The 72,089-nt window shown below is 42.7% G+C and overlaps 1 protein-coding gene across 2 annotated transcripts; it reads left to right on the plus strand.

Annotated features, from left to right (window-relative positions):
- The first annotated feature begins 8,873 nt into the window (after positions 1 to 8,873).
- Positions 8,874 to 56,439, plus strand: RSPH3 (radial spoke head 3). 2 transcript variants are annotated; one of them, XM_040427082.1, is made up of 10 exons: positions 8,874 to 9,077; positions 19,709 to 19,869; positions 27,646 to 27,733; positions 28,827 to 28,968; positions 33,523 to 33,668; positions 37,229 to 37,432; positions 37,973 to 38,135; positions 38,418 to 38,504; positions 42,188 to 42,277; positions 56,327 to 56,439. In XM_040427082.1, exons 2-9 carry the CDS (start codon positions 19,757 to 19,759, stop codon positions 42,262 to 42,264), a joined length of 1,020 nt encoding a protein of 339 aa, XP_040283016.1. In that variant the 5' UTR covers positions 8,874 to 9,077; positions 19,709 to 19,756; the 3' UTR covers positions 42,265 to 42,277; positions 56,327 to 56,439. The 2 variants fall into 2 exon arrangements, with proteins under 2 accessions (XP_040283016.1, XP_040283015.1); XM_040427081.1 differs by having other exon boundaries at positions 8,876 to 9,067.
- The last annotated feature ends 15,650 nt before the right edge of the window (positions 56,440 to 72,089 follow it).

Below are 72,089 nucleotides of genomic sequence, written 5' to 3' on the forward strand. Positions count from 1 at the left end.
TATATACTAGTACAGCACTCTGGTGCACTGAAGGCTCACTAGACCATATACTAGTACAGCACTCTGGTGCACTGAAGGCTCACTAGACCATATACTAGTACAGCACTCTGGTGCACTGAAGGCTCACTAGACTATATACTAGTACAGAACTCTGGTGCACTGGAGGCTCACTAGACTATATACTAGTACAGCACTCTGGTGCACTGAAGGCTCACTAGACCATATACTAGTACAGCACTATGGTGCACTGGAGGCTCACTAGACTACATACTAGTACAGCACTCTGGTGCACTGAAGGCTCACTAGACTATATACTAGTACAGCACTCTGGTGCACTGAAGGCTCACTAGACCATATACTAGTACAGCACTCTGGTGCACTGAAGGCTCACTAGACCATATACTAGTACAGCACTATGGTGCACTGGAGGCTCACTAGACTACATACTAGTACAGCACTCTGGTGCACTGAAGGCTCACTAGACTATATACTAGTACAGCACTCTGGTGCACTGAAGGATCACTAGACTATATACTAGTACAGTACTCTGGTACACTGAAGCCTCACTAGACCATTCACTAGTACAGCACTCTGGTGCACTGAAGGCTCACTAGACCATATACTAGTACAGCAATCTGGTGCACTTAAGGCTCATTAGACCATATACTAGTACAGCACTCTGGTGCACTGAAGGCTCACTAGACTATATACTAGTACAGCACTTTGGTGCACTGAAGGCTCATTAGACTATATACTAGTACAGCACTCTGGTTTACTGAAGCCTCACTAGACCATATACTAGTACAGCACTCTGGTGCACTGAAGGCTCACTAGACTATATACTAGTACAGTACTCTGGTGCACTGAAGGTTCACTAGACCATATACTAGTACAGCACTCTGGTGCACTGAAGGCTCACTAGACTATATACTAGTACAGCACTTTGGTGCCCTGAAGGCTCACTAGACTATATACTAGTTCAGCAGTTTGGTGCACTGAAGGCTCACTAGACTATATACTAGTACAGCACTCTGGTGCACTGAAGGCTCACTAGACCATATACTAGTACAGCACTCTGGTGCACTGAAGGCTCACTAGACTATATACTAGTACAGCACTCTGGTGCACTGAAGGCTCACTAGACTATATACTAGTACAGCACTCTGGTGCACTGAAGGCTCACTAGACCATATACTAGTACAGCAATCTGGTGCACTGAAGGCTCATTAGACCATATACTAGTACAGCACTCTGGTGCACTGAAGGCTCACTAGACTATATACTAGTACAGCACTTTGGTGCACTGAAGGCTCACTAGACTATATACTAGTACAGCACTCTGGTGCACTGAAGGCTCACTAGACTATATACTAGTACAGCACTCTGGTGCACTGAAGGCTCATTAGACCATATACCAGTACAGCACTCTGGTGCACTGAAGGCTCACTAGACCATATACTAGTACAGCACTCTGGTGCACTGAAGGCTCACTAGACCATATACTAGTACAGCACTGGTGCACGGGAGGCTCACTAGACTATATACTAGTACAGCACTCTGGTGCACTGAAGGCTCACTAGACCATATACTAGTACAGCACTCTGGTGCACTGAAGGCTCACTAGACTATATACTAGTACAGCACTCTGGTGCACGGAAGGCTCACTAGACCATATACTAGTACAGCACTGGTGCACGGGAGGCTCACTAGACTATATACTAGTACAGCACTCTGGTGCACTGAAGCCTCACTAGACCATAAACTAGTACAGCACTCTGGTGCATTGAAGGCTCACTAGACTATATACTAGTACAGCACTTTGGTGCACTGAAGGCTCACTAGACTATATACTAGTACAGCACTCTGGTGCACTGAAGCCTCACTAGACCATATACTTGTACAGCACTCTGGTGCACTGAAGGCTCACTAGAATACAAACTAGTACAGCACTCTGGTGCACTGAAGGCTCACTAGACCATATACTAGTACAGCACTCTGGTGCACTGAAGACTCATTAGACCATATACTAGTACAGCACTCTGGTGAACTGAAGGCTCACTAGACCATATACTAGTACAGCACTCTGGTGCACTGAAGGCTCACTAGACCATATACTAGTACAGCACTGGTGCACGGGAGGCTCACTAGACTATATACTAGTACAGCACTCTGGTGCACTGAAGGCTCACTAGACCATATACTAGTACAGCACTCTGGTGCACTGAAGGCTCACTAGACTACATACTAGTACAGCACTCTGGTGCACTGAAGGCTCACTAGACCATATACTAGTACAGCACTCTGGTGCACTGAAGGCTCACTAGACTATATACTAGTACAGCACTCTGGTGCACTGAAGGCTCACTAGACTATATACTAGTACAGCACTTTGGTGCCCTGAAGGCTCACTAGACTATATACTAGTTCAGCAGTTTGGTGCACTGAAGGCTCACTAGACCATATACTAGTACAGCACTCTGGTGCACTGTAGGCTCACTAGACTATATACTAGTACAGCACTCTGGTGCACTGAAGGCTCAGTAGACTATATACTAGTACAGCACTCTGGTGCACTGAAGGCTCACTAGACTATATACTAGTACAGCACTCTGGTGCACTGAAGCCTCACTAGACTACATACTAGTACAGCACTCTGGTGCACTGAAGGCTCACTAGACTACATACTAGTACAGCACTCTGGTGCACTGAAGCCTCACTAGACTACATACTAGTACAGCACTCTGGTGCACTGAAGGCTCACTAGACTACATACTAGTACAGCACTCTGGTGCACTGAAGGCTCACTAGACTATATACTAGTACAGCACTCTGGTGCACTGAAGGCTCACTAGACTATATACTAGTACAGCACTCTGGTGCACTGAAGGCTCACTAGACTATATACTAGTACAGCACTCTGGTGCACTGAAGGCTCACTAGACTACATACTAGTACAGCACTCTGGTGCACTGAAGGCTCACTAGACTATATACTAGTACAGCACTCTGGTGCACTGAAGGCTCACTAGACTACATACTAGTACAGCACTCTGGTGCACTGAAGGCTCACTAGACTACATACTAGTACAGCACTCTGGTGCACTGAAGGCTCACTAGACTATATACTAGTACAGCACTCTGGTGCACTGAAGGCTCACTAGACTATATACTAGTACAGCACTCTGGTGCACTGAAGGCTCACTAGACTATATACTAGTACAGCACTCTGGTGCACTGAAGGCTCACTAGACTACATACTAGTACAGCACTCTGGTGCACTGAAGGCTCACTAGACTACATACTAGTACAGCACTCTGGTGCACTGAAGGCTCACTAGACTACATACTAGTACAGCACTCTGGTGCACTGAAGGCTCACTAGACTACATACTAGTACAGCACTCTGGTGCACTGAAGGCTCACTAGACTATATACTAGTACAGCACTCTGGTGCACTGAAGGCTCACTAGACTATATACTAGTACAGCACTCTGGTGCACTGAAGGCTCACTAGACTACATACTAGTACAGCACTCTGGTGCACTGAAGGCTCACTAGACTATATACTAGTACAGCACTCTGGTGCACTGAAGGCTCACTAGACTACATACTAGTACAGCACTCTGGTGCACTGAAGGCTCACTAGACTATATACTAGTACAGCACTCTGGTGCACTGAAGGCTCACTAGACTATATACTAGTACAGCACTCTGCTGCACTGAAGGCTCACTAGACTATATACTAGTACAGCACTCTGGTGCACTGAAGGCTCACTAGACTATATACTAGTACAGCACCCTGGTGCACTGAAGGCTCACTAGACTACATACTAGTACAGCACCCTGGTGCACTGAAGGCTCACTAGAATACATACTAGTACAGCACTCTGGTGCACTGAAGGCTCACTAGACTATATACTAGTACAGCACTCTGGTGCACTGAAGGCTCACTAGACTACATACTAGTACAGCACTCTGGTGCACTGAAGGCTCACTAGACTATATACTAGTACAGTACTCTGGTGCACTGAAGGTTCACTAGACCATATACTAGTACAGTACTCTGGTGCACTGAAGGCTCACTAGACTATATACTAGTACAGCACTTTGGTGCCCTGAAGGCTCACTAGACTATATACTAGTTCAGCAGTTTGGTGCACTGAAGGCTCACTAGACTATATACTAGTACAGCACTCTGGTGCACTGAAGGCTCACTAGACCATATACTAGTACAGCACTCTGGTGCACTGAAGGCTCACTAGACTATATACTAGTACAGCACTCTGGTGCACTGAAGGCTCACTAGACTATATACTAGTACAGCACTCTGGTGCACTGAAGGCTCACTAGACCATATACTAGTACAGCAATCTGGTGCACTGAAGGCTCATTAGACCATATACTAGTACAGCACTCTGGTGCACTGAAGGCTCACTAGACTATATACTAGTACAGCACTTTGGTGCACTGAAGGCTCACTAGACTATATACTAGTACAGCACTCTGGTGCACTGAAGGCTCACTAGACTATATACTAGTACAGCACTTTGGTGCACTGAAGGCTCACTAGACTATATACTAGTACAGCACTCTGGTGCACTGAAGGCTCACTAGACTATATACTAGTACAGCACTTTGGTGCACTGAAGGCTCACTAGACTATATACTAGTACAGCACTCTGGTGCACTGAAGGCTCACTAGACTATATACTAGTACAACACTCTGGTGCACTGAAGGCTCACTAGACTATATACTAGTACAGCACTTTGGTGCACTGAAGGCTCACTAGACTATATACTAGTACAGCACTATGGTGCACTGAAGGCTCACTAGACTATATACTAGTACAGCACTTTGGTGCACTGAAGGCTCACTAGACTATATACTAGTACAGCACTCTGGTGCACTGAAGGCTCACTAGACTATATACTAGTACAGCACTTTGGTGCACTGAAGGCTCACTAGACTATATACTAGTACAGCACTCTGGTGCATTGAAGGCTCACTAGACTATATACTAGTACAGCACTCTGGTGCACTGAAGGCTCATTAGACCATATACCAGTACAGCACTCTGGTGCACTGAAGGCTCACTAGACCATATACTAGTACAGCACTCTGGTGCACTGAAGGCTCACTAGACCATATACTAGTACAGCACTGGTGCACGGGAGGCTCACTAGACTATATACTAGTACAGCACTCTGGTGCACTGAAGGCTCACTAGACTATATACTAGTACAGCACTCTGGTGCACGGAAGGCTCACTAGACCATATACTAGTACAGCACTGGTGCACGGGAGGCTCACTAGACTATATACTAGTACAGCACTCTGGTGCACTGAAGCCTCACTAGACCATAAACTAGTACAGCACTCTGGTGCATTGAAGGCTCACTAGACTATATACTAGTACAGCACTTTGGTGCACTGAAGGCTCACTAGACTATATACTAGTACAGCACTCTGGTGCACTGAAGCCTCACTAGACCATATACTTGTACAGCACTCTGGTGCACTGAAGGCTCACTAGAATACATACTAGTACAGCACTCTGGTGCACTGAAGGCTCACTAGACTATATACTAGTACAGCACTCTGGTGCACTGAAGGCTCACTAGACTACATACTAGTACAGCACTCTGGTGCACTGAAGGCTCACTAGACCATATACTAGTACAGCACTCTGGTGCACTGAAGGCTCACTAGACCATATACTAGTACAGCACTCTGGTGCACTGAAGACTCATTAGACCATATACTAGTACAGCACTCTGGTGAACTGAAGGCTCACTAGACCATATACTAGTACAGCACTCTGGTGCACTGAAGGCTCACTAGACCATATACTAGTACAGCACTGGTGCACGGGAGGCTCACTAGACTATATACTAGTACAGCACTCTGGTGCACTGAAGGCTCACTAGACCATATACTAGTACAGCACTCTGGTGCACTGAAGGCTCACTAGACTACATACTAGTACAGCACTCTGGTGCACTGAAGGCTCACTAGACCATATACTAGTACAGCACTCTGGTGCACTGAAGGCTCACTAGACTATATACTAGTACAGCACTCTGGTGCACTGAAGGCTCACTAGACTATATACTAGTACAGCACTTTGGTGCCCTGAAGGCTCACTAGACTATATACTAGTTCAGCAGTTTGGTGCACTGAAGGCTCACTAGACCATATACTAGTACAGCACTCTGGTGCACTGTAGGCTCACTAGACTATATACTAGTACAGCACTCTGGTGCACTGAAGGCTCAGTAGACTATATACTAGTACAGCACTCTGGTGCACTGAAGGCTCACTAGACTATATACTAGTACAGCACTCTGGTGCACTGAAGCCTCACTAGACTACATACTAGTACAGCACTCTGGTGCACTGAAGGCTCACTAGACTACATACTAGTACAGCACTCTGGTGCACTGAAGCCTCACTAGACTACATACTAGTACAGCACTCTGGTGCACTGAAGGCTCACTAGACTACATACTAGTACAGCACTCTGGTGCACTGAAGGCTCACTAGACTATATACTAGTACAGCACTCTGGTGCACTGAAGGCTCACTAGACTATATACTAGTACAGCACTCTGGTGCACTGAAGGCTCACTAGACTATATACTAGTACAGCACTCTGGTGCACTGAAGGCTCACTAGACTACATACTAGTACAGCACTCTGGTGCACTGAAGGCTCACTAGACTATATACTAGTACAGCACTCTGGTGCACTGAAGGCTCACTAGACTACATACTAGTACAGCACTCTGGTGCACTGAAGGCTCACTAGACTACATACTAGTACAGCACTCTGGTGCACTGAAGGCTCACTAGACTATATACTAGTACAGCACTCTGGTGCACTGAAGGCTCACTAGACTATATACTAGTACAGCACTCTGGTGCACTGAAGGCTCACTAGACTACATACTAGTACAGCACTCTGGTGCACTGAAGGCTCACTAGACTACATACTAGTACAGCACTCTGGTGCACTGAAGGCTCACTAGACTACATACTAGTACAGCACTCTGGTGCACTGAAGGCTCACTAGACTACATACTAGTACAGCACTCTGGTGCACTGAAGGCTCACTAGACTACATACTAGTACAGCACTCTGGTGCACTGAAGGCTCACTAGACTATATACTAGTACAGCACTCTGGTGCACTGAAGGCTCACTAGACTATATACTAGTACAGCACTCTGGTGCACTGAAGGCTCACTAGACTATATACTAGTACAGCACTCTGGTGCACTGAAGGCTCACTAGACTACATACTAGTACAGCACTCTGGTGCACTGAAGGCTCACTAGACTATATACTAGTACAGCACTCTGGTGCACTGAAGGCTCACTAGACTACATACTAGTACAGCACTCTGGTGCACTGAAGGCTCACTAGACTATATACTAGTACAGCACTCTGGTGCACTGAAGGCTCACTAGACTATATACTAGTACAGCACTCTGCTGCACTGAAGGCTCACTAGACTATATACTAGTACAGCACTCTGGTGCACTGAAGGCTCACTAGACTATATACTAGTACAGCACCCTGGTGCACTGAAGGCTCACTAGACTACATACTAGTACAGCACCCTGGTGCACTGAAGGCTCACTAGAATACATACTAGTACAGCACTCTGGTGCACTGAAGGCTCACTAGACTATATACTAGTACAGCACTCTGGTGCACTGAAGGCTCACTAGACTACATACTAGTACAGCACTCTGGTGCACTGAAGGCTCACTAGACTACATACTAGTACAGCACTCTGGTGCACTGAAGGCTCACTAGACTATATACTAGTACAGCACTCTGGTGCACTGAAGGCTCACTAGACTATATACTAGTACAGCACTCTGGTGCACTGAAGGCTCACTAGACTATATACTAGTACAGCACTCTGGTGCACTGAAGGCTCACTAGACTATATACTAGTACAGCACTCTGGTGCACTGAAGGCTCACTAGACTATATACTAGTACAGCACTCTGGTGCACTGAAGGCTCACTAGACTATATACTAGTACAGCACTCTGGTGTACTGAAGGCTCACTAGACTATATACTAGTACAGCACTCTGGTGCACTGAAGGCTCACTAGACTACATACTAGTACAGCACTCTGGTGCACTGAAGGCTCACTAGACTATATACTAGTACAGCACTCTGGTGCACTGAAGGCTCACTAGACTATATACTAGTACAACACTCTGGTGCACTGAAGGCTCACTAGACTATATACTAGTACAGCACTTTGGTGCACTGAAGGCTCACTAGACTATATACTAGTACAGCACTCTGGTGCACTGAAGGCTCACTAGACCATATACTAGTACAGCACTCTGGTGCACTGAAGGCTCACTAGACCATATACTAGTACAGCACTATGGTGCACTGAAGGCTCACTAGACTATATACTAGTACAGCACTCTGGTGCACTGAAGGCTCACTAGACTATATACTAGTACAGCACTCTGGTGCACTGAAGGCTCACTAGACTATATACTAGTACAGCACTCTGGTGCACTGAAGGCTCACTAGACCATATACTAGTACAGCACTCTGGTGCACTGAAGGCTCACTAAACTATATACTAGTACAGCACTCTGGTGCACTGAAGGCTCACTAGACTATATACTAGTACAGCACTCTGGTGTACTGAAGGCTCACTAGACCATATACTAGTACAGCACTCTGGTGCACTGAAGGCTCACTAGACCATATACTAGTACAGTACTCTGGTGCACCGAAGGCTCATGATACTATATAAGATACAGCGCCACGCTCCTCAATACAGCGAGGACACCGGCTCATCAGCAAGACAGCAACTTCCTACTCCCGTCACAGCTTTGTGAACCTTCTAAGCTCCTCCCCAAACACGTCGGTCACGTGACACCTATCGGCGGTGTACGGCGCAGCGGTCGCCATGGAGACGCGGTGTCTCTGGGAGACGACTAGCTACAGAACTTTGGATCAGTTGTCATTTCCTAGAGACTGAATCGTTGCGGGACAGAGCTCTACCCCGAGGACCCTGACCCGCATGTAAGGACAGGTGAGGGACACCCCAAATACTGCCGCCGGCATTTTCCCCCTTTTCACGCTACCTAAGGAAGAGTCTAAAAGCACCCGAAGAATTGGGCGATATTTAAGTAGGGGGCAGTGGCAGGGCGCTTTATTGTCAGTGCCCCTGATTGTGCTTGTCTGTAGATGGGCTCCACGAGTCATGGAGTGCAGTCATCAGTGATGAACCAGGGAACACCTATCCATCACTATACTCACACATTATGGGATCAGTATAATGTGCTTCCTTATGTTTTATATATATATATATATATATATATATATATATATATATGTTATAATTATATAATAAAATGCTTCAATGCTCATATTAGAGGGCTGCCTGGGTGAAAATGTTGGTATGTCCAGGTCACCCCTTAGGCTTCTTTCACATGGGCGTCGCGGGTAAGGGCCGGATGCGATGCAGGTATGTTCAGTGAAAATCGTGCGAGCAGTTTTGACTGCAATTGCGTTCTGTTGTTCAGTTTTTACTGTGCGAGTGCAATGCGTTTTGTACGCGCTTTAGAAAAGTTCGGGTTTGGGTTTGGTGTTCTGTAGATTCTATTATTTTCCATTATAACATGGTTATAATGGAAAATAATAGCATTCTTTAACACAGAATGCTTAGTATAATGTCAATTGAGGGTTAAAAAATAATAAAAACATAACTCATCTCATCCACTTGATCGAGCAGCCGGGATCCTCTTCTTTGTTCTTCTTTCAGGACCTGCAAAAGGACCTTTGCTGACGTCATCGCGCTCACCACGTGGTGAGCGTGGTGATGTCAGGGCAGGTCCTGCTGAATGAAGATAGAAGGTGGTGAGCGCGATTATGTCATCAAAGGTCCTTTGGCAGGTCCTGAAAGAAGAAAAGACGATGCTGTCTGCGCGATCAAGTGGATGAGGTGAGTTATGTTTTTATTTTATTTTTTAACTCCTCCAGCCCTATTTTACTAAGCATTCTGTATTAAGAATGCTATTATTTTCCCTTATAACAATGTTATAAGGGAAAATAATACAGTGAATAGACTTTAATGGGGTCCGGGGTTGCTCATCCCTATCATCTCCTAGCAACCATGCATGAAAATCGCACTGCACCCAGACTTGCTTGCGGATGCTTGCGATTTTCACGCAGCCCATTCCCTTCTATGGGGCCTGCGTTGCATGAAAAACGCAGAATATAGAACATGCTGCGATTTTCACGCAACGCACAAGTGATGCGTAAAAATCACCGCTCATCTGCACAACCCCATTGTACTAAATGGGTCCGGATTCAGTGCGGTTGCAATGCGTTCATCTCACGCGTTTCACCCGTGCTGAATTCTCGGCTGTGTGAAAGGGGCCTTGGTGACAAGCCTGTTTTGGGCCTTAATGACCAAGCTTTTTTCTTCCTTTTTTCATCGTCGTGTTCCAAGAGCTATAACTTATTTATTTTTTTCCCTCTATATAGCTTTATGAGGGCTTGTTTTTTCTGGGACAAGTTGTAGTTTTTAATGGCGCTATTTTGGGGTACACATAACTTTCTGATTAAATTTTATTGACTCTTACTGGAGGGAGATGGGAAAAACAGCAATACTGCCACTGCGTTTTTACATTATACATTTTTGGCGTTCATTTTTCGTTAGAAATAACATAACATTATTATTCTTTGGGTCACTATGATTAAAGTGATACTAAATACATATAGTTTTTTTCCCGTTTTTTGCATTGCTGCTTCCCAAGACCCATAACTTTTTTTTTTTTTTTTCTATGGAGTCGATTGAGGGCTTGATTTTTGCAGGACGACTTGTTTTTTCAATGGAATTAAAGCGTAATTTATTTTTAATGGGATTTTTTTATTGAATAAATGTGTTTTTTTTTTTTTTACTTTTTTTTTTACCACTTAATAGTCCCACAAGGGGACTATAAAAGACAACATTCTGATTGATTTTAAAATGAAATGCATTATCCCTATAGTGCATTGCATACTAATATCAGTGCTATTCTGATATTGACCAGCAGGCTGCGCCAGAGAGGCGCAGCCTGCTGGAAATGACTCAAGGCTGCCAGCCTTTACACATGTTGGCATCCGGCGATTCCATTTGCGGGGTGCCGATTGGAGACAGAGGGAGTCCGCTCCCTCTGTCACCGCTTTACATGTGGCGGGCGCCATTGCCCGTGGCATGTAAAGTGTTAAACAGCCCGGATAGGCACTCCTGCCGGTCCGGGCTGTTAAAGCGGCGGCCCAGCCTAAGGCCCCTTAGTGATCGCCGTAAAAAGATGAAATTATCTCCAAACGGCATAAAGTTAAAAATGAACATTCCCTTAGTATTTCCGTAAAAAAACATTTTTTCTATCTTTTGCATTTTCAAAATAAGACAAAGGGGTCCAAAGGAAAACTTTGGGCACCCTGCATGGCTAGTACCTAGTAGCACCCCTTGTGGCAAGTGTTACAGCTTATAAATGCTTTTATAACCTCAAAGTTCTCATTCGAGTGATTTTCATCCATTCTTCCTTGCAAAAGTCTTCCAGATCTGTGAGATTTCTGGACCGTCTTGTATGGACTGTTCTTTTGAGGTCTCTCCACAGATTTTTTTTTTAAGGTCCCTTTACACAGGATGATATTACAGCAGATTGTGGGGACAGAAGCGTTCCTTCCCGACAATCTGGTGATTGCTAGCGGAGAAGACTGGTGCATTTACATGCAGTGATCTCCTCCAGAGTATGGGGAGGAGTGATCGCTAGTGCCATCTCCCTTCCCCATAATGACTTGTTTCCCGGCAGCAGATCATGTTTACACGGCATGATCGGTTGCCGGTAAACAATCATTTTTGGGTGAGCACAAACGATTGAATTACCCGATGAACTATCGTATCGCTCGATCATCAGGTAATCGGCGGTACATTTGCACTGCCCGATCATCTCTAACGAGCGTTACTATGAATGCTCGTTGACGATGATCTGTGCAATTCTCGGCCATGTAAAGGGCCCTTCAGATCAGGGGACTGTGAGGGCCATGAAAAAACCATCAGCTTTTGATGTAGTCTGTTGTGGATTTTGAGCTTTGTTTAGGATCTTTATCCATTTGTAGAAGTCATCCTCTTTTCATCTTCAGTTTTTTTTAGAGCTGGTGTCATGTTTGCTTCCAGAATTTGCTAGAATTTCATTGAATCCATTTTTCCCTCTACACGTGAAATGTCCCCCATGCCATTGGCTGCAACACAACCCCAAAAATATTGATCCACCCCCATGCTTAATGGTTGGAGAGGTGTTCTTTTCATGAACCTTGCCCTTTCTTACCTGGCCTTTTCTAATGATGATTGTGAACAAGCCTTAAAGAAAATCTGTCACATGGATTATAACTATTAAAGTAACACTATTGCCGTGTAGAACATAACACCTCCTTCCCTGATGTACCTTTCATTTGGCGTTTCTTGTTTTCTTATTTGCGAAAAAAAAAAAAACATCTTTGTGTGATATGCAAATTACACAGTAAGGTGCCTAGAGGGGTGTTATTTTCTTTTAACGGTACTAGGATCGCCCCCTTCTAGTGCCCAGGCCCGCCCTCCAGCAGAGCCCAAGCACGCCTCTCCTGGGCTTGGACTCCATGCCCCCTAAGAAGCGCTGTTGCCGCCACTGACACGAGGTAACTCGACCCACACTTGCCTTCAGCTTCACTGAGAAATCTTGCGTAGGCACAGTAATGAAGACTGCGCGCTTCATTGTCCTACTGAGGGCACATCAGCCTCAAATGTGTCACTGGGTATGTGCCTGTGCAAGATGTCTTGGTGAAGCTAAAGGCATGTGTGGGCGGCGTTACCTTGCGTCAGTATTGTAGCGGGAGGCTTGGGTTCTGCTGGAGGTTGGGCCTGGGCACTGGGTGGGGGTGTTCCTGGGCACCGTTGAAAGAAAAAAACGCCCCTCTGGGCACCTTACTACCTAATTTGCATTGGGTTCCCATACTTTTGCAAGTAAAATTGTACAAAACCAAAATAATACATGGAATAGCAGTTGAAAGATGGCACTGAGCAAGTGCGACCACCTCTTCAAGGTGGACAGAGAAGTAAGGAAAAGGACAAATAGCAGGTGGCGCTATACAGTTACGTTTTTTATTAATAACTCAGTGGCCAAGCAAAATTTTTAATTGCATGCAGAAAATATTCAGACCTAGGTGCTGGTTGAAGAGGGATCTTTTATTTACTTTTAGACCTTTTTACCTTCACCTTCCTAGTCTAATAGTGAGCAAAAGTTCACTGAAAAGAACAGAAAAATTGTTACATGTTACAGAAAAAAAGGCCATATTCAGTGGTACAACCTGTCACCGGTTTTTAACCATAAGAATCATCGTCATCCTGAGCTAGTTCTCCCCCACCCTAATCATCCTAGGGTTTGTTTTTGTTTTAAAGAGGACCTTTCACTCACCTTCTCCCAGGCTGTAGCGTGTGCAGGGAGGGGCGTGTATAGTAAGTGCAGGGAGATCCCTGGGCGCCGCTCTCCATGTCTGTACGCTTAGTTTACATTTTTTATTCTAGTGAAAGGTCTTCTTTAACCTCCTCCCGACCGCCTAACGCAGGGATGCGTCCTGCGGGCGGTCAGTTTGTTCCTCTTGGACGCATCGGCGCGTCATCTCGCGAGACGCGAGAATTTCTGTGAACACGCGCACACAGGAGCGCGCGTTCACAGGATCGGAAGGTAAACGAGTACATCTACAGCCTGCCAGCGGCGATCATTCGCTGGCAGGCTGTAGATGCGATTTTTTTTTTTAACCCCTGAAAGGTATATCAGACGCTGTTTTGTTAACAGCGTCTGATATACCTGCTACCTGGTCCTCTGGTGGTCCCTTTTGCTTGGATCGACCACCAGAGGACACAGGCAGCTCTGTATAGTAGCACCAATCACCACACTACACCCCCCCTGTCACTTATTAACCCCTTATTAACCCCTGATCACCCCATATAGACTCCCTGATCACCCCCCTGTCATTCAGACGTCCGTATGTGTTTTGCGGATCCACGGATCCGCAAAACACGGACACCTCGGATCCGCAAAACATGAAAGATTGAACTTTTTGTCACAAGTTAGCGGAAAGGGAGACTTTGTGAGAAAAAAATATATATATATTTTTTCGCTAACTTGGGCCAAAAAAAAAAACTTCTATGAACTCACCATGCCCCTCACGGAATACCTTGGGGTGTCTTCTTTCCAAAATGGGGTCACATGTGGGGTATTTATACTGCCCTGGCATTTTAGGGGCCCTAAAGCGTGAGAAGTAGTTTGGAATCCAAATGCGTAAAAAATGCCCTGTGAAATTCTAAAGATACTCATTGGAATTTGGGCCCCTTTGTGCACCTAGGCTGCAAAAAAGTGTCACACATGTGGTATCGCCGTACTCAGGAGAAGTAGGGAAATGTGTTTTGGGGTGTATTTTTACATATACCCATACTGTGTGTGAGAAATATCTCTGTAAAATGACAACTTTGTATAAAAAAAAATGGAAAAAGTTGTCTTTTTCAGAGATATTTCTCTCATGCCGCATGGGTATATGTAAAAATACACCCCAAAACACATTGCCCTACTTCTTCTGAGTACGGCGATACCACATGTGTGACACTTTTTTGCAGCCTAGGTGCGCAAAGGTGCCCAAATTCCAATGAGAATCTTTACGATTTCACAGGGCATTTTTTACGCATTTGGATTCCAAACTACTTCTCACGCTTTAGGGCCTCTAAAATGCAAGGGCAGTATAAATACCCCACAAGTGACCCCATTTTAGAAAGAAGAAAAAAGGTATTCCGTGAGGGGTATGGTGAGTTCATGTAAAAAAAAAAAAAATTGTCACAAGTTAGTGGAATATGAGACTTTGTAAGAAAAAAAAAAAAACATTTTCTGCTAACTTGTGACTATAAATAAAAACTTCCATGAACTCACTATGCCCATCAGCGAATACCTTAGGGTGTCTTCTTTCCGAAATGGGGTCATTTGTGGGGTGTTTCTACTGTCTGGGCATTGTAGAACCTCAGGAAACATGACAGGTGCTCAGAAAGTCAAAGTGCGTAAATTCACATTTTTGCACCATAGTTTGTAAACGCTATAACTTTTACCCAAACCAATAAACATACACTTATTGCATTTTTTTTTAATCAAAGACATGTAGAACAATAAATTTAGAGAAAATTTATATAGAAATGGAGTTATATTTGAAAAATTTTACAACAGAAAGTGAAAAATTTCATTTTTTTGCAAAAATTTCGGTCAATTTCGATTAATTAAAAAAAAAGTTAAAATGTCAGCAGCAATGAAATACCACCAAATGAAAGCTCTATTAGTGAGAAGAAAAGGAGGTAAAATTCATTTGGGTGGTAAGTTGTATGACCAAGCAATAAACTGTGAAAGTAGTGCAGTGCAGAATTGTAAAAAGTGGTCTGGTCATTTAGGGGGTTTAAGCTAGGGGAGCTGAGGTGGTTAAACACCTCCAAGTACTTCATTTACAGTCCACTTTCACTTTTTTTCAAGTTATGTAAATTAAATGCTTACCTCATCATTTCCCATTCCTAGCCCCACCTCCCGTTATAAGAGTGACATAATCTAAAGATCCTACCCTCCTCCCGAACTCACGTCCCAAATCCTGCGCATGTGCAGAACCAGTCACCTCACTCACTGATGAAAAAAAAAACTACAAAATTTGCGATTATGAAGTGCCGATATTCGCGATAAAAAATTGTGATTAGAATATTCGCGATCAACACTAGTACTGATCATATAATATATACTGGAAGAGAAGGGGTGGAGATGAGCAATCGTAGAGGGGGTGTCTTATTCGTTTGTGGGCATGGCTGCTCTCCGAGAGTCAGAGAACGCTGGACTCATCTCTGAAGCATGGAGGAAACAGGACTCATCTAAGGTTCATTTACATATATGGGGGGAACATTTATTTTAGGTTCTTCTCTGAACTGATAGTTCGTTCAGAATTGATTTTAATAGCAATATTAATGTATTAAAACATATGTATAGAAAAGTGAGTGGAAAAATAGGCTTAGAAAGTGATGACAGGTTTCCTTTAAGCCCTTAAGGACCCCCGCTGTACATGGTGGACGTCATTTAAGGACCAGCGCAGTACATGTACGGCGGGCTGATCAGGTGGGTGCAGGAGCTGACCGCGGCATGCGGAGGGTATGGGTGCCCTCCGCCTCCCATCGAGTCCCCGCGCTGCAGTGGCGGGGACCCGATGGCAGAGGAGGCAAGCCCGATGCATCGGGGCTTGCCTTCTACGAAAGCCTGTGTGATCCAGCCCTTAGGCTGGGTTCACACTTGAGCGTTTTACAGCGCGTTCAAACGCGCTGTAAAACGCTCAACACATGAAAACCAATGCTTCCCTATGGCCCTGGTTCTCACTTGAGCGTTTTACAGCGCGTTTCAACGCGCTGAAAAACGCCCTACGCTCAAACAAGTTCTTGAGCTTCTTTGGGGCGTTTTGACGCGCGTTTGTGGCCATAGGACACTGCAGTCAATCACACAAACGCGCGTCAAACGCGCGTTTACTATTGCAAAAAACGTGCATAAAAACGTGCGACAAAAACGCACGTTAAACGCGCATATAAAATGCGCTCAAGTGTGAACCCAGCCTTAGGCTGTCTGCATGCAAGCTGACATGCAATGTATTGCAATACAGGATATATTGTAATACATTGCAGAGAGCATCAGACCCCAGAAGTTGAAGTCCCATAGTGGGACAAAAATTAAAAGTAAAAAAAAATAGTTTTTCATAATAAAAAAATAAAGATTCAAGTAAAAAAAAAAATTTTTTATTTCCCAAAATAAAACACAAAAAAAAGAAAAAAAAAAGAAATCCAGACATATTGGGTATTGCCGCGTCCGTAATGACCGGCTATATAAAAATATCACATGATTTACCCTCTCAGCTGAACGCCGTAGAAAAAATTAAATTAAAAACTGTGTTAAAACAATTTTTTTTGTCACCTTACATCATAAAAATTGTAATACCAAGCGATCAAAAAGTCATACACACCCCAAAATAGTACCAATCAAACCATCATCTTATCCTGCAAAAAATTAGACCCTACCTAAGACAATCGGGCAAAAAAAAAAAAAAAAAATATGTCTCTCAGACTATGGAGACACTAAAACATGATTTCTTTTTGTTTCAAAAATGCCTTTATTGTGTTAAAAGTGAAAAAAAAAAAAGTAGACATATTAGGTATCGCCGTGTCCGTAACAACCAGGTCTATTAAAGTATCGCATAACCTAACCCCTCAGGTGAACAGAGTAAAAAAAAAAGAAAAAAAATGGTGTCAAAAAAGCAATTTTTTGTCACCTTACATCACAAAAAGTGTAATACCAAGCGATCAAAAAGTCATATGCACCCTAAAATAGTACCAATCAGAGCGTTATCTCATCCCGCAAAAAATGAGCCCCTACATAAGATAGTCGCCCAAAAAAAAACTAAAAAACTATGGCTTTCAGAATATGGAGACACAAAAAAAAACTATTTTTTTCAAAAATGCTTTATTATGTAAAACTGAAACAAACAACCCTTGCTTTGTTAGCGGAAAAAATTGATTAAAGTGGAAAATCTGCCAAAGTGCAATTCTGAATTTTTTTTCTACATTTTCCTTTAATTCCTCTGGAACACCTACCAAAGTTTGTAAAATCAGTTTTGAATACCTTGAGGGTGTAGTTTCTAAAATAAGGCCATTCATGGGTGGTTTCTATCATGTAAGCCCCACAAAGTGACTTCAGACCTGAACTGGTCCTTAAAAATTGTTTTTTGGAAATTTTCTTAAAAACATCCCAAAAAAATTGAAAATGTCATTTACAAAAAGATCCAAACATGAAGTAGACATATGGGAAGTGTAAAGTAATAGCTATTTTAGAAGGTATCACTATCTGTTTTAAAAGCAGAGAAATTGAAATTTTGAAAATGTTTCCAAATTTTTGGTACATTTTTTATTTTTTAATACATGAAAATGAAATATTTTGACTCAAATTTACCACTGTCATGTAGTACAATATGTGATGAGAAAACTGTCTGAGAATGGCTTGGATAAGTAAAAGCGTTTTAAAGTGTAACTGCCATTTCACTACCAAAAATGAAATTCCTAACATATGTGATGCTGAAGGGAAGATATTCATGAAGCTAATTTTACCTTTCTGATGTGTGTATTCAGCCCTTAGCAACCATATTTCTCTGTGCCTGTATTTCAGCAACTTCCTAAGATGGCCTCTGCTGCACTTCCTGTGGTGATGTTTGCCCTTTCTTGAGGCCGTCCTGTATTTCCCTCACTTCCCATAAGCCCTTGCTCTCCTCACATGCGCTAGCAGGACCAATCAGAATGCAGACAACCTCCTCCACTACCCAAGAGCAGTGTGTATCCAGCTAGGTGCCCCCTAGATCTTATTTTTGCAGCCAGTGCCCCCAGACTATAATAACACAGCCAAATACTCAGCTAGTTCCTCCTAGCAAGCTCCAACACAGCTCTCCCCTCCGGCAACGCGATGTACACTGTCAGATCGGGCTGCTATGAAGGAAGACAAGCGCAGCCCAAATTTCCTCCAGCAGCGCGATGTGTATAAAGCATTTTCACTTAGGGTATGTTATTAATATGCCATGGTAGGCATCACAGACTCCTTGCAGGCATGAAGGCTGGGAGGAGGAGGCCGAGTCCTACAACACTGTGAACGCACATCCAGGGCTGAGCTCCTCCTCCCAGAGCTGGTCCGTCTCTTGTTTTGAAGATAGAGAAGACGGGCTGCACAATGGTAAAGTGGCACACATTTGTGGGAGTTTTATCATGTAAAACAGAAAATGATTACATTTTAAAACACAAATGCACATATACTGTAGGGTACACTATACCATTACAGTATAAAAAATGAAACGACAGTTACACTTTAAAGTTATCACCACTTAAAGTGACACATGTCAGATTTGCAAAAAATGGCCTGGTCCTTAAAGGGAGTCTTTCACCTAAAATCACCATTATAGAACACTAACATCAGGATCTCCATTACATTCCCCATATTAGAATGCTACCTTCCATATAGCTGTCTATCGACGCTTTTCTCAGAAAAACACTTTTATTCAATATGTTAATTAGCTTCTGAAGGTGCCCAGGGTGGCGTTCATGCGGCCGTTGCCCAGGCCGCTCGGCGCTTTTCATACAAAGCCTCTCCCCTTTTACCCTTCCTTCTGGCCCGCCCTAGGTTCTTCTGATTACGTCCTCCTCTTAGTGAGAGATCCAGCGCCGTTCAACAGATTTGCGGCGCCTTCATTTCCCATTATGGGCAGAGGCACAAGAGCGTTTAATGCGCATGTGCCGGCCCGTACATCCCTATCTAGCCAGCCTTGTGCCTCTGCCCATAATGGGGAATGAAGTGCGCAGGCGCGGCTAATCTGTTGAACGGCGCTGGATTTCTCACTAAGAGGAGGGCGCAATCAGAAGAACCTAGGGCGGGCCAGAGGGGTGAAAGGGGAGGGGTTACGTATGAAAAGCGTGAAGGTGAAAGACCTGGCAGGGTCCTGAAGGGGTTAATTCAGTGCTGTGCTCAGTTTAGAATGGTTTGGAAAGGCTTTGGTGTGTTGATTATGCTGAATATATTTCCTTGTTTTTTTCCCTCTTTTTGGCAGCACCAACACCATATTTTCATCAATAAAAGGAAGACCTAAATTGCAGCCATGACGTCTGTGTTACCCAGCCAGAGAGAAGTTGGAAGTGGGACATACACTTTCTCCAGTCAACCCAGGGTCGTACAGAACCAAAGGAAGTATAGAGGAACACAGCCACCTATGTAAGTGTGATATCTGTGTGTTTTCCAAAAGTGCATTATCCTAATAATAGGGAAACTTTCGGGATACTGAATATGCACCTATGAGATAGCCCCACTATATGTATAAATGGTTCTCAGATATTTAAAATAAATGTATGCATATGGTTTACATGAAGTAAGATCTCCACTGCTCCCTGGCTCTTACTTCCCTCCCCCCCAATCCCAGTCCCTGGAGGGGATGAGTTTAACATGCTGGGTATTAAAGGCGTTGTCCGTGTTCAGAGCTGAAACCGGACATAACCTCATTTTCACTCATTTAGCATGTTTGAGTGGAGCATCTGAGAATTTCTTGCTCTGACGCTCCCCCTTGTCTTGTGCTGCATCCCGTAGGACAAAGGCGTTTTCTTTACTGCCGGTGACGTTCTGGGTCTCTGTATGGGAATGCTAGGTGGAGACTTCAACGTAGCAGTGAGCCCAGTTATGTCACTGGCACAAATGGGCGCTTTTATAGCGCTGCCCTAGGCTGTTTTAGACAACCAATTTGTACCCATGATGTCACTGGGATGACTGCTAGGTGGAAGCCTCTGCCTAGAATAGCGAGGAAGTAAACAAAACGGACCTTGCGGGAAGGGTGGGCATTGGAGCAAGAAAAGCTAAATGAGTGAAGATGAGGTTATGTCCGGGGTCAGAGCTGAAACGCCATTTAAGGCCTTTTCACATGGGCCGAGGATCGGGCAATTATCAGGGATGAGCATCTGTACGTTTGTTTCCGATAACTACCCCGTGTAAATGTGCTGCTGATCTCCCATTGAACAAGTGAACCCTTGCTTTTTGGGTGATCACATCTTTTATGTGGCATGTAAAATCATTGGATAGTCTTGTGTAAACAGGTATGTGCTGCTGGAAAGAATGAATCTTAAATCTATTGTATCTACAGTTGCAGTAAAAAGTATGTGAACCCTTTGGAATGATATGGATTTCTGCACAAATTGGTCATAAAATGTGATCTGATCTTCATCTAAGTCCCAACAATAGACAATCACAGTCTGCTTTACAAACAGTTCTGTAAAGAGGAATGGTCAAGAATTACTCCTGACCGTTGTGTACGTCTGATCTGCAACTACAGGAAACGTTTGGTTGAAGTTATTGCTGCCAAAGGAGGTTCAACCAGTTATTAAATCCAAGGGTTCACATACTTTTTCCACCTGCACTGTGAATGTTTACATGGTGTGTTCAATAAAAACATGGTAACATTTATTTCTTTGTGTGTTATTAGTTTAAGCAGACTGTGATTGTCTATTGTTGTGACTTAGATGAAGATCAGGTCACATTTTATGACCAATTTGTGCAGAAATCCATATCATTCCAAAGGGTTCACATACTTTTTCTTGCAACTGTATATGGGGACGAACATGTGTAAATGCAGCTGTCATCTCCACTATCAATAAGGCAACTATCAGGAATGTTCGGTTCGTTCCTAATATTTGCCTGAACCCTGGACAATGTAAAAGGCCTTTAGACAGCAGATTGTGCATTGTCAGTTTGTAACAGAGCTCCGTCTCTTATTGTGTTGTATGTGAAGGCAGGAGTAGTCACAGTAATAGAGGAGCATGCAGACAGCTGTATACAGAGACTTTGGAGCAGATTTACAGTGTAAATTTAGACTACGCAGTCTAAAAATGCGCTAGATTTATCAAAGTGGCTGATGCTGGATGAAAAATCTGGCAGAACTTTATTTATACTGTCTATCTAGTCCAAGGTTACTCCATTTATTAGTTGTCTTACTTTATGCCCTATTCATACAGCAACATTTTGGCACATATTGGCGCATCCTAAATCATACCGCTTTTTGTTTGGCCACATCACATTTGGTGCATATTATGCCAGAATTCTGGTGTATTTTGATAGTATTTTTATTTTTAGTAAATTTCCACCAATGTCTTTGAGAGGAGAGAAAAAGTATAGGAACCATACAGATGTAGCAGCGCCAGCGATCACACTGGAATCGCGTGAGCACAGAGCGATATCCTGTTTCATTACCTGTAACAAATAGTGATGAGCGGCAGGGGTCATATTTGAATTCGCGATATTTCGCGAATATTTTGTAGACTATTAGTAGAATATTCGCGAATTCGAATATTCGTTAGGACTAGTGTTGATTGCAAATTTTTGTAATGAGAATTTTCGTAATGAGAATCAATGAGATTGTGAAAACTCAGATCCGATGGTATATTCTAACCCCCAGGCGTTCCCATGGTGACGGGGACGCTTGTCGGGGGAGGAGTATGCTAAAGTGGAACAACTGTACAGATTTTTTTTTAAAAAGACGAATATTCTAAAAAACGAATATATTTGTTTTTTGAATATTCGTAATATTCTAAAACAAGAATATATAGCAATATAGCAAATATTTGAAAAAAAAAAGTAGAACAATTTAGCTAATATAGTGCTATAATCTTCTTTTTTTTTTTTTTAATTAGTTGTAATTTTTTTCCAATCTGAACTTCAGATGAGAAAAAAATTACAACTATTAGACAAAGAAGATTGTAGCACTATATTAGCTAAATTGCTCTATATTCGTTTTTTTTTTTCAAATATTCACTATATTGCTATATATTCTGGTTTTAGAATATTACGAATATTCTAAAACAAGAATATATAGCGAATTATTATATTACGAAAATTCGCAATCAACACTACTCCTAAAGTCAAATTTACTGCAGCCTTCTCATTGGCCCACAAGCTAGAAGCAGGGAGGAATCATGTGTACTGATTAAAAAAAAATCTCGAATATTCAAAATTATGAATATATATCACTATATTCTAAATATTCGCGAATTCTCAAAGTGCCGATATTCGCAATAAAAATTCGCAATTCGAATATTCGTGATCAACACTAGTAACGAAGCGCGTACATAAAGTAGTGAGAAAATTCAGGGTGCAATTTGTGTTTGTGAACAGCAGATGGCGCATGGAACTGCAGTAGTAACCGTAGTATACGGTAGTATTTGTCCCTGCTTTACACAATACAGTTGGTTTGTTCAGCACGATTTTGTCACTTTATGGCAGTGGTATTTAATCAAAGTATGTCAGTATTATTTTACTATTTACTTTTTCATATGCAGTATATAAGAAGCTTTAATAAACCGGTCACCATCCAAGCAGTGTATTACTCTTTAATCTGCGTTTTCAGCGGTCAGACTGAGAGCAGATGAGACGGAGACTTCAGATATCTGGCACCAGTGTAGATTTAAAGGAATTGTCCATATATTTTCCTCTCCTTGTGGGGAGGTGTCTGTGGCAATTAAATCCACCCACCTGACCTATATCTCATAAGTTGATAATATCAATCAGCTCAGCATGATTACCACTCCTGCTCTCCACAATATTCAGCCATGAGATCTGTAACATCAGCAAACGCAATCTGCGCCATTATTTGCCTAGAAATATTCCCCTCCGGTAATTATCTGATGCTGGCTATATGTTATATATTATCAGTACTGGTTAAATGTCCATGAGGAGTCACAGGGGTCACCGCACAGACTGCTCGCCCGCTCCGACTGTGATGACAAAGGCGGAATACATGGACAGCGGGGGAAGGGTTAATGTCACTGTAAATCAGCAGATAGAACGCACCAATCCTCATAATGGATCCTATAAGTAATGGTCAGTGGGGACGATAGAGAAGCAGATTCTACATAACGCAGACTGTAACGGGGGCACACCCCTGCTGGCACACTGGCTCTAGTACTGCACGCTGACCCCCCATCAAACATCCATATTGTATCCATTCAATACACATATAGCACCCATACAATATACACGCAGCAACCCTACTATAGACATATGGCACCCATAAATACATATAAAGCACCCCTACAATACACATTCTGTATAGCACACATACAATATACTGTACATGCAGCACCCCTACTATAGACATATGGCACCCATAAATACATATAAAGCACCCCTACAATACACATTCTGTATAGCACACATACAATATACTGTACATGCAGCACCCCTACTATAGACATATGGCACCCATAAATACATATAAAGCACCCCTACAATACACATTCTGTATAGCACACATACAATATACTGTACATGCAGCACCCCTACTATACACATATACAGTACTGTATATGCATAAAGAGGAATCCAGCTCACCTCTAATCTCCAGTGCATGGAACAAGCCAAGTGATTTGCTCCCAAAATGCAGTACTGTATACTCTGTAATCAGAGAGGATCGGGACCAGCAGCACAGGAACCCCACAGATTCAGTGACGATGTTATTTGATAAACTTTATTTTCACTCCCATTAATTCCTTTAATTTAAGAGCAAATAATTTTGGAAAATCATTAATGTGACATTTGCACTTATCGGATCGGGTATAATACTGTATATGCTACAGACATTAACCACATCCATCCATTCACTGAGCATTGAGTGCTGAGAACCCAGTGGAGAGAGGTAGAGGTGTCCTCTACCATGTGTGTGTATGTGGGGGAAGGGGAGCAGAAAACAATAGGCTTGTTAATGCACTCAACAGGAGGACAAAAAAGGACAAAACACCAGTACAATACAGCAGTATTTTATCTGGAAGAATGGCAGTATTCATGCTGGAAAGCTGACAGACCCCCAGCGGGATCCATTGGGTGCTTATGCTGGATCCTGTTTCTATGCCGCCAGTTACTGAAATAGAGCAACAAGCGCAATAGTTGTGACTAGGATATCATAGATGAAAGAAGCGCATCACTCACATCACTGTGTTTGTAGAGCCGCTGATCAGTAATAAACATAATCATCAGGCCATTAGAATATTACAGTATCTGGATACAATTGAGTGTGTATTTTAGATTTTATACATTTTTAATTTCATTTATTTTTTTGTGTTTCACTCATTTTATCCATATCCTTTATTATATATATTTTTGTATGAAAAATATTTGTATTTTTACAAATAAATGCATCTGTATGCAATACCAGATAGTATAGTGCCCGATGGGTCCGCAATTCCGTTCCCGAAAAAACATGTCCTATTCTTGTCCGCAATTGCGGACAAGATTAGGCATTTTCTATTAAGTGCCGGCGATGTCCGTGTTTTGCGGATTCATGGATCCGCAAAACACACACGGACGTGTGAATGGACCCTAAAGGGGTTGTCCCATCTAGTAATTTCATACTCACCTGCTGCGAGCTGCGCTGTTCACTTCCTGGTTCCCGGCTTTTGAGGCTGGGCGGGCTTAGTGAGCTTGATTCAAGGCTAGTCCCGGCTGGGCCGCGCATCGCTGTCTTGAAAGTGCAAGCCGCCGCGCATGCGCCATGGTGACTTCTTCCTGGCCAGTATAGTACAGAGCCGCAAACTTGCACGCTTTCGCGCATGCGCAATGGTGAGTTCTTCCTGGCCGAGTATAGTACAGAGCTGTGCTGCATACAGAGCATGCGCGTCTCTGTACTATACTCGGGCAGGAAGAAGTCACCATTGCGCTTGCGCGGCGGCGTGCACGTATGTGGCTCTTTACTGTACTGGCCAGGAAGAAGTCACCATGGCGCATGCGCGGCGGCATGCACGTTCAAGACAGTGATGTGCAGAAGAAAATGTGTTCTACGCAGGCGTGGCCCACTGATGCGGCACACAAGCGGTGGCCGTATCTAGTGGATACCAGAAGATAACAGTGGGGTAGGATTAAAAGATTTTTTCCAAGATAGGTAGGGATTTGCTCAAGGAACATAATTACAAAAATGCTCACAGGCACTTCTATAACAAATTAAAATAGGATTAATGAGATGGGAATACCCCTTTAATGATTTTCCAAAATTATTTGCTCTTAAATTAAAGGAATTAATGGGAGTGAAAATAAAGTTTATCAAATAACATCATCACTGAATGTGTGGGGTTCCTGTGCTGCTGGTCACGATCCTCTCTGATTACAGAGTATACAGTACTGCGTTTTGGGAGCAAATCGCTTGGCTTTTTACATGCACTGGATAAGAGGTGAGCTGGATTCCTCTTTATGCATATACAGTACTGTATATGTGTATAGTAGGGGTGCTGCATGTATATTGTATGGGTGCTATATAGGATCCATTATGAGGGTTGGTGCGTTCTATCTGCTGATTTACGGTAATATTCTGCTAACATTAACCCTCCCCCCGCTGTCCATGTATTCCGCTTTTGTCATCACAGTTGTCAGGCAGTGAACTTTTGTCTCTGTCAATCCCTCAGCTGTCAGATCTCCATCCTCAGGGCTTTTTATAGACGTCCAGTCGGAGCGGGCGAGCAGTCTGTGCGGTGACCCCTGTGGCGATCCCTGTGACTCCTCATGGACATTTCACCAGTACTGATAATATATAAAATATCGCCAGCATCCGATAATTACCGGGGGAAAATATTTCTGGGCAAAGAATGGCGCAGATTGCGTTTGCTGATGATACAGATCTCATGGCTGAATATTGTGGAGAGCAGGAGTGGTAATCACGCTGAGCTGATTGATATGATCAGCTTATGAGATATAGGCCAGGTGGATTTGCCACAAAGAAGAGGAAAATATATGGACAATTCCTTTGAACCTACACTGGTGCCAGATATCTGAAGTCTCCGTCTCATCTGCTCTCAGTCTGACCGCTGAAAACGCAGATTAAAGAGTAATACACTGCTTGGATGGTGACCTGTTTATTAATGCTTCTTATATACTGCATATAAAAAAGTGCATAAATAATACTGCCATACTTTGATTAAATACCACTGCCATAAAGTGACAAAATCGTGCTAAAAATATCCAAATTCAGTACACCATACAGTGTGCAAATAATTTGTTTGTATACTCAGATTTTCTCCACAGAGCCATCCTACGGTGATGATCATTTATACAGTACTTTGGAGAGGTAACATCATCAGTAACATTTTAACAAGGGTGGTAGTAATCCTCAAGGTAGCTAATCCCTTCTCCCATGCCTCCTGAGCCACGCATGCAGAACAGAAACCACTCACAACTGGCCTTGTTGTGTATTGCTTTTACAGTTCGTTCGTGAAAGAGGAGAAGTCACGATTCGCTACTAATGCTATGCGAAAATACTGATCGCTATCGCTGCTACATCTATACTCCCTTACATTGCTAATCCTGCACACATTGCTAATCCTGCCCTGGCAGCATGAAAACAACTGTGCTGTACAGACCTGAGCAAGATAATGAAAAGTAACTACTTCTGAGCTATGGTTGCATCATCTGGTGACCATTCTAACACATTAAGATACTTTTATATATTTTTTCTAAGATCGAAAAACTGGTTTAACATGTTACAGTCAAGCTAGTATTTTTTATCTCCTTAGTCATCTTCTGTTTAATTCTTTACATGCTTTATCTTTCTTATAAGATGTTTATGAGATGTAAATAAAGCAAACCACCTGGCACTCCTAAGAGAGTGCAAAAATGAAACCGAAGATAATTTCGTAAGTTACATAGATTTATTTTTATGAAGTTGTCAATCTAACTTAATAGAAACCGGGACTTTAAATGTTAATATGTGTGAACATGGGTCATTAAAGGAGTTGTCCCACTATAAGAACATATCCCCTGTCTACAGAATAGGACATAAGAATCTGATCTGCTATCTCCAGCATTTCTGTAAAGTTTACCGACTCTGTGGGTCTCAGCCTTCGGACAGTCACCAATCAGATCCCCTATCCTGTAGATGGGGATAAGTTCTTACGGTGGGGCAACCCTTGTAAGGATGATAGCATACACTCATGCCCCAGTGATCAACTTTTTTTCTTGCTTTTGCCACAGGACTGAAGAGGCCTACAATTATGGAAATATCATGTATGACCGAAGGGTGGTACGAGGCAGTACATATGCCCAAAACATATTGCCTCTGGTGAGTGGAACACACTGGACTCTCACTCCATTATTGTAACCCATTTTTCCTTGATGTTTTATTTGGGTTTATGCAAATTGTAAACAAGAGATTTATATTCTCTGATTTGGGGGTTTAACCCGTTCAATACCAGCGCCATACATGTGCGGCGCTGGCTACCGTGGCTTAAATGCCAGCGTAGTAGTACTGCATTTTATTATCAAGTGTTTCCAAATTCCCTAAAACTTAGGGGGTCAAAGTGCCCAGTCCCGCCCCCCCCCCCCCCAATATATTATTTAAGGGGTGTAGTTTCCAAAATGGGATCACTTTTTGAAGGTTTCTACTGTAGGGGTATATCAGGGTTCCTTCAAATACAAAATGGTGCCTAAAAACCATTCTAGCAAAATCTGCCTCCAAAATCCATATGGCGCTCCTTTCCTTCTGACCACTGCCACGTGTCCATGGAGCATTTTACCGCCACATATGGGGTATTTCTGTAACCTGCAGAATCAGAGTAATATATATTGAGGTTTATTTTGCTGTTAACCATTGCTGTATTGAGGGGTGTAGTTTCTAAAATGGGGTCATTTATGGGTGGTTTCCATTACGTAAGCCCCCTCAAAATCACTTTATAACTGAATTGGTGCTTTAAAAATTGGTTTGTGAAATTTTGAAAAATTGCTTCTAAAATTCAAAGCCTTCTAACGTTCTAAAAAAATAAAATGACATTTACAAAATTCTGCCAGTATAAAGCAGACATATGGGGAATGTTGATTGATAACGATTTTATAAGGTATTACTGTCTGTCTTAAAAGTAGAGAAATTCTAATTTAGAAAATTGTGGATTTTTCTAAATTTTTGGTAAATTTTGGATTATTTTATAAATAAAGGTGAAATATATTGTCATGAAGTACAATGTGTCACGAGAAAACTATCTCAGAAATGGCTTGGATAAGTAAAAGCGTTCCAAAGTTATTACCACATAAAGTGTCAGATTAGCAAAAATTGGCCGGGGTTTAAGATGAAAAGTGGCTCGGTAGTGAATGGGTTAGTTTGACTAGCCCATGTATACAATTGTACAGAGTACAGAACTCATTAACTACTTCTCATTTAGTCTGCTCAGCCAGATCCAGTAGAAATTCAGAGGAACCAAGAAGCCCGCAGAAGAGCACTTGCGAAGAAACGTGCAAAAGAACTGCTAAGATCTAAGTCACCAGAACCTGTGGAAGGCAGGAGACACATTGATGTTCAGACAGGTGGGAAGCATATTATTGCTTGTGCTTGTGATATTATAGACTACTATGGGGAGCCTATCTTGCTTATAACTGAATTTTATGTGTGTCTCACTGTGACATGACAGAAGATGTCATCAGTGAAGATCTGTGAACGGTCACTAGAATAAAATGCCATGTCCTCAGCTGAGCAGTGAGGTCCCCTGCCTTTCATGGCTTACAGACTCTCAGTGATGACATCTTCTGACATGTCTCAGTGATGTATTTTAGATTATGCTTTAATATTAAAGGCAGGATGAGCCTACGGCTTTATGGTTATATTAAAATGAAGAAAGATTCAACAGATTAGTGTATCCAGCTAAGACATCTGTGGGTTATATACCTTAGACCCCGGCCAATACATGTCAGATGGATTATTGTCTACGTAGACTGAAGGGGAGTTGTATCCACCTTTTGTATGGGTTATAGCCTTTGCATGTCCTAATATCAGCCCCATTCACTGACCGCAGACAGATGTGTAGACAATGATGAGTGGTAAAGCCTCTTGGAGCAATAGGGTGTTGCCGTTACACCTAGAGGCTGTGCTCTCTCTGCAACTGCCGTACCCTCTCCACTTTAATTGACAGGGCCAAACGGTGAAAACATCATCACGCCTGTCCCTGTCAATCAAAGTGGAGAAGGCATGGCAGCTGCAGTGAGAGCACAGCCTCTAGGTGTAACAGCAATGCCCCCGTTGCTCCTAGAGGCTCATTTGCATATATTAAAACTTAATTTTTCTCAGAAATGCAGGCACATATGAACAGGGGACCAACACAGATGCCTTCAGCTGCCAAGTGCACATACAACAGATCAGCCAGTTTCATACCGTAGATACAAATCTGCTGACAGAGGCCCTTTAAGACCAAATTCTGAATCTAGCATCTGAGTAAAAAAAACTTTTACACAGGAAGAGCACAGGACAATGATTGGGAACAAACCGTTTGTTCCTGATAATTGCCTGATCTTTGATCCGAGCTAGAGCTGCATTTTCATGCAGCAATCATCTTATTTGAGGATAAATCATTGCTGCCGTATTCATTCATCCTCATACAGGTTCATTGTTTGCTGGCAGCAGATCTCCATTTATACAGGAAGATGTGCTGCCCACAAACAATGATCATATGTGGCACATGAAAAATTCAGTCACTTGACGAATGGTCGTTTATTCATTGATCAAATGAATGTCAGCACCTGTAAACAGCACAAATATAGGGAACAAGCATTTGTACGAATGTTCCTCCCCAACTGTATGGAATTTTTCCATTTCTAACTGTACAGTTTTGGATAACGTCTCTGTACTGTAGCATCAGCTTCATGCGCTTTTCTGATTGGAGTGGAACCTGTTGTGGCCTTCTGCTTAACCCCTTCCCGACATGTGACGTACTATTACATCATGGAAGTCAGTAATTTCCCGCATTTTGGCGTAAAAGTACATCATGGTGATCAGGCGAGCACCGGAGCAGTGCGCGCCCGATCACTGCAGGAGTCCGACAGTCCCTGATAGCCGGGCCCCTGCTATATCTGCTGGCATCGCTGTTTACAGCGATGCCAGCGGATTAATCCCTACTATGCCGCGGTCAGCACTGACCGCGACATAGAAGGGGTTTGCTGCGGGTGAGGGAGCCCTTCGAGTCCCTGCTGTGGCGGGGACCCGATGGGTGACAAGGCAGCCCGATGCCGTGCAGAGGCTGCTTAATGCCTTGCACGGCATCGGGACCTGCCTTCTATGGGTGCCGAGGAGATCCAGCCCCAGGCTGGGTCTCCTAGACAACCTGTTAGTGTATTACTCTGTGTAATATGCTAACAGGCAATGCATTACAACACAGATGTATTGTAATGCATTGCAGAGGGGCTCAGACCCCCAAAAGTTGAAGTCCCAGAGTGGGACAGAAATAAAGTTTTAAAAAAAAAGTGTTTTTAATTAAAAAAAATAAAGTTTCAAGTAAAAAAAAGAAAAAAAACGCCACTTTCCCCAGATTTTATAATAAAAAATAGAAAAAAAAGGAAAATCACCCATATTAGGTATCGCCGTGTCCGTAACGACCGGCTCTATAAATATATCACGTGAATTACCCCGTCCGATAAACACCATAAAAAATTAAAAAATACAAACTGTCAAAAAAAGCCATTTTTGTCACCTTACATCACAAAAAGTGCAACACCAAGCGATTGTTGAACAAAATGGTACCAATAAAAGTCACCTCATCCCGCAAAAAATGAGACCCTAGCTCAAATCGCTAAAAAAATAAAAAAACTATAGCTCTTAGAACATGGAGACACTAAAACATAATTTTATTCTTTCAAATATGCTATTATTGTGTTAAAGTGAAATAAAAAAAAAAAGTATACATATTAGGTATCTCCGCGTCCGTAACAACCAGCTCTATAAAAATATCACATGACCTAACCCCTCAGGTGAACACTCTAATATAAATAAAATAAAAACTGTGTCAAAAAAAGCCATTTTTGTCACCTTACATCACAAAAAGTGCAACACCAAGTGATCAAAAAGGAGTATGTCCCCCAAAATGGTACCAATAAAACCGTCACCTCAACCCGCAAAAAAAGCCTAAATTAACAATTTTTTGATCACCTTGCCCCATAAAGTGTAATAATGAATGATCAAAAAATCATATGTACCCACAAATGTTACCAATAAAACTAGCACCTTATCCCCTAGTTTCCAAAATAAGGTCACTTTTTGGGAGTTTCTACTGTAAGGGTGCATCAGGGGGGGCTTCAAATGGGACATGGCATCTAAAAACCAGTTCAGCAAAATCTGAAGTTCAGAAGTTCAGGTTTGGGTTAGGTGTTGTGTAGATTTTATTATTTTCCCTTATAACATGGTTATAAGGGAAAATAATAGCATTTTTAATACAGAATGCATAGTACAATAGGGCTGGAGGGGTTAAAAAAAAAATTATGATAATTTAACTCACCTTAATCCACTTGTTCGCGCAGCCCGGCTTCTCTCCTGTCTTCATCTTTGCTGTGCAGTAGGAATAGGACCTTTTGATGACGTCACTGCACTCATCACATGGTCCATCACATGATCTTTTTTTTTACCATGGTGATGGATCATGTGACGGACCATGTGATGAGCGCAGTGACGTCACCACAGGTCATTTTCCTACTGCACAGCAAAGATGAAGACAGCAGAGAAGCCGGGCTGCGCGAACAAGTGGATTAAGGTGAATTTATTTTTTATTTTATTTTTTTAACCCCTCCAGTCCTATTGTACTATGCATTCTGTATTAAGAATGCTATTATTTTCTCTTATAACCATGTTATAAGGGAAAATAATAATGATCGGGTCCCCATCCGGATCAGCTCCTAGCAACCGTGCGTGAAAATCGCACCGCATCCGCACTTGCTTGTGGATGCTTGTGATTTTCACGCAGCCCCATTTACTTCTATGGGGTCTGCGTTGCGTGAAAAACGCACAAAATAGAGCATGCCGCGATTTTCACGCAACGCACAAGTGATGCGTGAAAATCACCGCTCATGTGTACAGCCCCATAGAAATGAATGGGTCCGGATTCAGTGTGGGTGCAATGCGTTCACCTCACGCATTGCACCCGCGCAGAAATCTCGCCCGTGTGAAAGGGGCCTTACGCTCCTTTTCTTCTGCACACTGCCATGTGCCCTTACATCAGTTTACGACCACATGTGGGGTGTTTCTGTAAACCGCAGAATCAGGGTAATAAATATTGTTTTGTTTGGCTGTTAACCCTTGATGTGTTAAAGAAAAAAAATGGATTAAAATGGAAAATCTGCAAAAAAATTTTTTGGAAATTTAAATTTCCATTTTCCTTTAATTCTTGTGGAACACCTAAAGGGTTAACAAAGTTTGTAAAATCAGTTTTGAGTAACTTGAGGGGTGTAGTTTCTACAATGGTGTCATTTATGGGGGGGAATTCAACTATGTAAGCCCCCACAAAGTGACTTCAGACCTGAACTTCTAAGCCTTCTAACGTCCTTAAAAAAAAAAAAAAAAAAGACATTTACAAAATGATGCCAACATAAAGTAGGTATCATTTTCTGTTTTAAAAGGAGAGAAATGCAAATTTTTAAAATTGCGAATTTTTTAAATTTTTGGGTAAATTTGGGATTTTTTCATAAATAAAGGTGAACTATATTGACTCAAATTTATGACTGTCATGGAGTACAATGTGTTTTCCTTGCTGCAGCACTGAGATGCCTGTTCATCACATGTGACTGTGAAGCTAATCGTATACAATCGTATACCACTGAGGCCAGTGATTGTCTGCAGCAGTCACGTGCGGTATACAAAACATCACTGCTGCATCCAAAACATTAAGTTGACATGTAATGGCAGCATCTGCCTGTGTGATAGGACCCTGATGGCATGTCTGCAGAATGTCTGATGGGTGGGGATCCCAATTATGGGACAACAGCATTAAATATTTCAAATGGATGCACTGTGTATGGCGACCTCCAAGAGAATCTAATTATTATTAAAATTGGCCTAGCAGATGGCTGACTTGTTATCTCTGTTCTATGTGGTTTTTGTTTCAGAGCTTTACTTAGAAGAACTCAGTGACCGTGTTGAGGAGAAGGACATGGAGTGCCAGACAGATGCCTTCTTGGACAGGCCACCCACACCCCTCTTCATCCCAGCTAAGACTGGGGCTGATGTTGCAACTCAGATCCTGGAAGGAGAAGTAAATATCTATAACCATTATAGTGGTCTCTAAGTCCTAGGCAAGCAATGTATGCTTAAAGAGGACCTTTCCACACTCCTGACATGCCTGATTTAATAGCTCCATGCATGACCCATGTAATAACAATTCGGGAACATCTTTTCTTATGGCTCTATGATGTCCTATTCCTTTATTATTTCTACTAGAAGTTATGGATGAATTGCTAGCAGTCTGCAGTAAGGGTACAGAGGGGAGGTAACCAGTTTGGGGTGTGTACCTGCACAGACCCACTCTATCCAATCAGTGCTGCCATTTTCAGACTGTGCAGGTACACACCCCCAACTGGTTACCTCCCCTCTGTACCCTTACTGCAGACTGCTAGCAATTCATCCATAACTTCTAGTAGATATAATAAAGGAATAGCAGGACATAGAGCCATAATAATAGATGCTCCAGAATTGTTATTACATGGGGAATGCATGGAGCTATTAAAACAGGCATGTCAGGAGTGGTGAAAGGTCCTCTTTCAGCAAGAGTGAAACCAGGCACTTTCTGTTTTCCGCAATCCTTTTAAACAGCACAATTGGTTCTGTTGCAAAAGTCAGTATGGATGCCATGTAATAACCTCTGTGAAATGACATAGATGCAGTGCAAGGTATTTATGCTGATGAATTTTAAAATATATTGCATTTCTGCCATTTCTGATAATTGGAAACAAATGACAGGCTACGAACAAAGGGACTGTCAAATTGTCTACACTGAGCATATCTACAGGATGTTTGATGAGTGGGGATCCCAATCCTGGGGCTAATTGCGGGTTTACATGTCCCAATAGTTGGGCAGATTATCATGAACGACCGTTCCTGCAAATGCTCATTCCTTACAATCTGCCTGTTTAAAGGTGCAGCCAATCACTTGATGAACAAGCGAAACGTTCGTTCATCAGGTGATCCTGTTGTTCATGCAGGCACCTAAGTGATTGTTTCTGGGCAGCTGATCGTGCTGTCTAAACAGTGATCTGCTGCCCACAAACAATGCAGATACACGAGGACGAGCGATCACAATAGCGATCCCTCCTTCTCATACTGTGGAGGTGATCTCTGCATGTAAATACAGCGCTCCACCACCACTGAATGAGCAGCCAGTTATCACTTCCTTCCCAATGATTGGGTGCTCCTCTGCACGTGTAATTCCACCTTAATAGCATTATATCTTTTGAATGTATGCACTGTGCCTTCTGACCTCCAAGAAAATCCTCATGTTAAGGCCTCATGCACACAACCGTTTTTTTTTTGCGGTAGGCAAAAACGGGGTTCGTAGGTCCGTGATCCGTGTCCGTTTTTTCTTCCGTGGGTCTTCCTTGATTTTTGGAGGATCCACGGACATGAAGGAAAAAGTCGTTTTGGTGTCCGCTTGGCCGTGCGGAGCCAAACGGATCCGTCCTGATTTACAATGCAAGTCAATGGGGACGGATCCGTTTGACGTTGACACAATATGGTGCAATTGCAAACAGATCCGTCCCCCATTGACTTTCAATGTAAAGTCAGGAGTCCCTATTATACCATCGGATCGGAGTTTTCTCCAATCCGATGGTATATTTTAACTTGAAGCGCCCCCCTTCACCATGGGAACGCCTCTATGTTAGAATATACCATCGGATTTGAGTTAGATCGTGAAAACTCATATCCGACAGTATATTCTAACACAGAGGCGTTCCCATAGTGATGGGGACGCTTCAAGTTAGAATATACTACGAACTGTGTACATGACTGCCCCCTGCTGCCTGGCAGCACCCGATCTCTTACAGGGGGCTGTGATCCGCACAATTAACCCCTCAGGTGCCGCACCTGAGTGGTTAATTGTGCGTATCATAGCCCCCTGTAAGAGATCAGGTGCTGCCAGGCAGGAGGGGCAACACCCCCCTCCCTCCTCAGTTTTAAATTCATTGGTGGCCAGTGCGGCCCCCCCTCCCTCCCCTGTATTACTGTACATTCATTGGTGGCCAGTCCCTCCCTCCCCCTCCTAATTAAAATCTCCCCCCCCCCATCATTGGTGGCAGCGGAGAGTTCCGATCGGAGTCCCAGTTTAATCGCTGGGACACCGATCGGTAACCATGGCAACCAGGACACTACTGCAGTCCTGGTTGCCATGGTTACTTAGCAATTTTAGAAGCATTATACTTATCTTCGCTGTCTGTGACCAGCCGGGCGCTCCTCCTACTGGTAAGTGAAAGGTCTGTGCGGCGCATTGCTTATAGCACAGACCTGTCACTTACCAGTAGGAGGAGCGCCCGGCCGGTCACAGACATCGCAGGTAAGTATAATGCTTCTAAAAATTGCTAAGTAACCATGGCAACCAGGACTGCAGTAGCGTCCTGGTTGCCATGGTTAGCGATCGGAGCCCCAGCGATTAAACTGGGACTCCGATCGGAACTCTCCGCTGCCACCAATGATAGGGGGGGGGGGGGATTTTAATTAGGAGGGGGAGGGAGGGGGGGCACACTGGCCACCAATGAATTTAAAACTGGGGAGGGAGGGGGGTGTGCCCCCTGCCTGGCAGCACCTGATCTCTTACAGGGGCTATGATACGCACAATTAACCCCTTAGGTGCGGCACCTGAGGGGTTAATTGTGCGGATCACAGCCCGCTGTAAGAGATCGGGTGCTGCCAGGCAGCAGGGGGCAGTCATGTACACAGTTCTTAGTATATTCTAACTTGAAGCGTCCCCATCACTATGGGAACGCCTCTGTGTTAGAATATACTGTCGGATCTGAGTTTTCACTCTGCGATCCATCTGTGTGAAAGTAGCCTACGGCCACGGATCACGGACGCGGATGCCAATCTTGTGTGCATCCGTGTTTTTTCACGGACCCATTGACTTGAATGGGTCCGTGAACCGTTGTCCGTCAAAAAAATAGGACAGGTCATATTTTTTTGACGGACAGGAAACACGGATCACGGCCGCGGATGAACAACGGTGCATTTTCCGAGTTTTCAACTGACCCATTGAAAGTCAATGGGTCCGCAGAAAATCACGGAAAACGGAACAACGGCCACGGATGCACATCAATGTCAGATCGGTGGAGGTCCAGCTACCGGCACCCCTGCCAATCAGCAGTTTGAAAGCACACAGCATACCAATCACAGCGTCGTACATTGTATAGTGGCTGTGGTTGATAGTGCAGTCCAGGCCCATTCATTTGAATGCTTCTGAGTAGTACATGGGCCAATGAACCAATGAATCTGTAGCCTAGGAAGAGGCTTCAGCACGTTGAATCGTGCTGGAAATCCCCTTTAATTCATAACTAATAGTGGGTGATTGCTACCAGAAAATGACATTTAAATAGCAAATGTTATAAAACTGCGAAAACTATGCCAGACCACACAACAGGTAAAATCTGTTCCTTGGATAGCCTCCCATGTCACATAAAATGAGTATAGGACGACACACATATTGCTTTATGTAGAATTTCAAAGCAATTAATAATCGTATCTAAAGAGGTACAATGATAATATTGCTGCCCATGTGGATAATTCTGGATAAGTATATTTTATGTCTTATATTTTATACTATTCTTTCAGCTTTTTGACTTTGATCTGGAGGTAAAGCCCATCCTGGAAGTGTTGATTGGGAAGACAATTGAGCAGGCTCTACTGGAAGTAATGGAAGAAGAAGAACTGGCAAACTTAAGGGCACAGCAGCGCGCTTTTGAGGAGCTGCGTAATGCTGAGCTTGCTGAGGCGCAACGACTTGAGGAACAGGAGAGAAGGCATAGGGAGGAAAAGGTACAAATCCAATAGGATCACTTAAAGGGGGTGTCCCATCTGGACATGTATGGCATATTGATAGGATATCCCATAAATGTCCGGTAGGTGCGGGTCTCACCTATGGCTGCCCTAACTACTTTGGAAGTCTTTGGATGTTAAATACTTTAGTATTTTGTATTATAGCAGTGATACGTTTATTGGCTAACAATAAGCTTTCAGAGCACAGAGGCTCCTTCATCAGGCCGTAGATTCATTTGTAAACTGCCTGACGAAGGAACCTCTGTGCTCACATAGATTTTTCTGGCTAACACGGTACCACGCTATTTTAGCTATACATCAGCAGTGAATGGAAAAAGCCAAGCATGTGAGGCATCCTCTCCTTTCACAGTGGGGTCCGTTTTTTGTAATAGGAATGGGACCCACACCTATTGGACATTTAGCGATATGCCATAAACGTTCAGATGGAACAACCCCTTTAAGACATTCTAATCAGTGCCAGCAACCAAATAAATGCCTAAGTATTTGAAATCTACAGCCTATCATTTCTGTTCTGTGCAGGAACGGCGGAAACAGCAACAGAGAGAAATGCTTCTGAAAGAAAAGGAGACTGCAGAGAAAGTGGCGGCTAGGGCGTTTGCCCAGCAGTACCTGGCTGATCTTGTTCCTTCTGTATTTAGCTGCTTGAGAGACAATGGATATTTCTATGATCCTGTGGAAAGAGGTTTGTAAAGGTGAAACAGTGCATTATTTATTAAAGGGATTGGCTGACAGTCTAAAGGTCCATTCAGGCGACCGTTTACGTATACGTTTTTTTTGTAATGATATTTCTGTAATTCAAGACTTGAATAGATGTTACCTGAAATCTACTGATCATTTACAGTAGGCCAGAAGTGCCCAAAATGTACACAATAGTTTCATTTTATTGTGGGCTTTTTTCAGGTTTGCCTTTTATTGTGTTTTTATTCATACTTTCCACATAACAATGTATTTATGTGCTTCACAGATGTCGAGACGGGATTCATGCCATGGCTAATGGCTGAGGTGAACAAAAAACTAGAGCGGAATGAACTGGGCAGGACCATGCTTGACAGTAAGATTGAATATGTTAAGTCAAATGTATTTTAGATAAGACAAAAGGTGTCCTTAATCTGTCTAAAGGATGTAAGGGTCATGTCCCTCACTTTGGCCCTTGGATAAACCATTGGGCGTTATATGAACAGCCATTTATTTCTAAGCCTTTATCATTTTCTAACATTTGCCCCATATTCTTTAAACAGGAATTCTCACTAAGGGAATCTGTCCCCAGCGACCTTTCTATCAAACTGTTTTTATAGACACATACATAGCTGTGGTTCACCAGATTAACCCTTTCACTATCGGAGGTTTTTTCGTTTTGCTTTTTCAATTTTCTTCCCTATCTTCCTTGAGCCATAACTTTTTTATATTTCCGTTCACATAGGTGTATGTGGGCTGATTTATTTTTTGCAGGACAAGTAGTACTTTCTAATGCCACCATTAATTATCGCATACAATGTAGTGGGAAGCGGTAAAAAAATTCCAAATGGGGTGGAATTGGGAAAAAAAACACACAATTCCTCCACCGTTTTACAGGTTTTGTTCCCACTGCGTTTCGTTTGCAGCAAAACTGACCCATGCCCTTTATTCTCTGGGTCAGTACGATTACAACGATACCCCCTATGTATAGGTTTTTTAGGTCTAAGTAGTGTAAAAATAAATGTAAACTTTGAAAAAAAGTTTTTTTTACATCACCACATTCTGACCCCCATAACTTTTTTATAGTTATATCTACTGAGTTGGGTGAGGACTCATTTTTTGCGGGGCAATCTGTAGTTTTTAGGGATACCATTTTGGAGTGTGTGTGACTTTTTGATCGCATTTTATAAAAAAAATTTGGGTAAGAGAAGCAATGAAAAAATGGCAAATTGGCCATTTTGACCCTTTTTTCCGTTACATCATTCACCATATTGGAAAAATAATTTTATATTTTAATAGTACAGGCTTTTTTGGTTGCGGTGATACCCATGATGTTTATATTTTTTGTTATTTAGGTATTTATTTTTTTATTATACGGAAAGGGGCGTGATTTAAACTTTTATATTTAAAAAAAAAAATGTATATATTTTTTAACAGTTTTTTTTTCTTTTTTGTAATGATTTTGAAGCTCATTTTGAACAATCATGTATTTTTAAAATGAGTTTATTACTGTCTGTTGCTCGTTTCTTATGTTGGCCTGCCCTCTGGCCGGCCATGACGCCCGCTGCACGTGCAAGCGGGAGCCATGTTTGCCTATGACTCCAGCGCCATACATGTACTCTACTGGTAGCGAAAGGGTTAAAACGCTGTTTTTCTTTTGTTCATCCGAGTCTCCATTCCTGAATTATGATACTTTTTCTTAATATGCTAATCACACCTTTGGTGCAATGAGGAAGTCACCATTGCACCCAAGCTGCATTTATTCTACAATTTTCAAACCAGCACCCGGATCTGAATACTTTTCTAATTGCATGTAATAAAAAATTTAGCATAGTCACTTTGTTATTCAATTAAATATGTCTGTATAGCGCCACCTGCTGTTTGTTCAGCTCACTGATATGGCCACACATGCTTAGTTTCATCCTTCCTGCCTCCTGAGCTGTAATAGGGAGAGAGCTGCAGCAGAAAGGACACACCCCTGGGTGGTTTCATACACTGGTCTGAGCAATATGTCAGCCAGAGTAAAATACTGCAAATTTATATAAAGACACACGTCTGTTAATCAATTTCTCACATCTTGTGCTGTCCATGCGCCAAAAACTGAAATCTACGCCATCTTATAGTTTTAATTTATGCTAGTTTTATGGCGTAATTGAATGTAAATGTGTTGGGGTGCAGTGGCTCAACCCTCTTTCCCCAAAATTGGTTTTTGGCATTTTTTCCCCACAACACTGCATACTCTAGGTATGCCATCAGAATAAAAGCACGTTTAAAATGTTACAGAAAAAAAAAAGCTTGAAAAAAGCAGCAAAGAAATTGTGCAAAAATGCTAAAATAAAAGTTAAAAAAAACACAGGCATGGGAGGAGATTTATCAAACTGGTGTAAAGTAGAACTGGCCTAGCTGCCCATAGCAACCAATCAGATTCCACGTTTTATTTTCCAAAGAAGATGTGAAAAATGAAAGGTGGAGTCTGAATGGTTGCTATGGGCAACTAAGCCAGTTCTACTTTACACCAGTTTGATAAATGACCCCATTAGTTTTTATGTAATATCACTGCATATTTGAGGTCCAGAACGGTAAAGATCTGGTATGACATATTGGTTTGCAATACTTAAAGGGGTTGGCCACTTTCTAGCAGCTGTTGATTTGTGTATATGTGAGATGACAATATGGAGTTTACTAATATAACCTTTGTTGATATTCTGCGCCATTTTCTATATTTTATTAGGTATGCCCCCTTGTTTTCAAAGTCTTTTTGCTGTCCACACAGAGGTCCTGTCCATAAAACGGCTGCACATGACCGAGCAAATCACCTCCATGTACACTGTACCTGCTGTCTGCACTCTAAATGTTAAGAGTTAGAATGGAGGACAGGACCTCCAGGCAGAAGATTTTCCAGCAAGGGGGTATGATTTATGAAATATAGCAAACATCACAGAATTTCCAAGTGCCATATAATCATCTTACATACACATTGGTCAAAGGTAGCCAGAAAGTAGACAACCCCTTTAAATTTGAATAATCTACAGTAGTTTCCTAACTGAGGCTAGCTATATAGTAGTGCACTAATTTGCAGCATATTACATCTGCAGTCCGTACTACTAGCACATTTTTGTGCCCTGTGAAAGCATACAGCAGGCTTCTAGTCATGGGTCTGTTGTATTCTTGAGGGTAGTGCTCACTCTACTTCTCTGGTAGTAGACAGGCTGCTGTGTATACCGTGCGTGCATACAGCCTGTCAGTCATCACAGAGAGGGGAAATGGAGGCGTGCTCTCCTCGTGGATACATGTATCCTCTATTTTCCTATTAGGGTACTTTCACACTAGCGTTTTTCATTTCCGGCACTGAGTTCCATCCTAGGGGCTCTATACCGGAAAAGAACTGATCAGACATATCCCCGTGCATTCTGCATGGAGAGTAATCCGTTCAGGATGCATCAGGATGTCTTCAGTTCAGTCTTTTTGACTGATCAGGCAATGGATAAAACCGCAGCATGCTACGGTTTTATCTCCAGACCAAAAAACTGAAGACTTGCCTGAATGCCGGATCCGGCATTTTTTTTCCATAGGAATGTATTATTTCCATAGGAATGTATTCAAAATGCCGGATCCGCATGCGCAGACCGAAAAAAGCTGAAAAAAATAAATGCCAGATCCGTTTTTCCGGATGACACCGGAAAGACGGATCCGGGATTTCAATGCATTTTTCTGACTGATCAGGCATTTTTCAGACTGATCAGGATCCTGATCAGTCTTACAAATGCCATCAGTTGGCATACGTTTTGCCGGATCCAGCAGGCAGTTCCGGCAATAGAAGTGCTTGCCGGATCACTCTGCCGCAAGTGTGAAAGTAGCCTTAGCCAAACGGCACATTTTTGTGCCATTTTGGCTACTAGCAGTACAGACCCATAGCTGTACTATGCTGCCCTCACACCGACAGATCCACTTTAAGAAATCATGCCGCCATGATACTGTCTGATTAGCAGAGCAAAATTGCAGTCAATGGAAAATGATCTTTGTTTTATTAACTAATTTCTTCTTATAACTTACCTCTAGTGTTAATCCGTGAAGTAATGGAAAAACGGATTGAGGACTACAGCAAATTGGAGAAAACCGAGTCATCTGACATATAGGAGACATTTAAAGGTACACACTTATTGAGACTGGTGACACAGTGGCACTCTGCTTTGAGGGGGCACACTGCTCTGAAGCCCCTTAAAGGGGTTGTCTCACTTTGGCAAATAGCATTTATCATGTAGACAAAGTTAATACAAGGCACTTACTAATGTATTGTGATTGTCCATATTGCCTCCTTTGCTGGCTGAATTCAATTTTTCATCACATTATACAATGTTCGTATCCAAGGGTTATGACCACCTTGCTATTCAGCAGCGGTGGCCATGCTTGCACACTATAGGAAAAAGCACTAGTGTATGTGTGCTCCCACAGTTCCAGCCACCAGAGAGGCTAGTGCTTTTTCCAACTGTGCAAGCTCGGCGACCACTGATGGATTGCAGGGTGTTTGTAACCATGGAAACGAATAGTGTATAATGTGATGGAAAAATGAATCCAGCCAGCAAAGCAAGCAATATGGATAATAATACATTAGTAAGTGGCTTGTATTAACTTTCTCTACATGATAAATGCCACTTGCTGAAGTGAGACATCTCCTTAAGGTCGGAAAGCAAAAGGGCGCCCCTACATAGGGTCCATTCACACGTCCGCAAAATGGGTCTGCATCCGTTCCGCAAAAAAATAGAACATGTCCTATTCTTGTCCGCAATTGCAATCTGATGATTGCAAGTTGGAGACCTAACAAAAAGTAAAAAAAGTTTAGAAAAATGTAGATAAAAGTAAAAACAATATAAAAATTCATATTACCCCTCTTTCTCCAAAATAAAAAAACAATAAAAAGAATAAGATTATGGGAATTGCCACGTGCAAAAATGCCCGTACTATTAAAATATAAAAATGTATCCCATACAGTGAATGGTGTAACGGAGGCATTAAAAAGTACAACTTGTCCCGAAAACATTAAAAAAGTTATGGCTCTGGGAAGGCAGGGAGCGAAAAAACGAAAATGCAGAAACAGAAAATCACTGCATCAGGAAAGGGTGAAAACATAGAAATCGCTGATTTAACCTGTAGGATACCAGTGCTGCACATCAGGGTAAAAAAAAACAGCGCCGTACAGCTACAGCGCTCTGATCAGCTGCAGGGGTCGGCATCGGTGAAAACACTGATGCCGGCGCATTAACCCTTGCATGTGCGGTATCCTGCCAGGTGAGGGGTGGCCATCGGGTCCCCACGCTGCTGTGACAGGGACCCGATGGCAGGGAAGGCAGCCCGATGCCTTACTTAGGCCTCTTTCACACGGGCATCATGATTTTGGGCCGGATAAGATGTGGGTGCGTTGCGAGAAAATGTGTGATTTTTCAGCGCGAGTGCAAAACATTGTAATGCGTTTTGCACGCGTGTGAGAAAAATCGGCATGTTTGGTACCCAGACCCGAACTTGGACTTCTTCACATAAGTTCGGGTTTGGGTTAGGTGTTATGTAGATTGTTTTATTTTCCCTTATAACATGGTTAGAAGGGAAAATAATAGCATTCTTAATACAGAATGCATAGTACAATAGGGCTAGAGGGGTTAAAAACTCACGTTAATCCACTTGTTCGCGCAGCCCGTCTTCATCTTTGCTGTGTAGTAGGAATGGGATCTTTGATGACGTCACTGTGCTCATCACATGGTCCATCACCATGGTGATGGATCATATGACGGACCATGTGATGAGCGCAGTGACGTTACCACAGGTCCTTTTCTTAGTGCACAGTAAAGATAAAGACAGAAGAGAAGCCGGGCTGCGCGAACAAGTGGATTAAGGGGAGTTAAATTATTTTTTATTAACCCCTCCAGCCCTATTGTACTATGCATTCTGTATTAAGAATGCTATTATTTTCCCTTATAACCATGTTATAAGGGAAAATAATAATGATCGGGTCCCCATCCCGATCGTCCCCTAGCACTTGCTTGCGGATGCTTGCGATTTTCACTCAGCCCTATTCACTTCTATGGGGCCTGTGTTGCGTGAAAAACACACAAAGTAGAGCATTCAGCGATTTTCACGCAACGCACAAGTGATGCGTGAAAATCACTGCTCATGTGCACAGACCCATAGAAATGAATGGGTCCGGATTCAGTGCTGGTGCAATGCGTTCACCTCACGCATTGCACCCGCGCGGAAATCTCGCCCGTGTGAAAGAGGCCTTAAGCATTGTGGCTGTCGTCATTCGTGTCAGCCTGTGAGATCCAGCACCCTTAATCTCACAGGCAGGAAGCTGTAAGTGTATTACAGTGTGTAATACACTTACAGCCTATGCATTGCAATACAGAAGTATTGTAATGCATTGTAAAGGGGATCAGACACCCAGAGTGGGACAATAATAAAGTGAAAAATGATGTTAAAAAAATAAAGTTTTACAAAAAATTAAAAGTTTCAAATAAAAAAAAAAAGTTAACAAAATTGTAAGAAATAGGGAAAAAAGAAAAGTAGACATATTAGGTATCGCCGTGTCCATATCGACCAGCTCTATAAAAATATCACATGATCCACCCTGTCAGGTGAACGCTGTTAAAAATAAAAACAGTGTCAAAAAAGCCATTTTCTGGTCACGTTGCCTCACAAAAAGTGTAATATCAAGCGATCAAAAAGGCGTATTTAGCACAAAATGGTACCAATCAAATGTCATGTCATCCCACAAAAATTGAGCCCCTACCTAAGACAATCCCCAAAAAAAATAAAATAAATGGAGCTCTCAGAAAATGGCAACACAAAAACAAAATTTTATTCTGTTCAACAATGCTTTCACTGTGTAAAATGTAACAACAATAAAAATGATAGACATATTAGGTATCGCCGCGTCCGTAACAACCTGCACTAAAACAATATCACATTATATGCCCCCTCAGGTGAATGCTGTAAAAAAATATTAAAAAAATAGCCATATTTTTTCACCTTGCCTCACAAAAAGTGTAATACCAAGTGATCAAAAAGTCTTATGTACCCCAAAACGGTACCAATCAAACCGTCACCTCATCACGTAAAAAATGAGTCCCCACATAAGACAATCACTTAAAAAATAAAAATCAATGGCACCTGTAAACCAATCCATCAAATTATGCTCTGCAAAATCTATATGGCGCTCCTGCCATGTGCCCCCACAGCAGTTTACCACCACACATAGGGTGTTGCTGTATTTAGGAGAAAATGGGTAACAAATTATGGGGTGCTTTTTCTCCTGTTACCCCTTGTGAAAATGAAAAAAATATGGGGCTAAAGCAACACTTTATTGGAAGAAACGAAACTTTTCATTTTCACAACCAAGTGTTTCCAACTTCTGTCAAATGCTTAGGGGGTCAAAGTGGTCAGTACCCCTTTTAATATATTCATTGAAGGGTGTAGTTTCCAAAATGGGGGTCACTTTTTGAGGGTTTCCACTGTAGGTATACGTCTGGGTCTCTTCAAATACAGAATGGTGCCTAAAAAACATTTTAGCAAAATCTGCCTCCAAAATCCATATGTCGCTCCTTTCCTTCTGACCACTGCCATGTGCCCATAGAGCACTTTACCACCACATATGGGGTATTTCTGTAAACTGCAGAATCAGAGTACTGTATATTGAGGTTTATTTTGCTGTTAACCCTTGCTGTGTTGAAAGAAAAAATGATTAACATAAAAAATCTACCAAAAAAGTTAAATTTTTAAATTTCACCTCCATTTTCGTTTTATTCTTGTGGAACACCTCAAGGGTTAACAAAGTTTGTAACATCAGTTTTTAAATAATTTGAGGGGTTTAGTTTCTAAAATGGGGTCATTTATGGGTGTTTTCCATTACGTAAGCCCCTCAAAATCACTTTATAACTGAATTGGTGTAAAAAAAAATGGTTTTGGAAATGTAGAAATTTTGTTGAAAATTTGAACAATAGCTTCTAAACTTCTATGCCTTCTAACGGCCTAAAAAAATAAAATGACATTTACAAAATGATGCCAACATAAAGCAGACATATGGAGAATGTTGATTGATATGACGCCGTGCGCTTCATGCCGCCGTTGGACTACAGTAATACACTCGTATAGATCATACGAGTGTATTACTGTAGTGCAGCGGCGGCATGAAGCGCACAGCGTCATAGCAACCAATGACACCGTGCGCTCCTGCTGTCAGCAAGAATCCAGCCCGGCATACCACGGACTGCTCACGGCCGCGGAACACGGCCGTGTGCATTCGGCCTTAAAAGTAGAGAAAATTGTGAATTTTCCCAAATTTTTGGAAAATTTGGGATTATTTTATAAATGAAGGTAAAATATATCTACTCAAATATACCACTGTCATGAAGTACAATGTGTCAGAATGACTTCGATAAGTAAAAGCGTTCCGAAGTTATTACCACATAAAGTGACACAGGTCAGGGTACTTTCACACTAGCGTTGTTAGAATCCGGCAGGCAGTTCCGTTGCAAACTGATATCCTTTTTTTTCCAGATCCGTTAGACGGATCTGATGAAATACCGGATCAGTCTCATCCGGCATCATCCGTAATAATGGATCCGGTATTAAAAATTTTTTCAAAGATCAAAAGCAAAACCCGCTCCTCCTATGTCCCGGCGCAGTCCGGAAAACCGGATCCGGCGTTGTGGCAATTTCAGGAACACTTGGTACCGCATCCGGCATTAATGCACTTCTATGGAAAGTGCGGTATTGTTCAAGGATTTTGGGCGGAAAAAATATCGCAGCAAGCTACGGTATTTTGTCCGGTCAAATACCGTACAAGGGATGGAACAGAAGACATCCTGATGCATACTGAACGGATTGCTTTCCATTCAGAATGCATTAGGACAAAACCGTTCTTTTCCGGTATTGAGATCCTTTACCAGATTTCAATACCGGAAAAGAATAACGCTCGTGTGAAAGTACCTTCAGATTTTGCAAAAATCGGCCTGGGATTTAAGGTGAAAAGTGGCCCGGTACTGAAGATGTTAATGTATGTAGAAAAAAAATCATTTTAATGAAATTATTTTTACAATTGGTCCATAACTTCTCCAGTAAGTTAAGGTTTTAAGCGTGGATTTCTTCTAAATTTATGTGATGACTATAACGTTCAATTTGATTTAGCTGCAAGTGTCAGATATTTTACTAGTAACTAATACTGTGCATTTCTAAGGCTCCATTCACACGTCCGCAAATGGGTCCGCATCCGTTCCACAATTTTGCGGAACGGGTGCGGACCCATTCATTTTCTATGGGGATGGAATGGATGCGGACAGCACACAGCCCCGATCTTCAGGTCCGCAGCTCCGCAAAAGATAGAACATGTCCTATTCTTGTCCGCAGCTTGCGGACAAGAATAGGCATTTCTATAGGGGTGCCGGGCGGGTGTGTTGCGGATCCGCAACACACCACGGACGTGTGAATGGAGCCTAAGGCTACTTTCACATCTGCGTTTTTGCTGGATCCAGCAGGGATCAGCAAAAACGCTTCTGTTATGATAATATAACAGTCTGCATCCGTTCCGAAAGGATCCGGTTGTATTATCTATAAAATGACCAAGATGGATCCGTCACTAAAACCATTTAAGGCTACTTTCACACTACTGTTCAGAGCGGGTCCGTCTGATGTCTGCACAGACGGATCCGCTCCTATAATGCAGACGTTTGGATCCGTTCAGAACGGATCCGTCTGCATTATAGTTTAAAAAAAAATTCTAAGTGTGAAAGTAGCTTGAACGGATCCGTCCAGACTTTACATTGAAAGTCAATGGGGGACGGATCTGTTTGAAGATTGAGCCATATGGTTACTTTGTAAGTCTGGACGAATCCGCTTGCCTCCGCACGGCCAGGCGGACACCCGAACGCTGCAAGCAGCGTTCAGGTGTCCGCTTGCTGAGCGGAGCGGAGGCTGAACGCCGCCAGACTGATGCATTCTGAGCGTCCACTCAGAATGCATTAGGGCTGGACGGATGCGTTCGGGGCCGCTTGTGAGACCCTTCAAACGGAGCTCACAAGCGGACACCCGAACGCTAGTGTGAAAGTAGCCTTAAGTCAATGGGAGCCATATCTGTTTTCTTTCGTGTCCGAGAAAACGGATCCGGCACCATTGACTTCCATTGTGTTTCATGCCGGATCCGTCTACATGAGTATACCATGACGCACACAAAAACGCTGCTTGCAGTGTTTTTGTGTGTGACATGGGAACGCAATGGCACAGAATGCATTCTGGTGCACTCGGTTCCCTTCAGTTCAGTTTTGTCCACATTGACAATGAATGGGGACAAAACTGAAGCGTTTTCCTCCGGTTTTGAGATCCTATAAAAGAACCCAATAGCGGAAAGGGAAAGCGCATGTGTGAAAGTAGCCTAAGGCTTTTAACAGAAACCACTGTTTTTAAAGCAAAGATTTAAAGTGAAAATCTAGAAATAAAAATGCTGAGTAATTGCCTGGCGTTTATCATCTTCTGCTGAGTTGTGTGGTAGGCAATTAAGAGTGCCGTATTTGTGTGAGGGGAGGCGGGGCGTTCACTATTTAAACCTGGCCCTCCTCCCCCCACTTGTCGGTTCGAACGATTTCGAATCGGCTTGTGGGTTGGTGCCAGAGAAGGGCATGCGTCACTGGAGGATCGGGGGATCGGCTGCGTCGAGCTCGTCGCTACGGTGATTAGGTAGGCAGGGTGGCTTGCACACCCGTCTCGCTATGTATAACATGTGGGGCTGCCGAGCGTGCCGCCGGTCCCCAGCTGCGCTGGAGACTGCCCGCACTCCCGATCGCTTCCGGCACCCCGAGACAGGCACCCCGATCCGCTCCAGGCCCTGCGCTAAGCACCCCCGCTCCCACATGCAGCGTCCCCCAGGCAGGCACCCCTCACCTGTGGCTCAGCAGCGACGGGTCACGACGTCCGCTCGCATACCCTGAGCATCGGTCACGCCGGCCGTCGGCTCCACGACGCAGCGTTATATATCACTCACTCCCGTATCAGAACGTTCCGCCGTAGAGGAAAACGCCGTCCGCTCACACAGGGATCTATTCATTAGCTGCAATCAGTAAGCGGAGGTTCAGCTGCAGGATCAGGGGACGGAAGCCGAAACCTATAGGCGATTAATACGCCGCGGCTTTCCCTGTACAAATAGTCGATAGCGGTGGGCACGGGATGCAATGTTCCACATGGCGGAGCGCAAATCCCTCGCAGCCGATCCTGATGCACGTTCTCCTGGTAATTACAATTAGCGAGGCTGTGAAGGTGGACATGCTTATTCATGTCTAGGAATCCGCTGCAGAATAAACTCGTCTTCTTTACTGCGCCAAACTCAGGCAAGACGAGATAAGCAGATACTCAGACATGTGCACTGTATAACAAGTTATGATTTCAATGGTTAATTCTAACCTAGAAGGGAATCACTGGCTTGCTGCGCTCCAGCAGGTCCTGGCTTGAGAGAGGGCGGGGGATGGTCGACACCTACAGGCCCATACTGGTACTGCAGTCTTGGTGCAGGGCTCCTCTGCTCAGGCACAGTGGCTAGGTACTAAGGCAGGAGTAAAAAAAAAAAAAAAAAATATTTAAAAAAATTTGGAATATGTTCAAGGATCAAATATAAAGAGGGCTTCAAGGAGGGGGGCTGGCCACGTCACTTTGCGCACGCAGCCGGGCCGCCCATAAGCCCATACGGTCAGTCAGGGGGTTGGTTCGGGCGCAGTCACAATAATCCGGTGGTTAGCTAGGGAGCGGTGGCATGAGTGAAGTGTCGCCCAGCTGGCGTGCGCTCACTCACACGTCTGTCCTTGGTTATTCAGGTCCACAGGTGGTGGGCTAACTTACGATACTGTGGGGTTCGTGGCTGTCATGGCCACCAGGTGAGTCAGGGGTGGTGCATGCGGGGGCCAACCCCCTCTTTTCTCCTGCATAGGCTTTGGGGACAGGGGATGGTGGTCTATTATGTCCAGGCCTCTGGCGCATCTCTTACAGGGTGGCGCCTACAGTCGTGGCCTTTGGTGGGGGGGAAAAGAAAAAAGAAAAAAAAAAAAGAAAAAATTATAATAATGGTATAGATAGGAATGTTGCTTTGCCAGGTCTGTCACGACTACAGACTCCTTATAAAGCCCTGCCACGACTGCAGGCATAAGTCTGTCACGACTACAGACCCGCTCTAAAGCCCTGCCACGACTGCAGGCAACAGTCTGTCACGACTACAGACCCGTTATAAAGCCCTGCCACGACTGCAGGCATCAGTCTGTCACGACTACAGACTCGTTATAAAGTCCTGCCACGACTGCAGGCATTAGTCTGTCACGACTACAGACCCGTTATAAAGCCCTGCCACGACTGCAGGCATCAGTCTGTCACGACTACAGACCCGCTCTAAAGCCCTGCCACGACTGCAGGCACAAATCCGTTACGACTGCAGACTCATTATTAAGACCGGCCACGACTGCAGGCATTAGTCTCATGTCAACAGACTCATGAGGTAATACTACCACGTCTACAGGCGATGGTCCGTTACCGCTACTCTCGATGTAGGGTCCCCTCACGACTATAGGGGCTAGTCGGTCACATCCACAGACTCGGTCGCACTCCCGTTAACTACAGGCACTGGGTGGACATCTACGGGTAGTTGCGTCACGACTACGCACGTGGGTCAGCCACGGCCTGGGAGGTCAGCCTTCACGGTCACAGGTAGGTCCAGTTAGGCTTCAGTCTCCCAGCGGGTTCCAGTCACAATAACCAGCCCCTAGGTGAGGGGGGGCACTCCCGCACCGGCGCACAATGCCAGGGAGCTGTGCGGCTCCTCACGCGGCACACGGTTCAAACCAGCGGGGGCCGGGGCCCACGGTAAAGGAAGGGCTCCCTCTGATCCGGTGCACATTGCCAGGGAGTGGCGCTGCTCCCCACGCGGTACGAGTGTCCAGCCGGCGGTGGGTCGGCCCTCCCGCACTGGTGCATTCTGCCAGGGAGCAGCGTGAGCTCCCCACGCGGCTGGGGGGTAAGGCTCCTCATCTTCAATAAAGTCTGGCACGGGCCGCCGTGCCGTTAGGTAGGCAGGGATCAGGGGAAGGAGTACTAGGCTCGGTCAGGGGGAGCAGATCATAGGCGGTGGCTGGCTTCCTGCTGCCGGCCGTACATTAGGTTCCAAGGGGGTTATTTAGGCACAAGATGTTAGTTAGTCCGTGCAGGTGATCTGCGTTATACCATGCTCTTCATGCTCGTACTCAGAGCTGTGCCCATACGGGAGCTGCTTAAGTGGTTGATAGTGAAAAAATAAAAATAAAAAAAGTATGTGTATATATATATATATATATATATATATAAAAAAATAATAATAATAATATATACATTTTTGAGTCTCTCACGCATGGCTTCTCCGTGTTAGTTTTACACATACAGATCTGCCATTAGAGTCTCTCATGCATGGCTTCTCCGTGTGAGTTTTACACATATGACTCCGCCATTAGTCTCTCACGCATGGCTTCTCCGTTTTAGGTTTACACATATGACTCCACCATTAGTCTCTCACGCATGGCTGCTCCGTTTTAGGTTTACACATATGACTCCACCATTAGTCTCTCACGCATGGCTGCTCCGTTTTAGGTTTACACATATGACTCCGCCATTAGTCTCTCACGCATGGCTGCTCCGTTTTAGGTTTACACATATGACTCCGCCATTAGAGTCTCTCACGCATGGCTTCCCCGTTTTAGGTTACACATTTGACTCCGCCATCTGAGTCTCTCATGCATGACTTCTCCGTTTAGGTTCACACATATGTCTCCGCCATTAGAGTCTCACGCATGGCTGCTCCGTTTTAGGTTACACATATGACTCCGCCATTAGAGTCTCTCACGCATGGCTTCTCCGTTTTAGGTTTACACATAGGACTCCGCCATTAGAGTCTCTCACGCATGGCTGCTCCGTTTTAGGTTTACACATATGACTCCGCCATTAGAGTCTCTCACGCATGGCTTCTCCGTTTTAGGTTACACATTTGACTCCGCCATCTGAGTCTCTCATGCATGACTTCTCCGTTTAGGTTCACACATATGTCTCCGCCATTAGAGTCTCACGCATGGCTGCTCCGTTTTAGGTTACACATATGACTCCGCCATTAGAGTCTCTCACGCATGGCTTCTCCGTTTAGGTTCACACATATGTCTCCGCCATTAGAGTCTCTCACACATGGCTTCCCCGTTTTAGGTTACACATATGACTCCGCCATTAGAGTCTCTCACGCATGGCTTCTCCGTTTTAGGTTTACACATAAGACTCCGCCATTAGAGTCTCTCACGCATGGCTTCTCCGTTTTAGGTTACACATATGACTCCGCCATTAGAGTCTCTCACGCATGGTTTCTCCGTTTTAGGTTACACATATGACTCCGCCATCTGAGTCTCTCACGCATGGCTTCTCCGTTTTAGTTTTACACATATGACTCCGCCATTAGAGTCTCTCACGCATGGCTTCTCCGTTTTAGGTTTACACATAGGACTCCGCCATTAGAGTCTCTCACGCATGGCTTCTCCGTTTTAGGTTACACATATGACTCCGCCATTAGAGTCTCAAACGCATGGTTTCTCCGTTTTAGGCTACACATATGACTCCGCCATCTGAGTCTCTCACGCATGGCTTCTCCGTTTTAGTTTTACACATATGACTCCGCCATTAGAGTCCCTCACGCAGAGCTTCTCCGTTTTAGTTTTACACATAGGACTCCGCCATTAGAGTCTCTCACGCATGGCTTCTCCGTTTTAGGTTACACATATGACTCCGCCATTAGAGTCTCTCACGCATGGTTTCTCCGTTTTAGGTTACACATATGACTCCGCCATCTGAGTCTCTCACGCATGGCTTCTCCGTTTTAGTTTACACATATGACTCCGCCATCTGAGTCTCTCACGCATGGCTTCTCCGTTTTAGTTTTACACATATGACTCCGCCATTAGAGTCCCTCACGCAGAGCTTCTCCATTTTAGTTTTACACATATGACTCCGCCATTAGAGTCTCTCACGCATGGAGACTAAAAAAAATAAAAAAAATAAAAAATAAAAAAAAAATTTCCTCACCAGGCCCAGCTGCGCTGGGACTAGTCTCCCATCTCACCATAGCTAAGAGACTGATGGCCAATTCCTTGGCCAGTAATACTCTGAGGGCTTACAAGACAGCTTGGCACCTGTTTCAGAGATATGAGAACACCTACCCGGCCGCTGGCCGGGGACCTATCACTCACCTATTGGGCTTTGTCAGGGTTTTTGCCACTCTCAATTAAACCTGTCCTATAGCATTGTTAACTATACATGGCAGGTATTCAGCACCATTGGTGCAGGCTACATCCGGACCTACCGTCACTCTTCTCCGCCCACCCGATCAAAGCGGCGTTGAAGGGTTTGCGCAAGATGTCTGTTGTGAAACGACATGGGCGTCAGCCATTTACCGGTAGCTTGTTCAGGCCGTGACAGGCAAACTGCAGGGGCAAACCGTTCGGGCCGCAGGTTAGCGCTCTGGTAGAAACAGCCTTGTACCTGGCTTTCCATGGATTCCTCAGGTCAGGCGAGCTCATGGGCACCAATACGCTGGCTGGGTGCCTGCGGAAAGGTCAGCTCATCCGGCGCGGGTCCATCTATGTCCTCACCTTGGCCTCGTCCAAGACGTCACGGCCGGGGCAACCAGTGGCGGTCAGATACTTTCCCACGGACAGCAGATGGTGTCCGGTGCAGGCCTTGGAGGCTTGGCTGCGTAGTATTTAGTCCAAGCGGCATGTTCTCCCGTACTCGAACTAGTCAATGCCCGGCTAACCACCGCGGCCTTTCTTACGTACTTTCAGGTTAGTTGACAGGTCCAGGGGTCGGTCCTCGCTGGATCACAGGACATTCCTTCCGCATGGGCGCGGCAGCGGCGGCGTCCATGCATAAGGTGCCAGTACATGTCATCAAACGGTTGGGTCGTCGCAGTTCCGTGTGTTCCATACGTAATATCCCGGATCCTTATACGAAATATCATTGGCTTTCGAGTTTTGGTCTGTAGTTTCTGTTATCAAGTTTTCTAACTCCTATGCATGGTTCTTTTGGCCCCTTTAGGCTACCCTTCGATAAGCAGTTCCGGCATAACTCTGCTGCTTCTAGGTTGGGGGGGTGGAGTATAGGCGTAGGTAGGGGACCCTCTCAGCATGAGCCGATCCGAGCACAAGTGGTAGGCAATTAAGAGTGCCGTATTTGTGTGAGGGGAGGCGGGGCGTTCACTATTTAAACCTGGCCCTCCTCCCCCCACTTGTCGGTTCGAACGATTTCAACCCACCCAGGAGCCCTCCCTTCTTTCAGGTCTCATTATTGGGGTAGCCCCCTTTAGGCTACCCTTCGATAAGCAGTTCCGGCATAACTCTGCTGCTTCTAGGTTGGGGGGGTGGAGTATAGGCGTAGGTAGGGGACCCTCTCAGCATGAGCCGATCCGAGCACAAATGATGTTTTTTCGAACATTCAAGTTACATTCACTAAAGATGAACTGAGAATTCTGCTGGTTTTCTGCTGCACATGGTAGTGCAGTGTAAGGGCTCAGAGTCTAGTCCACAGAAACTGCTGTTTCCAAGGGCAAAGCAGATATAAATATGAATGGAGAAAACATGAAATAACCCCATGCAGTGGAAAGTACAGGCACTGTACATGTATGTGCAGGCGCATTTTACAGTCATGAGAAAAACTAAGTACACTCTTTGAATTCTAGTTTTTAAGTATCAGGACATACGGTAGTAAGAAACATCTGGTCCATAGAAGGTCTTAAAATGAGACTAATACAACCTCAGACGTGCAGCACACAACAAATGTCACTGTTTTATTAGGATACTTTCACACTAGCGTTTTTCTTTTGTGGCACGGTGTTCCGTCCTAGGGGCTCAATACCGGAAAAGAACTGATCAGTTTTATCCCCATGCATTCTGACTGGAGAGAAATCCATTCAGGATGTCTTCAGTTCAGTCACTGAACGGCGTTTTGGACAGAGGATATACTGCAGCATGCTGCTGTATTCTCTCCGTCCCAAATTCCGGATCAGTTGCCGGAATGCCGCATACAGCATTAATTTACATTGAAATGTATTACATATGTTACATTGAAAATACCGGAATGCCAGATCCGTCCTTCCGGTCTGCGCATACGCAGACCGGTAAAAATGTTAAAAAAAAAAAAAAAGACAAACGGAGAGAGGGATGCGTTCTTGCAATGCATTTGTGAGACGCATCCGGATCTGTCTACAAATGCTGTCCGTTTGCATGCAGATTGCCTGATCCGACCGGCAGTTTCCGGCGACGGAACTGCTTGCCGGATCACTCTGCCGCAAGTGGGAAAGTAGCCTTATTCATTCAACAAAAATAAAGGAGAAGCCATGAGTGTAAAGCTAAGTTCACCCCATGAATCATTTACCTGTACAACCACCTTTATACAAAAAAAGTATACTGTTCTTCAGGTCATCTCTTCATCATCACAATCAAGTGACCCATACAAGTGGTGATCCAGAGGAAACGAGCTGTGTCAGCTCCAAATCCCCAAAAACATGTAAAACCCTCCACATTCTTCTTTATTTCATCTTTTTAAAAACATGTACAAAAAAGTGGACAAAAACCTACGCATTTTGGATGAAACATATCATCCTTAGGGTCCATTCACCCGTCCGTATGTGTTTTGCGGAGAAAACACTACCTCTCAGGTAGTGTTATCCTTATGGTCCACCTTCTCCTGCATTTAGTGATGGACTGACATGCTCAGCAGCTTCCCTGGCCCCTTCCCCTCCATTCAGTGCTAGTGTATTGATTTCATTATGAAGCTGCCTAGACACATTTCATTCATTTATAAATCATTCATCTCTACATCTAGTTTTCTCTAGACAGTTGAGAAAAAAATTGTGGAGGCACTGCATCTATGGGGCTATGTGTGGGACTATTTTTTATGCAGGGGAGGAAGGGGTTTACAAGACGTAATTGCAGTACATCCTGAGAGATGCAGGTGCTTGATCGTTTACTGCCCACCCACAGAAAGGGAAGGAAGTCCTGATAAGTAAGTAAAAACCAGCTTTAGATTTGTAAAATAACCGCTTTCATTTGAAGTTATGTGTGTACAAATGAGAAAATCGTTTTATGAATCCATGCTAAATAGCACTTTGTTTCTCTGCAGGGGGCACTGCAGCTACATGCATGCCACATCAAGCAAGCCACAGTGTGTACAACACAAGAAGAGCAGAGAGTAATACATTTCACCAGTGATAAAACAAATAAAATATTATTTTTCAAAGTCATCAGTTACTGAATTATGTTTTCTAAAATATATTGTATGAACACTGTACACTTATGTGTACTTGCATAATATACCAAAATTACCTTAGTGTTAAATGTAAGCTGTCTGATTAACCATTTATTTACTTTTACTCCAATTTTTGACCCTAAAAGGTTGTCCAACTTTATTTACACTGATCAGCTATAGCATTAAACCCACCTGCCTAAGATTAAGAAGGCCCCCCTCCTATGGAACCAAGATTTCACTACCAGATCTTGTGAAGTGTCATTCATCTGCCTCTCCAGAAGAAGCTGTAATGTGTATTTCTGGATGTTATATGACTTGTGCCCTGTGTTTTTGACCAGTTTCCCCCTGCAGGCCCCATATCTGATTGTAAGTTCTCCCTGGACTCAGCTCCACAGTGGATGGATACTGCCATGATGTCTCCCATACACAGCACATCTACAAATAAAGAATCATGCATCAAAGTGAGTTCCCAGTTAAATTCAAAAAAATTATTAGGTCAAACATTGACCTAATAAATCAGAGATTTTGGTATCCTTTCTGTCATGTATCCATGATTTCTTACTTAAGATAAAGTCCTAGAGTAAAGGGAGAGAGAGGTTCTTTCTTGTCCACCAAAGGGCAAAACTTTAGTGAACAAAAAATACGGTAATTAAAAGGTAGGTTCACATGTGGAGGATGCACTGGAAATTTTCGGGCTGCAGATCCACAGCATTGGGAACACCGAAACGGAAAGATGCACTCTGCGAACACTATATGGTTAAAAACATCAGCTTTATTATACATAATTTAAAAAAAATCACACATATTCGGTAAAGACAGAAAAAACCACATGACATAACACAGTTGGACCAATAAAGATACGCCATAAAATGCAGGTAACATAAGTAACAAGGCCACAATGGAGGAATGCAGATATACAGACCTAGTAGGCACCACAAATACCAGCCCCAACATGTGTTTTGTGTTGCTTTCTCAAGTGGGGATTGGTTTGCGGGGTTGCGGGGGCAGAGATGGGGCTAAAAGTCCCTATGTCTAAAAAGGTTCTTTAGATTCAGTATAGTCTTTAGATGAAAAAAAGTGTAAAAGGAATAGCTCACTCTTATGCAAATGAGGACCAGGTGCTCTAGGCCAGAAAAACTGTATCACCCATACAGACAAGTATAGAAAATAGATAAATAAATAGGACTGGCACTCTGTATGTGTGGTAATATGGAATAAATACAATAGGTGATGTAATAAAAGTGATCACAATTTATTCAAAACAAAATACAATAAAATACACAATAAAATAGAAGCATATATAAACACTAAAAATTGATAGCAGCACTGGCATATGATAATTTCTTTGTGGATTTATGATAAAGTTCATGTAAACGACCAAACTCAATTGGGTAGAGTAGTTGTCTTGTTAATCACAAAGTTATATAAAATGCAAAAGGACATGTGCAAGCGAAAAGTCTGATGGTTATGCAGCTTGTGCAAAAATTGTGCAAATATTCAGCACAAATATGTTGTCTCCTGAATAGCGATAGTTTGCAGTCACTATAATGAAGTACTCCAAGGTAAGAAGATATCGGATCTTACCTTAAGCTGACTGGAGTAAAAAGACAAAGTCACTCACATGTGTAGTGCGAATGGTCCCGCACTTGGAAGTAGACGCCGGAGCAGTGCGGTCTGTGGCGTGCTGCTGGCTTGGCCGTCTGTATCGCAGAGTATGCTGCGTCTCACGTGATCCGTGACGTACCTCCGGTCTGGAACTCTGGCAAGGTATCGCGAGACCTAGTGTGCGGCAGTCAGATAGCAAGAGCTGTGCTCGGCAGATCCTGAAGGAGTTTTCACTGGAGCGCTCCAGTTATTGCGACAAATTATTCACAGATTATTTTCTCATCTGTGCATATGGAGAAGGCCTTAGTAGTGATGGGAGAATATCAGCTGGTTACGCCAGACGCGTTTCGGGGACCTCTTCCCCTTCCTCAGTGGCAGCTGATCTCCCAAAGTTTGGAATGGCTTTATATAGGCCACATAGAGAAACCCAAAAAGCGGTTTGGATTCCCAGTTCCAGTTTTTTGTTCATTGTTACATTTCTTATAAGTGCTGCTCTGTGCGGTTTCAATGCAATATATTTTACAACATTATATGGTGGAGACTTAGTTGGATACTTGTTTATGAGACACAATATATAAATATAATAAATAAATAGATGCTGCAATGATTATTTTAAATAACAACCCTAAAAATATATGCATAGAAAAAAATTAAAAACTAATAAACTGATCAGTTCATCAGATCATTACATTTGATGTGTGAATAGACATATAACATATATACAATTAGAAAAATCAATAAATATATATAGATAATTAAAATATATATATATGAAATGAATAAAAACATATAATAGTGATACATATTGTTTGGTGTCTTGGTTAATTCCAACAATCCACTACTTTGATGGGGTTTCAGTATTAAGATGTTTTTGAACAGAGATGAAAAGTGATTTGAGATGACAAAGGGATGTGTGTCCGGCTCGGAGGGAGAGACTCAGTGCTGATAGACAGCCTGACATGAGGCTCACCGTCAGAAAACGAACACATAACCCATATCTATAGAAAGCCGAAAATTTCTAAGTCGGCATTCAGACCCATTGGGATAAGGCTCCCAAAATCAAATATCAACCGTGATTCAGCCCTAGACATCCTCTCTATATGCTTGCCTCCCCGCCAGTGTGTATCAATCTTTTGTAGTGCCATAAAAAACATACCTGTTGGGTCTTTATTATGGACCTCTTTAAAATGTTTGGATAGTGAATGTTTTATGTATCCATTTCTGATATTACGCAGATGTTCACTTATCCTTGTTTTTAGGCAACGTTTTGTCCTACCAATGTACTGTTTTCTACACGGACATTGGATAAGATAGATTACACTGGAGGAATTGCAAGTGAGAAAGCTCTTTACCGTCAAGGAGAAAGCATTTTGTGATGAATTTATGTCAGTGGTTTTTCTTGCAAATTTCGTTGTTTTGCATCCTTGACATTTCCTGCATCTATAGAATCCTTTGAGACTCATCCAATTCCCAGTTAAAGCAGTTTTTTTAGGATTATATTTAACCGCCTCCGGACCGCCTAACGCAGGATCGCGTTCCGGAGGTGGCAGCCCTGCGCAGAGTCACGCATATATGCGTCATCTCGCGATGGCCGAGATTTCCTGCGCTCACAGGAACGGAAGGTAAGAGAGTTGATCTCCAGCCTGCCAGCGGCGATCGTTCGCTGGCAGGCTGGAGATGTGTTTTTTTTAACCCCTAACAGGTATATTAGACGCTGTTTTGATAACAGCGTCTAATATACCTGCTACCTGGTCCTCTGGTGGTCCCATTTGTTTGGATCGACCACCAGAGGACACAGGTAGCTCAGCAAAGTCCCACCAAGCACCACTACACTACACTACACCCCCCCCCCCCCGTCACTTATTAACCCCTTATTAGCCCCTGATCACCCCTGATCACCCCATATAGACTCCCTGATCACCCCCCTGTCATTGATCACCCCCCTGTCATTGATTACCCCCCTGTAAAGCTCCATTCAGATGTCCGCATGATTTTTACGGATCCACTGATAGATGGATCGGATCCGCAAAACGCATCCGGACGTCTGAATGAAGCCTTACAGGGGCGTGATCAATGACTGTGGTTATCACCCCATATAGACTCCCTGATCACCCCCCCTGTCATTGATTACACCCCTGTCATTGATCAACCCCCTGTAAAGCTCCATTCAGACGTCCGCATGATTTTTACGGATGCACTGATAGATGGATCCGATCCGCAAAACGCATCCGGACGTCTGAATGAAGCCTTACAGGGGCATGATCAATGACTGTGGTTATCACCCCATATAGACTCCCTGATCACCCCCCTGTCATTGATTACCCCCCTGTAAAGCTCTATTCAGATGTCTGCATGATTTTTACGGATGCACTGATAGATGGATCGGATCCGCAAAACGCATCCGGACGTCTGAATGAAGCCTTACAGGGGCATGATCAATGACTGTGGTGATCACCCCATATAGACTCCCTGATCACCCCCCTGTCATTGATCAACCCCCTGTCATTGATTACCCCCCTGTAAAGCTCCATTCAGACGTCCGCATGATTTTTACGGATCCACTGATAGATGGATCGGATCCGCAAAACGCATCCGGACGTCTGAATGAAGCCTTACAGGGGCATGATCAATGACTGGTGATCACCCCATATAGACTCCCTGATCACCCCCCTGTAAAGCTCCATTCAGATGTCCGCATGATTTTTACGGATGCACTGATAGATGGATCCGATCCGCAAAACGCATCCGGACGTCTGAATGAAGCCTTACAGGGGCGTGATCAATGACTGTGGTGATCACCCCATATAGACTCCCTGATCACCCCCCTGTCATTGATCACCCCCCTGTAAAGCTCCATTCAGATGTCCGCATGATTTTTACGGATGCACTGATAGATGGATCGGATCCGCAAAACGCATCCGGACGTCTGAATGAAGCCTTACAGGGGCATGATCAATGACTGTGGTGATCACCCCATATAGACTCCCTGATCACCCCCCTGTCATTGATCAACCCCCTGTCATTGATTACCCCCCTGTAAAGCTCCATTCAGACGTCCGCATGATTTTTACGGATCCACTGATAGATGGATCGGATCCGCAAAACGCATCCGGACGTCTGAATGAAGCCTTACAGGGGCATGATCAATGACTGTGGTGATCACCCCATATAGACTCCCTGATCACCCCCCTGTAAAGCTCCATTCAGATGTCTGCATGATTTTTACGGATGCACTGATAGATGGATCCGATCCGCAAAACGCATCCGGACGTCTGAATGAAGCCTTACAGGGGCGTGATCAATGACTGTGGTGATCACCCCATATAGACTCCCTGATCACCCCCCTGTCATTGATCACCCCCCTGTAAAGCTCCATTCAGATGTCCGCATGATTTTTACGGATGCACTGATAGATGGATCGGATCCGCAAAACGCATCCGGACGTCTGAATGAAGCCTTACAGGGGCATGATCAATGATTGTGGTGATCACCCCATATAGACTCCCTGATCACCCCCCCTGTCATTGATCAACCCCCCTGTCATTGATCAACCCCCTGTCATTGATTACCCCCCTGTAAAGCTCCATTCAGACGTCCGCATGATTTTTACGGATCCACTGATAGATGGATCGGATCCGCAAAACGCATCCGGACGTCTGAATGAAGCCTTACAGGGGCATGATCAATGATTGTGGTGATCACCCCATATAGACTCCCTGATCACCCCCCCTGTCATTGATCAACCCCCCTGTCATTGATCAACCCCCCTGTCATTGATCACCCCCCTGTCATTGATCACCCCCCTGTCATTGATCACCACCCCTGTCATTGATCACCACCCCTGTCATTGATCACCCCCCTGTCATTGATCACCCCCCTGTCATTGATCACCCCTCTGTAAGGCTCCATTCAGATATTTTTTTGGCCCAAGTTAGCAGAATTTTTTTTTTTTTTTCTTACAAAGTCTCATATTCCACTAACTTGTGTCAAAAAATAAAATCTCACATGAACTCACCATACCCCTCACGGAATCCAAATGCGTAAAATTTTTTAGACATTTATATTCCAGACTTCTTCTCACGCTTCAGGGCCCCTAGAATGCCAGGGCAGTATAAATACCCCACATGTGACCCCATTTCGGAAAGAAGACACCCCCAGGTATTCCGTGAGGGGCATATTGAGTCCATGAAAGATTGAAATTTTTGTCCCAAGTTAGCGGAACGGGAGACTTTGTGAGAAAAAAATTAAAAATATCAATTTCCGCTAACTTGTGCCAAAAAAAAATAATTTCTATGAACTCGCCATGCCCCTCATTGAATACCTTGGGGTGTCTTCTTTCCAAAATGGGGTCACATGTGGGGTATTTATACTGCCCTGGCATTCTAGGGGCCCCAAAGCGTGAGAAGAAGTCTGGTATCCAAATGTCTAAAAATGCCCTCCTAAAAGGAATTTGGGCACCTTTGCGCATCTAGGCTGCAAAAAAGTGTCACACATCTGGTATCGCCGTACTCAGGAGAAGTTGGGGAATGTGTTTTGGGGTGTCATTTTACATATACCCATGCTGGGTGAGAGAAATATCTTGGTCAAATGCCAACTTTGTATAAAAAAATGGGAAAAGTTGTCTTTTGCCAAGATATTTCTCTCACCCAGCATGGGTATATGTAAAATGACACCCCAAAACACATTCCCCAACTTCTCCTGAATACGGCGATACCACATGTGTGACACTTTTTTGCAGCCTAGGTGGGCAAAGGGGCCCATATTCCAAAGAGCACCTTTAGGATTTCACAGGTCATTTACCTACTTACCACACATTAGGGCCCCTGGAAAATGCCAGGGCAGTATAACTACCCCACAAGTGACCCCATTTTGGAAAGAAGACACCCCAAGGTATTCCGTGAGGGGCATGGCGAGTTCCTAGAATTTTTTATTTTTTGTCACAAGTTAGTGGAAAATGCTTATTTTTTTTTTTATTTTTTTTTTCATACAAAGTCTCATATTCCACTAACTTGTGACAAAAAATAAAAAGTTCCATGAACTCACTATGCCCATCAGCGAATACCTTGGGGTCTCTTCTTTCCAAAATGGGGTCACTTGTGGGGTAGTTATACTGCCCTGGCATTCTAGGGGCCCAAATGTGTGGTAAGGAGTTTGAAATCAAATTCTGTAAAAAATGACCTGTGAAATCCGAAAGGTGCTCTTTTGAATATGGGCCCCTTTGCCCACCTAGGCTGCAAAAAAGTGTCACACATCTGGTATCTCCGTAATCGGGAGAAGTTGGGGAATGTGTTTTGGGGTGTCATTTTACATATACCCATGCTGGGTGAGAGAAATATCTTGGCAAAAGACAACTTTTCCCATTTTTTTATACAAAGTTGGCATTTGACCAAGATATTTATCTCACCCAGCATGGGTATATGTAAAAAGACACCCCAAAACACATTCCTCAACTTCTCCTGAATACAGAGATACCAGATGTGTGACACTTTTTTGCAGCCTAGGTGGGCAAAGGGGCCCACATTCCAAAGAGCACCTTTCGGATTTCACAGGTCATTTACCTACTTACCACACATTTGGGCCCCTAGAATGCCAGGGCAGTATAACTACCCCACAAGTGACCCCATTTTGGAAAGAAGAGACCCCAAGGTATTCGCTGATGGGCATAGTGAGTTCATGGAAGTTTTTATTTTTTGTCACAAGTTTGTGGAATATGAGACTTTGTATGAAAAAAAAAATAAAAAAAAAAATCATCATTTTCCACTAACTTGTGACAAAAAATAAAAAATTCTAGGAACTCGCCATGCCCCTCACGGAATACCTTGGGGTGTCTTCTTTCCAAAATGGGGTCACTTGTGGGGTAGTTATACTGCCCTGGTATTCTAGGGGCCCAAATGTGTGGTAAGGAGTTTGAAATCAAATTCAGGAAAAAATGAGGAGTGAAATCCGAAAGGTGCTCTTTGGAATATGGGCCCCTTTGCCCACCTAGGCTGCAAAAAAGTGTCACACATCTGGTATCCCCGTACTCAGGAGAAGTTGAGGAATGTGTTTTGGGGTGTCTTTTTACATATACCCATGCTGGGTGAGATAAATATCTTGGTCAAATGACAACTTTGTATAAAAAAATGGGAAAAGTTGTCTTTTGCCAAGATATTTCTCTCACCCAGCATGGGTATATATAAAATGACACCCCAAAACACATTCCCCACCTTCTCCTGAGTACGGAGATACCAGATGTGTGACACTTTTTTGCAGCCTAGGTGGGCAAAGGGGCCCATATTCCAAAGAGCACCTTTCGGATTTCACAGGTCATTTTTTACAGAATTTGATTTCAAACTCCTTACCACACATTTGGGCCCCTAGAATGCCAGGGCAGTATAACTACCCCACAAGTGACCCCATTTTGGAAAGAAGAGACCCCAAGGTATTCGCTGATGGGCATAGTGAGTTCATGGAAGTTTTTATTTTTTGTCACAAGTTAGTGGAATATGAGACTTTGTAAGAAAAAAAAAAAAAAAAAAAAAATCATAATTTTCCGCTAACTTGTGACAAAAAATAAAAAGTTCTATGAACTCACTATGCCCATCAGCGAATACCTTAGGGTGTGTACTTTCAGAAATGGGGTCATTTGTGGGGTGTTTGTACTGTCTGGGCATTGTAGAACCTCAGGAAACATGACAGGTGCTCAGAAAGTCAGAGCTGCTTCAAAAAGCGGAAATTCACATTTTTGTACCATAGTTTTTAAACGCTATAACTTTTACCCAAACCATTTTTTTTTTACCCAAACATTTTTTTTTTATCAAAGACATGTAGAACTATAAATTTAGAGCAAAATTTCTATATGGATGTCGTTTTTTTTGCAAAATTTTACAACTGAAAGTGAAAAATGTCATTTTTTTGCAAAAAAATCGTTAAATTTCGATTAATAACAAAAAAAGTAAAAATGTCAGCAGCAATGAAATACCACCAAATGAAAGCTCTATTAGTGAGAAGAAAAGGAGGTAAAATTCATTTGGGTGGTAAGTTGCATGACCGAGCAATAAACGGTGAAAGTAGTGTAGGTCAGAAGTGTAAAAAGTGGCCTGGTCTTTCAGGGTGTTTAAGCACTGGGGGCTGAGGTGGTTAATTGAGGGTGCGATTTTTAAACTTAGATTTTGTGCTCGTGTATATGTGATTTTAGGTTTTAATGGTAAAAGTGAACCAATTATTTTGTCCTGTGTTAATAAATGCCAGTATTTGTTAATAATACGGTCTATTTTTTTATATTGAGTGGAAAATGGTAATATAATCCTAAAATCCGTTTTGTTGTCCATAATTTTATTCGTTCTACAGTTATCTGGGTTTCTGGGGTCTTTTCTAAAAAAGGTTTCTCTCGGTATTTCGTTTGCCTTCTGTAATGCTGTTTCTAGGATATGTGTAGGGTATCTCTTATCTATGAATTTATCCTTCAATAGTTCAGCTTCTTTTTGATATTGAGAGTCTTCTGTGCAGTTTCTTTTCAAGCGACGAAACTGTCCAAAGGGTACATTCATCAACCAATGGGGCAAATGGCAGCTCGAATATAATATATACCCGTTCTTGGCTGTTTTTTTCTGGAAAGTACGACATATATATCTATCTTCATTTCTCGTTATATTTAGGTCAAGGAATTCCGTTTCTAGCTGGTTCATATTTGCTGTGAAAGTTAGATTATACTCATTTTTATTTATCTCAGAGATAAAGGAACACAAACTAGTCTCATTACCTCTCCAGATCAGGATGACGTCATCAATATATCTGCGCCAGAGCACCAGGTTGCCCCCTATGTTGGGATCGATGAGCGTTTCTTCCCAATGGGCCAAAAACAAATTAGCATAACTGGGGGCAAACCTGGTGCCCATGGCGGTCCCCGTGATCTGGAGGTAATAATTGTCCTTAAAAAAGAAAAAATTGTGTTCCAATATATGTTTAACACCTTCTGCGATAAATTCTGACTGTTCCGGTTTTAAATTTTCTTTCCCTAATTGAGCTTTAAGAGCATGGAGGCCTTGATTGTGATTGATCACTGTATATAGTGATTTAATATCTAGAGTTGCTAGGATCTAATTATCCTCTACTTTCAATTTTTCTAGAGCTTCAATAATCTCTGTAGTATCCTTCAGATACGATTTTTTTTTTTTGACTATCGGTTGTAACCACGAGTCTATATATTTAGACAGATTCGCGGTTAAAGATCCGATGCCAGATATTATGGGACGGCCTGGTGGACAGGCCGCATCTTTATGTACCTTAGGTAGGCAATATAACACTGGTAGTCTACCAGGTGTTCCCATAATAAAATTAAATTCTGTTTTACTGAGGATTTCTAGATCTAATCCTTTGGTGCTATATTTAAGTAATTTTTCTTTGAAAGAGACAGTTGGATTCCCTTTTAATATCTTATAGGTTTCTACATCGGATAAGTGTCTTGAGCACTCTTTATTGTAGTCTCGAGTGTTTAAAATTACTATCGCGCCCCCCTTATCGGCGGGGCGTATCGTAATTTCTTCACTATCCTGCAGTTCTCTTATTGCTAGTGTTTCTTTTTTTGATAAATTACTATAATGTGTTTGTTTTTCTTTCAATTTTCTCAAATCCATTTCAACACATTTTTGGAAACCTGCCATCTCTGGGCCTATCTCATTTCTGGGAAATTTTTTAGATTTATTTCTAAGTGAAGTATGTTGGAATTTTTCAATTGTACATGTTTGTGGGACCAATGGATTTTTTAAAAAATATTTTTTTAGGCACATGTTTTTAATAAATTTTTGTATACCAATATAAGTATCAAATTTGTTCAAATTCGCGGATGGGGCGAATTTGAGTCCTTTATTTAAGAGTGATATTTGTGCTTGAGTTAAAACTGCATCACTTAGATTAATAATATTATCTTTCTCTAGTAATCTTTTCTGTAGTTTTTGTGTCTTTTTGCGTCCTCTACGTGTTTTCTTTGATCTCTTTGATTGGAATAATGCTGTTGATGTGTCGGTGTTGTGAACTGTTGTTCTCTGTATCTCGGTGCTCGTGGGTGTCCTTGTTGGTGATTCTCTGTATGTGAATTGTGATATCTCAGATTGTAAGGGTGTTTTGGGGGGGGAGTTTGTTTGTGAATTGGGGATAGTGGGGATAGTGATCTCCTGTGTTTCGGTCGTGTAGAGTGGTGGGGTGGCGTCCGATCTAAAAAAACTTGCTCTGTAAAATTTTCAAATCTGTTTCTCACTGGTATATTGTACCTTTGTTTTTCATTGGGGATTATTTCTACAGTGTTTTGAATATCTAATACTGTTTCATTTGGTTTTGATTTACTTTCTTGTATATCAAACTTTCTTAATTTTTTACTTTTTTTGAAAATAATATCTTGTTCGGTTTTATCTAAACTTCTGCAGATTCTTTCTTGCCAATTATTATATGTTTCATCTTTCACTAGATGTTCCATATCCACTTTAATTTGATTAATTTTTTCACCTATTGTGGCTAAGATTTGGGTTCTGCGTTTTATTATTAATTCAATTAACCCCCGTGATTGAGTATCTAAAAATTTGTCCCACTCTTGATTAAATTCCTCGCTCCATAAATCTTGGGCTGGTATTTTAAATAATTGTAAGCCTTTTGGTATTGTGTTTTGCTTTAAATATTGTTTCAAAGATTTAATTTCCCAGTATTGTCTTAATTGTTTCAATAATAGGGTCTCTAATTCTCTAAATACCTCAGCTGTGGATTTTGCTCTATTTGTTGATGGGTCAGTTCCTTCAGGGACATCAAACATAAATGTATCAACTTTCTTAATTTTATGTTCCATATGATTCCACACATCCATATTTGCAAACGGAGGAGCTAAATTCCAAATAGGGTGAGAAAAGGTAAACTTGAAAAAAAGTGTAAAAGGAATAGCTCACTCTTATGCAAATGAGGACCAGGTGCTCTAGGCCAGAAAAACTGTATCACCCATACAGACAAGTATAGAAAATAGATAAATAAATAGGACTGGCACTCTGTATGTGTGGTAATATGGAATAAATACAATAGGTGATGTAATAAAAGTGATCACAATTTATTCAAAATAAAATACACAATAAAATAGAAGCATATATAAACACTAAAAATTGATAGCAGCACTGGCATATGATAATTTCTTTGTGGATTTATGATATAAAGTTCATGTAAACGACCAAACTCAATTGGGTAGAGTAGTTGTCTTGTTAATCACAAAGTTATATAAAGTGCAAAAGGACATGTGCAAGCGAAAAGTCTGATAGTTATGCAGCTTGTGCAAAAATTGTGCAAATATTCAGCACAAATATGTTGTCTCCTGAATAGCGATAGGTTGCAGTCACTATAATGAAGTACTCCAAGGTAAGAAGATATCAGATCTTACCTTAAGCTGACTGGAGTAAAAAGACAAAGTCACTCACATGTGTAGTGCGAATGGTCCCGCACTTGGAAGTAGACGCCGGAGCAGTGCGGTCTGTGGATATATATGTCGTACTTTCCAGAAAAAAACAGCCAAGAACGGGTATATATTATATTCGAGCTGCCATTTGCCCCATTGGTTGATGAATGTACCCTTTGGACAGTTTCGTCGCTTGAAAAGAAACTGCACAGAAGACTCTCAATATCAAAAAGAAGCTGAACTATTGAAGGATAAATTCATAGATAAGAGATACCCTACACATATCCTAGAAACAGCATTACAGAAGGCAAACGAAATACCGAGAGAAACCTTTTTTTAGAAAAGACCCCAGAAACCCAGATAACTGTAGAACGAATAAAATTATGGACAACAAAACGGATTTTAGGATTATATTACCATTTTCCACTCAATTAAAAAATTAGACCGTATTATTAACAAATACTGGCATTTATTAACACAGGACAAAATAATTGGTTCACTTTTACCATTAAAACCTAAAATCACATATACACGAGCACAAAATCTAAGTTTAAAAATCGCACCCTCAATTAAATATAATCCTAAAAAAACTGCTTTAACTGGGAATTGGATGAGTCTCAAAGGATTCTATAGATGCGGGAAATGTCAAGGATGCAAAACAACGAAATTTGCAAGAAAAACCACTGACATAAATTCATCACAAAATGCTTTCTCCTTGACGGTAAAGAGCTTTCTCACTTGCAATTCCTCCAGTGTAATCTATCTTATCCAATGTCCGTGTAGAAAACAGTACATTGGTAGGACAAAACGTTGCCTAAAAACAAGGATAAGTGAACATCTGCGTAATATCAGAAATGGATACATAAAACATTCACTATCCAAACATTTTAAAGAGGTCCATAATAAAGACCCAACAGGTATGTTTTTTATGGCACTACAAAAGATTGATACACACTGGCGGGGAGGCAAGCATATAGAGAGGATGTCTAGGGCTGAATCACGGTTGATATTTGATTTTGGGAGCCTTATCCCAATGGGTCTGAATGCCGACTTAGAAATTTTCGGCTTTCTATAGATATGGGTTATGTGTTCGTTTTCTGACGGTGAGCCTCATGTCAGGCTGTCTATCAGCACTGAGTCTCTCCCTCCGAGCCGGACACACATCCCTTTGTCATCTCAAATCACTTTTCATCTCTGTTCAAAAACATCTTAATACTGAAACCCCATCAAAGTAGTGGATTGTTGGAATTAACCAAGACACCAAACAATATGTATCACTATTATATGTTTTTATTCATTTCATATATATATATTTTAATTATCTATATATATATTTATTGATTTTATCTAATTGTATATATGTTATATGTCTATTCACACATCAAATGTAATGATCTGATGAACTGATCAGTTTATTAGTTTAAATTTTTTTTCTATGCATATATTTTTAGGGTTGTTATTTAAAATAATCATTGCAGCATCTATTTATTTATTATATTTATATATTGTGTCTCATAAACAAGTATCCAACTAAGTCTCCACCATATAATGTTGTAAAATATATCGCATTGAAACCGCACAGAGCAGCACTTATAAGAAATGTAACAATGAACAAAAAACTGGAACTGGGAATCCAAACCGCTTTTTGGGTTTCTCTATGTGGCCTATATAAAGCCATTCCAAACTTTGGGAGATCAGCTGCCACTGAGGAAGGGGAAGAGGTCCCCGAAACGCGTCTGGCGTAACCAGCTGATATTCTCCCATCACTACTAAGGCCTTCTCCATATGCACAGATGAGAAAATAATCTGTGAATAATTTGTCGCAATAACTGGAGCGCTCCAGTGAAAAACTCCTTTAGGATCTGCCGAGCACAGCTCTTGCTATCTGACTGCCGCACACTAGGTCTCGCGATACCTTGCCAGAGTTCCAGACCGGAGGTACGTCACGGATCACGTGAGACGCAGCATACTCTGCGATACAGACGGCCATGCCAGCAGCACGCCACAGACCGCACTGCTCCGGCGTCTACTTCCAAGTGCGGGACCATTCGCACTACACATGTGAGTGACTTTGTCTTTTTACTCCAGTCAGCTTAAGGTAAGATCCGATATCTTCTTACCTTGGAGTACTTCATTATAGTGACTGCAAACTATCGCTATTCAGGAGACAACATATTTGTGCTGAATATTTGCACAATTTTTGCACAAGCTGCATAACCATCAGACTTTTCGCTTGCACATGTCCTTTTGCACTTTATATAACTTTGTGATTAACAAGACAACTACTCTACCCAATTGAGTTTGGTCGTTTACATGAACTTTATATCATAAATCCACAAAGAAATTATCATATGCCAGTGCTGCTATCAATTTTTAGTGTTTATATATGCTTCTATTTTATTGTGTATTTTATTGTATTTTGTTTTGAATAAATTGTGATCACTTTTATTACATCACCTATTGTATTTATTCCATATTACCACACATACAGAGTGCCAGTCCTATTTATTTATCTATAGTCTTTAGATGACTTTATTTAACTTTTACTCTGTTAACCCATTAGTGACTGCCAAAATGCTTTTTTATGGCAGCCACTAACAGGCTTTAGGCTAGGCTATAGAAACCACTGCATCTAAGTAGTTTAGAGGGAGGGAGCCCCCTCTGTCAGGCATTGGCATCCCACAAATGAGATTGTAGGGTGCTAATGTCTTAGCATGGCAGCCAGGGGCCTAGTGAAGGTCCTAGGCTTGTCTGCAGTGTGTGCCCAGCAGGCTGCACCTGTCTGGTGCAGCCTGATGGTGCCTGTCAGTATAGCATTGACAGTAGAATACACTATACTGCATAGGCAGTACAGTGTATTATAGAAGTGATCAAAAACTTCCCCGTTAAAGTCCCCTTGTTGGGCTAGTAAATGGTTTTAAAAAGTTTTATTAAATAAAAAAAATCTTCAAGTTAAAAAATTTATATTTTCCCATATAAAAAATGCTTTTCAGGGTAAAAATTTTAAACATAAAATCACCTCCACATATTTGGTATCACGAAAAAAAATTGCCCGGTGAGTGCAGTAAGAAAAAAAAAAAACGCCAGAATTGCATTTTTTTTTGCTTATTTGCCACAAAAAAACTCAAAATGGGTTATGTACCCGAAAATGATACAAAATCACAAGTTGTCTAGCAAAAATCAAGACATCACAGCTTTGTAGAAAAAAACCCGCTATGGATCTTGGTATAATGCGATGCAAAAAAAATTTTAAACGATTTTTATTGTGCAAAAGTAGTAAAACATCAAAAAACTATATGTATTTGGTATCGCTGCAATCATACTGATCCAGAGAATAAAGTTATCATGTTATGTTATTTATGCTGCAAAATGAACGCCATCAAATGTATTCCATAAAAACTTTGTGGCAGTATTGTTGTTTTTTTCCTCCAGAAAGTTAATAAAAGTTAATCAGTAAGTTATAGGCACCCCAAAATGATGCCATTAAAAACAAGCCCTCATAACACTACATCACCATAAAAAAAGTTACAACTCTTGGAATGTGATGATGAAAAAATCAAAACAATTGCTTGGTTACTAAGGGTTTAATAGTAAGCCCTCCAATATTTCAGCCTGCCATGGTGGATG

Source organism: Bufo bufo, chromosome 4, assembly GCF_905171765.1.
Source record: "Bufo bufo chromosome 4, aBufBuf1.1, whole genome shotgun sequence".
Classification (NCBI taxonomy): Eukaryota; Metazoa; Chordata; class Amphibia; order Anura; family Bufonidae; genus Bufo; species Bufo bufo.

Coding starts and splice junctions, on each gene's coding strand:
- RSPH3 (XM_040427082.1), top strand. CDS start 19,757: ATGACGTCTGTGTTACCCAGCCAGAGAGAAGTTGGAAGTGGGACATAC. Junction 19,870..27,645: donor AGAGGAACACAGCCACCTAT/GTAAGTGTGATA, acceptor CTTTTGCCACAG/GACTGAAGAGGCCTACAATT. Junction 38,505..42,187: donor GGGCAGGACCATGCTTGACA/GTAAGATTGAAT, acceptor ACTTACCTCTAG/TGTTAATCCGTGAAGTAATG.